This window comes from Macrotis lagotis, chromosome 7 (assembly GCF_037893015.1).
Source record: "Macrotis lagotis isolate mMagLag1 chromosome 7, bilby.v1.9.chrom.fasta, whole genome shotgun sequence".
NCBI classification, from domain to species: Eukaryota; Metazoa; Chordata; class Mammalia; order Peramelemorphia; family Peramelidae; genus Macrotis; species Macrotis lagotis.
The window spans coordinates 206,347,801-206,419,889 of NC_133664.1; the positions used below are offsets into that span (position 1 = coordinate 206,347,801).

The 72,089-nt window shown below is 35.8% G+C and overlaps 1 protein-coding gene across 2 annotated transcripts; it reads left to right on the forward strand.

Annotated features, from left to right (window-relative positions):
* The first annotated feature begins 36,204 nt into the window (after positions 1 to 36,204).
* KLRK1 (killer cell lectin like receptor K1) lies at positions 36,205 to 55,109 on the forward strand. Of its 2 annotated transcripts, XM_074194582.1 has the most exons (8): positions 36,206 to 36,418; positions 38,692 to 38,886; positions 43,336 to 43,443; positions 43,839 to 43,931; positions 46,135 to 46,167; positions 46,537 to 46,688; positions 48,714 to 48,817; positions 51,716 to 55,109. In XM_074194582.1, exons 2-8 carry the CDS (start codon positions 38,847 to 38,849, stop codon positions 51,849 to 51,851), a joined length of 666 nt encoding a protein of 221 aa, XP_074050683.1. In that variant the 5' UTR covers positions 36,206 to 36,418; positions 38,692 to 38,846; the 3' UTR covers positions 51,852 to 55,109. The 2 variants fall into 2 exon arrangements, with proteins under 2 accessions (XP_074050684.1, XP_074050683.1); XM_074194583.1 differs by lacking the exon at positions 51,716 to 55,109 and having other exon boundaries at positions 36,205 to 36,418; positions 46,610 to 46,688; positions 48,714 to 48,811.
* The last annotated feature ends 16,980 nt before the right edge of the window (positions 55,110 to 72,089 follow it).

Here is a 72,089-nt window from a genome sequence, read left to right on the forward strand (position 1 = left end):
AGCAAAGGAACTAGTTCCTTACCTTGGTTTATAGAATTCCCCATCTACAAATTATCTTATTTATGTATCCATTGTGCTCTAACTCCCAGGAGAATGTAAACACTTTGAGAGGAGGAATTTTTTTTTCTTTGTATCCTCAGCTCCAAGCACTTAATTAACTGCTAATTAATGAGTCTTTCTGGGAAAGTGAGATTTTATTCAATTAATCAAAGGGTCAAATTCGCCTAGGGCAGAAGCAGAATATGGAATAGATGTTTAAATTTCTTTTATGCTATGTAAAAATCAGGTTCATATTATATTTCTCAGTTTATTCTGGATTAATTTTAAAAAATGATAATATTATCTTGGGATTTTCCCTTCTCTTTCCTCCTCATACCTTTTACTCTTAGATGGTTTCAATTCTGAGAGATAATGAGGATAGAAGATTTGTTCCGTAGTAGAAATTTCCTATGTCCCAAATTATTCAGTTCAATTCAGTCCCACTGACTTCCCCACCATTATTTTGATTCCTATTTAACAAGCAATCTTCTCTCTGAATTCAAACCTTTCCAGCCAATTGAGTTCCATCTATGCCTAATAGTTTTGACTTCCATTTTCCTGAGGCAGGATGTTGTCAATGGAGACACAATACTTTCTCAGAAGAAATGGTGTCCCTGTGCAATAAATCTCTATGAATTAGACGCTACAGATCTGTAAAGGTCCTATCTCCCAACACAAAATATACCCCTTCCCTTTTGGAAATATTCTTCAGCAGAGCCTCCTGTCCTATCCATTTCTTTTTAAGTGTTTCATTCCCTCCCTTTCACATCTCAACCATTTTACTGCAGTACTTTTTTGTTGTTGTTGTTGTAGCACTTTTTCTTGGTAAGAGACTATAGGAATTATCTTTCTTCTGTTCTTTATTTACTTACTTGACTAAGGTACTTCACATAATCCCCTTTATCCTTTACTTCCACCCCTCCATTTTGTATGCCCTTCCATTCTGCAATTTAATCTAACAAAACACATTGAATCACCTGCAGGATTATAGAATTTATTCACTTTAATTCCAGGCCTGCTCAAGCATCTCTGAGGTACCACCTCACACCTCTCAGACTGGCCAATATGACCAGAAAGGACAATGATCACTTTTGGAAGGGTTGTGGGAAATCTGGGACACTATTACATTGTTGGTGGAGCTGTGAACTCATCCAACCTTTCTGGAGAGCAGTCTGCCCAAAGGGCAACAAAAATGTGCATACCCTTTGATCCAACAATGTCACTACTGGGCTTATATTCTCAGGAGATGATTAAAGGGTAAAAACATCACTTGTACAAAAAATATTCATAGCAGCCTTGTTTGTGGTGGCAAAGAACTGGAAATCAAGTAAATGTCCTTCAATTGGGGAATGGCTTAGCAAACTGTGGTATATGTATGTCATAGAACACTATTGTTCTATTAGAAACCAGGAGGGATTTGCATGAACTGATGCTGAATGAGATGAACAGAACCAGAAGAATATTTTACACCCTAACAGCAACATGGTAGTAATGATCAAACTTGATGGACTCTCTTGTTCCATCAGTGCAACAATCAGGGACAATTTGGGGCTGTCTGCGATGGAGAATACCATCTGTATCCAGAGAAAAAATTGTGTAGTTTGAACAAAGACCAAGGATTATTATCTTTAATTTAGAAAACAAAACTGATATCTTATTATCTGATCTTGCTATCTCTTTTATTTTATGTTGCTTCCTTAAAGATATGATTTCTCTCTCATCACATTCAATTTGGATCAATGTATACCATGGAAACAATGTAAAGACTGACAAATTGCTTTCTGTGTGGGGTGGGGGGAGGGAAGTAAGATTAGGAGGAAAATTGTAAAACTTAAAATAAATAAGATATTTTAAAAAAGAAGAAATAATAATAATAATAATGATAATTCTAGGCCTGCTCTTCCAACCTTTACTTCTCTTATTTTTCAGAAACTCTGTTTTCAGCTTTGTCCACTTCTATACTTCCAGAAATAAATATCTTGATTGATTCTTTTGTTCTAGTTGATACTACTTCTTTAGCCCACTGCTCTTTTTCTCCAAAAAAAAGTTCTCTACAGATGGATTTAATTTCATATGTTTTGCAAAATTTGGAGACATTTTCAAATTTTTACATGTCTTGGTGCCCATCTTCCTTTCTAACTTTTGTGTTTTGCTTTTGATTTTTTGGCTTGGGTTCTGGATTTTTAAAATGAAGTTTCTTCCTGAAAATCTTCGCTGGTTTTAACCTTTTTTCTTATATTCCTCTGTGTCTCAACTTTCTAATTCCTTCTTCTTTACAGGTGAGTTTATCACTGGAGCTAAACCTTGAAGCTGCCTCAACCTTCTTTTATGTTGTACAATTCACTTTTTATTATCTTCAGTCTCTGCTCCAAGTAGCTTTCTTGGGGGACAGGACAGACTCCAGATGGATTCCTATCTTTTGTTCCCGTTCAGGGCTAGAGCAGACCCAAATTCCCAACCTTTATCCCACTTCTCTTTCTTCTTCATTCTCCATCTGGTACAAGTGAGTATCTAGTCCTTTCCACAGGTTTGGAGAAAGCAGAGTTTGTGTTCCAAGCAATTTCTGATGTTTGGGGGATTTTTGACTCAGAGAGCTGCCCCAGGCAAAAGAGAAGCAAGTAGCCTCCTCTGCAGGTGACTAGCAGAGTTGAAGTCCACTACTTGTTAAAACATGATCCTGGGGTAAAGATGGGGCTGCTTGTGCTGGCAGAAACTACAGCAAAAGGGAAATTCCTGAGTATCTCCCCAAGAACAAGCTAGTGTTTTGGTTTGTGTACTCTTGTTGAACCTTGAAGACTGGTAGAGAAGAGTTATACTGAGGGAGCAATTAACGATTAGCATTTTCCACTCAATTCATAAAGCTGTTATTTTGTTGGCCATTTTGCTTTCTTAACAGATTGTAATAGCTTTACCTCTGGAACATAACTCCTTTTTGTACTTTTTTTGAAGTATTAAGGATTGGATAAAGTGTCTCTATCTCTATCTTGTTTGTCACATGGTCCAGAATGCTCTCGCTCTCTGTCTCTCTCTCTCTCTCTCTGCCTCCCCTAATTCCTCATAGTAATCATTTCCTATTACATAATACTGTTCCATTTCATTCATAAACCATAGTTTCTTTTCAACTGTTTGAAAAGAACACTACTATGCATACTTTTTGTATTTCTTTTTACCTTTGCTTTCTTTCAGAATACATACCCAATAGCAGTTTCCCTTGGAGTTAATAGCCATGCCTTCTGAAGGGTGTAGTCACTTCTTGCATAAATTCAAATTGACAGGCAACTAGTTGGACAAGTCAGTTTTTTATTTTTTTAAATCTATTTATTTATTTTGAATTTTACAATTTTTCCCCTAATCTCACTTCCTTCCCCCCCCCCCAGAAGGCAGTGCTAGTCTTTACATTGTTTCCATGGTATACATTGATCTAAGTTGAATGTGATGAAAAAGAAATCATATCCTTAAGGAAGAAAAATAAAGTATAAGAGACAGCAAAATTACATAATAACTTTTCTTTTTTAAATTAAAGGTAATAATCTTTGGTCTTTGTTCAAACTCTACAATTCTTTCTCCGGATACAGATGGTATTCTCCATTGCAGATATCCCAAAATTGTCCCTGATTGTTGCACTGATGGAATGAGCAAGTCCATTAAGGTTGATCATCACCCGCATGTTGCTGTTGGGTGTACAATGTTCTTCTGGTTCTGCTCATCTTGCTCAGCATCAGTTCATGCCAATCCTTCCAGGCTTCCCTGAATTCCCATCCCTTCTGGTTTTTCTTATTTTTGGTTTATTTATTTTATATTATTACAATAATTTTGTTATAAGAGTAAACATAAACCCTCCCCCCCACCCAAGAAGATGAGAAACCTAATGAATAGTGAGAGAGAGAAAAAAATGTACTTAGTCTATGTTCAGGTTCCACTGGCTCTGTCTCTGGGGTGAGTTGCCTTCTTTATCATAAGTCTACCAGAGAAGTTGCTTCAATGTTTTTTCCCCACAGTTGCTATTACTAGCTGTGTTTCCCTCCACTCTAATTCTCCCCACTCTCATTTATTCTATTCTCTTTCTCCTTTCATCCTGTCCCTATCCAAAAGTGTGTTGTATCTGAGTACTCCCTCCCACAATCTTCCCTCTCTTCTGTCACCTATTCCCCCCTTCCCTCCCCCAATCCCCTTTATCCTATCCCTTTCTTCTCATTTTTCTCTAGGGTAAGATAAATTTCTATACCCTATCAAGTGTGTATGTTATTTCCTCTCAGAGCCATTTCTGATGAGAATGAAGGCTCACTCATTGCCCCTCAACTTCCCCCATTCTACTCCATTGCAAAAGCTTTTTCTTGACTCATGTGAAATATTTAGCCCCTTCTTCCTCTCCTTTCTCTTCCTCTCAGTACTTTCCTTTATCACCCATTGACTCCTATTCTGCTCCTTCCTATGTCCTGTCTATATATAATCCTTCTAACAGCTCTTATAAATGAGAAAGCTCATATGAGTTACCAGTATCTTCTTCCCATGCAGGAATACCAACAATTCAACATCATGAAGTTCCTCATAGTTAGTCCTTCTTGTCCATCCCCTCTATGGTTCACCAGAGTCCTGTACTTGAAGATCAAACTTTCTGTTAACAAACTTTCTAGTTGTTTCAATAGGAGTCTGAAAGTCCCATTTTATTGAAAATCTATTTTCCCCTGAAAGAGGATGTTCAGTTTTTCTGGGTAGCTGATTCTCATTTGTAAACCAAAATCTTTTGCCTTCTGGAATATCATATTCCAATCCCTATGAGCCCTTAATGTAGATGCTGCCAGATCCTCTGTAATCCTTATGATAGAGCCACAGTAGTTGAATTGTTTGTTTCTGGCAGCTTTTAGTATTTTCTCTTTGACTTGGAAGTTTTGGAATTTGGCTATAATATTCCTGGAAGTTTTTCTTTTGTGATCTCTTTCAGGAGGTGACAAATGAATTCCTTCAAGTTCTATTTTACCCTCTGCTTCTTGGATCTCAGGGCAATTTTTCTGTATTATTTCTTGAAAAATGAAGTCTAGGCTCTTTTCCTAGTTATAGCCCAGATAGCCCAATAATTTTTAAATTATTTTTTCTGGATCTGTTTTCAAGGTCAGTTGTTTTTCCAATGAGATATTTCACATTTTCTTCTAATTTTTGGCTTTTTTGGAAGAGTTTTATTTCTTCCTGATTCCTCACAAAATCATTAGCTTCCTTTAGTTCCATTCTGCATTTGAAAGAGTTGTTTTTTTTCAGAGAGCTTTTTTAACCTCCTTTTCCAGCTGGCCAGTTCTGTTTTTAAGGCATTCTTCTCATTTGCCTTTTGTTTTGATTTTTTCCATTTGACCTAAACTGATTTTTAACATATTATTTTCTTCAGTATTTTTTTGTATTTCTTTCACCAAACTGATGATTTAGTTTTCATGATTTATCTGCATAGCTGTCATATCTCCTCCCAATTTTTCTTCCACCTCCTTCAATTACCTTCATTCCCCCTCATCCATAGCCTGAGCCCATTTTCTATGTCTCTTGGAGGCTTTGGATATGGAAGCTTCAATTTTGTAGTCATCTGAGTATGTGTTTTCATCTTCCATGGGACCAAAGTAATTCTCTATGGTCAGATTCTTCTTTTTCTGTTGTTTACTCATTTCCTCAGCCCAAGAGTAATTTACAGTAGTTCTAAGGCTTTGGGGTTTTTTGGGACACCCCACTGGGACCTTTATTCCTCCAAGGTCTTATGCTCTCTTGCCTGTGCTTTGATATGTAGATGACCACAGGCCTTCCCCTGTACCCTGGAGCTATGAGGAGGGTCCCTGCTATCTTAGTATGGAAGGCCAAACTGTAACCTGGATCTGAGTGTGAGCAAACAGCAGAGTCCTAGCCCAGGGAGATCAAAGATATTTCTGCAGTCTCCCCTGTCCCCCTTACCATCTTGTGGGCTGTACTCTGGAGGTGCAAGCTGGTTTCCCCCAATTCTTACTGCAGGTTCTGCAGCTGGTGCTCCTTACTCCATACTCATTCTGGCGTAGTATAGTTCTCTCACTGCCCCTTCAAGCTGTTTCTGGTAATCCCTGGACTGGGCTGGGCTGGGCTGTGCCGCAGCCAGGGCTTTTTTCCAACTCCTGGTCCTAGTGAAACACATCTTTTCCATGGAACTTCTAAGTTATCTTGGACTGGGAAAATGTATCACTCAGGCCTTCTGTGGGTTCTGCCTTTCTAAATTTTGGCTAGAGCCATAATTTGATGACTTTTGGAGCTTTTTGGGGAAGGAATTTCTGGGAAATGTTGCCTTCACACTGCCATCTTGGCTCCACCTCTCCCAAGTCAGTTTTAGCAAGACTTTATTAGTTTGTCTTCTCATGGAATTTCCAGTTACCAGCTCCCTTGCTTTTCATGCTTGCCAGTTTACACTACAAACTTACTTTAATAAGCACTCCTATTTCTATTAGATTGGGGCATGTTTTTATATAGCTATGTAAAGTGCCTACTTTGAAAGCTTTTTGCTGATGTTTTTGGGCACATATATGAATTATTCTTATATATTTTGATATCAGATTTTTAAAACCTTTTTATGCAAAATTTTTCTTTTATGACAAAATTATGTCATTTTTCTTCTAATTTTCTTATCATTGATTTTATTTATGAATTTTTAAATGTAGTCAAAATAGTCTATTTTATCTTTTGTACTCTTCTCTCTTCCATATTTGGTTAAAACGTTTTTCTCTGATCATAGTTGTAAAATGTCATTTTTCCCACTTCTTTTTATAGTCACATATCTATAGGTTTGGGTTTTTTAAATAGAAGAAAAGAAAAGCAGACCTACAGGATAAAAACAAACAAACAAACAACACCAAAGAGAAATTTGCAGATTTTGGTCTAAATTTAATTTCTAGCATATTGTTTTCTAATTTTCTTGGCAATTCTCATAAAAATGGGAATCCTGGGGCAGCTAGATGGTACAGTGGATAGAGCACTGCCTTTGGAATCAGGAGGTTCTGAGTTCAAATTTGACCTCAGACATTTGATACTTACTATTGGTGTGATCTTGGAAAAGTCACTTAACCCCACTGCCTCATCAAAAAAAAAGGCGGGGAGGAGAGGAATCATTTCTCTAGCAGTTTTTATTAAATAACTTATCAAACACTGTTGCCACTTTTAATAGCTTTGTTTTATTGCTCACATAGTATGGTTTTAGTGTTCTATTTTGATCTTTTAAAAGTTAGAACCAAATAATTTTGATGACTATTATTTTATAATCTACTTTTTAGATGACTCTTTTGTACCTTTTCTTATTTTCGTTGAGATTCTACAACTTTTCTTCTTCCAAATTTATTTTGTTATTATTTTCCTCTAGTTTTATAAAATATCCCCTTCATAATTTCATCATCATCATTATCATTATCATTATTATCATCATTATTATTATTATTTTAGGTTTTTGCAAGGCAGTGGGGCTAAGTATATTGCTCAAGGTCACACAGCTAGGTAATGATTAAGTGTCTGAGGCCAGATTTGAATTCAGGTACTCCTGACTCCAGGACTGGTGTTCTATCCACGGCGCCACCTAGCAGCCCCTAATTTCATTATTGTTGTAATTAAAGCTATAAATTAAATTTAGGTAGAAATTTTGGGTTTGTATGTTAATGAGATTTAATCATGAATAGTGGATAATTTTTAAATTATTCATTTCTCTCTAAATTGTGTTTTTTAATTGTATTTTTATAACTTGTTCAATTATGCTAGCTATTTAAATAAATTTTTATTTATTCTAAATTAATTTTGTCTTACTATAATTTCTTTCTCATTTTTTAAGAACTGCATAATATGCTGATGATTTTTGAGGACAAATTTTGTATTCAGCTTTAATGAGCTGTTAGTTCTCTCTGGAGATTTCCAAATAATTATGCTATCTTCTTTGCTGATGTTCATAACTTTAATATTTAGGAGTTATCTCTGATGGCCATACATAGTATTTGTGAAACTATGCCAAATAATGAGTGAGAGGCAACATTCTTCTTTTACTTCTGTTTTTACTGAGAACTATGAAACATTTATCCATTGCAGTATAAATATATGCTTTTGACATTTTTTTTAAAAAGGACCTTTTCAAATCTATATTATTTAGGGATTTTAGCATAACTGAATGATTAATTTTATCAAAGACTTTTTCTTCATCTGTTGAGAAAATTTTTCTTCAGTATAATTTCTTTTTTGGGGGCGGCTAGGTGGCACAGTGGATAAAGCACCGGCCCTGGTGTCAGGAGTACCTGGGTTCAAATCCAGTCTCAGACACTTAATAATTACCTAGCCATGTGGCCTTGGGCAAGCCACTTAACCCCATTGCCTTGCAAAAAAAAAACCTAAAAAAAAAGAATAACTTCTTTTCTGCTAAATGTTGAAATGGATCTATGATCTCTTGATTTGGATGCTGATTACAACCCATGCAAACTTGATCATAACTGTATCTAATCCATGTATCACTATAAGTTTGTTAAAGGAGTTAATTTAACATGCTAAGGATCTTCTTTATTTTCCCATTACATTCTAAGGAAATTAGTGGATCACTTGTGATATCTGCCTTCCATAACATGGCCTTGGAAATTTGACAAATTTCCAGGACCTCAGTTTTCTTAGCTATAGTTCTTTGAGCTTTCTCTCATAATTTGATTTAGCTATATGACCAACCCATTCTTATAAGGAAATACAACTTCCTGCTGACACCTTTTATTCACTGTGGGGGTCCAGCCTCTGCGGGGTCCTTAGAACCTGACAGGAGGGATAGAGTCAGCAAAATGAGTTGTGTCAACAAAGGGATAAAGGCAAGAGCAGGTTGACTGACTGTCAGCTGCTTAGATTTATTTTTATAGTCTCAGAATCATATCAAACAAGCAAACTAAAATCATTTCCTTGGTTACAAAAATGTACAATTTTCATCATTAATCATATAGTTCATATGGTTACGAGTCTGATCATGTAGTGGTTACAAGTGTGATTATCAATCATGTAGTTAATTTTCTTGTCCCTGCTCAGGCTGTGATGACCTCAACCTGCCTGTTGCCTAATTTGTTGCTGCATAGTAAAGTTATTAATTTAACAGAACTTTCCTGATAATAATCTTGGATATAATTTCTTTAATGGAATGCTTTTATGTTTCTGTGCCACATATCTAATGTTTTTTCAATATGCTTCCTTGACAACCTATAGTGAGGGTAGTTATGTTTGTCCACCCATCAGTTGACTCCTTCAATAACCAATTTTCCTTTCAGCCCTTGTTGGTAGACACTGCGGTTTCTATGACTTTTTATTCTTTCCCAATAAACTAAGGTTGTTAGAGTTCACATATTGGTCACCTATACTAACTATTTTCTCACCATCTTTATCATATATTCCTGTGTATGATAAGGGGGGCAAAACTGCTAATTTCCCTGGAATTCTATCTGACCCATCTTGTATCTGTTTTCCCTGTATATATTCTGATGTCTTCCTGGAACACCCAGTGCTATATTTTCCAAAGATTTCATAATGTTGAAGCCTTTTGTGTGTCTCAGGGAGAGGCAATCCTGTTAAATTTGGACAGAGTTCACAATCTATTTTATTCAAGGAATTTCTCTGAAATCCTTCCTTTATAGTCATTCTACTATTAGGATGAGTAAGTTTTGCAATCAATAATAGGCCTATAAATATGGGTATACATGGATTCCCTATATATACTGAAGAAGGAAATGTTTTTCCATCAGGCGGTGTGGTGGCCTTGAGTCTTCTTGCTGCGACTGTGTTAAACAGGTTAGAGACCCTGGCTCCCAACATTTCCCCCTTTTAGATTTAATTTGATAGCAGAAAGTTCAACTTGGGCTGTTCGAATTGATCTTATTATAATCTTGAAGAGTACTGGAAGACAAAAAAAGGAGGATTAACAGAGATAATATAACACCTAAAGATGCTATAATATAAATTATTAAACTGTGAGAATTAGAAAAAGACTTAAAGTTTGTTAAAAATTTGGAAGTCACATCAGTGGGAGTCAAAAGAGCTGATGGAGCAGAAGACAAAGGCAGATATTTGGGAATGTAATTTTGATAAATCTAATGACAAATCAGAATGATTCCAGATAGCAAGTATGTGGTTCTTAACATTGTCCCAAGGAATAGCCGAAGCATTCCATGGCAGAGGGGTAACACAAATAGATTTCAGGGAAAAATGACACCTAGCAGATTGACGAACTTTCAAATCTTGTAACTGATCCCCTAAATATAGAACTGTCTCCTCTAAAGCATTGACCTTAGCTTCTAGCTTCCTATCAATAATTTCTTGTGACATTGTGGCTAGGGAAACATTCTTTGTAATCTGATCCACCGTGTGTGCTGTATGCACTTCTTGAATAAGAGCAGTGAAGGCTAAGGCAACAGAAGTTATAATAGCAATTAAGGCAGAAATTCCCAGTATCAGGGAGACTATAAATCTTTTTTGCCGGGAGAGAGCATTACTGATAACATCTAAAGCAAATAACCCAGAATCATCAGACCATGTCTCATTGAGGGTAGTAGGGAGTAGGAAAAAAGAGGGTTGATGGATTACAATAACAGCATTTACATTAGATTTAGAATCAATGCAATTAGAAATTATACAGGCAGTACAGTTAACAACAAATAAATCTGGAGACATTTCTTTTATAATAAAATCAGCATCAGATAGAACTAACAAGATAGAAAAAGGCGCTGAAACATATGATCTAATAGAGGGAGAGTCTTCTTCTGGAGATGGGTGGAGAAATAAATGCGTCTTCAAGAGAGAGCTTCCGAACTGAGTTCACCAAGGAAGAAACAGGGACACTTTGTGAGTCATCATTCATCTGGGGGGTTTGTGGATTTGGTCTTTTCCTCATAATGACAGATGAATCCATCAGGGATCCATATAGGTGAGTCCAAGTCCTGTGGGAATTTACAAGCAAACCCTTGTCTGGATGTTAAAAGAACATCAGGCCCTTTCCAGGAGCCAGAAAGCAGATCTTTCCATTTAACTAACGGCTTTGGAGTTTTTTCAGGTACTAACCAGTGATTGGCTGCAGGTGAAAAACCATTATTATCTACAGATAAATGATTTAAGACAAACATTGCATGGGATAAAATATGATGAGGAGAAAAACATTTGTAATCATTAGCTTGAAGTTTGAAAATTTGTGTCTTAAGCGTTTGATTAGCTCTTTTCCACAATGGCTTATCCTTGAGGATTATAAGGGATCCCTGTAATATGGGTAATTGAAAATTGAGAACAGAAATCTTTAAAAGATTTAGATGTATATGCAGGGCCATTATCAGTCTTAATAGTTCTTGGGATTCCTAAGTGTGAAAAGCAAAAAAAAAAAAAATGCTGAACCACAACTTTAAAGTCTTCTCCAGTGTGTGCTGAAGCTATAATATAATGAGAAAAGGTATCTACAGTGACATGAACAAAGGACATTTTACCAAAACTTTGAATATGAGTCACATCCATCTGCCAAAGATCATTGGGTCGGAGGCCTCTAGGGTTTACCCCCATGGGTAAAGAAGGAAAAGTCATAGGACAGTGCCCACAATTTCTTACAATAGCCCTCGCCTCTTCTCTGGTAATATGAAACTGATGGCCAAGGGCAGAGGCAGATTGATGATGGAAATTGTGACTTGCTGCAGCATCTTCTACAGCTGAAAAAAATTTTGGTTTAGTTAAAAAATTAGCATAGGCGTTGCCTTGATGAATAGCTCCAGGGAGATCAGTGTGGGCTCTAACATGTCCTACAAAGTAAGGCAAGTTTCATTTTTTAATAATTTGTTGCAAAGTCACAAGCATAGAAAAAATAGTTGTTGAGGTTGAGGGAAAAGAAGCAGTTTCGATATCAGGAAACAAGCGAACAATGTATAAAGAGTCAGAGTATAAATTAAAACGAGTATTATGTGCATGTTTAAAAGCTGAAATCACAGCAGATAATTCAGGCTTCTGTGCTGAGGAAGAAGAGGTTTGTTCCACATGAGATTCTCCATCAATTATAAAAACTGCCTTGTCATTTGATGATCCATTTGTGAATAGAATTGACACGGGAGGTTGTAAAGGAGTAAAGGAGAAGAAAACAGGAAAAGTAAATTGTTGAGTCTTAAAAAACTGTAACAAGGGGTTAGAAGGTAAATGGAATAAGATTTCCCCTGGGTATGAGACCAAGGCTATCTGCCAATCGTGACTGTAAAGGAAAAGATTATCAACTCGAGCAGAAGAGAGAGGTACAATTATAAATGACGGGTCTTGTCCAAACAATTCTCTAGAACTTCTCTTTCCTTTCAAAATTAGACAGGATATAAGATTAGGATAGGAGGAGACTATTTTCTTATGAACTGAGGGAAGGTGTATCCATTCCAAGGGACCTTCCTACCAGAGAATGACTGTGGGAGTATAAGCAGTTGGTAAAAGAATAAAAGAGAAAGGAGATCCCAGATCTAGTCTATGTAAAAATTGTTTTTGTAAAGCATTTTCAACTACCTTCAAAGCTTCTTTACCTTCCTCAGTTAGACATCTGGGAGAGGAAGGATGTGGATCTCCTTGTAAAGTATCAAAAAGAGGTTTTAACTCAGAGGTGGTAAGTTTGAGGAAAGGCCTGACCCAATTAATATCTCCTAGGAATTTTTGAAACTCATTCAATATCTTCAGCTTATCTATCCTAAGGGTGAAAGGTTCAAATGAAACTGTATCATCTCCATTTAAAATCCTCCCTAAAAAGGAATAAGGGGGATTCATTTGTATTTTTTTCAGGAGCTACTATGAGACCAAAGGAGGATAAATTATCTATGGTCTTATTTAATATTAAGTGAAATGTTTGTCAGGATGAGATAACAGAATATCATCCATATAATGAATAAGATATAAATCAGAAAACTCTGTTCTTATTTTTTTCAGGGGTGTATCAACAAACTTTTGACACAAGGTGGGACTATTCTTCATCCCTTGTGGCAAAACCTTTCACTGGTATCTTTGGAAAGGTCTTTTCAAATTAATAGATGGTATACTAAAAGCAAATCTTTTTTCTGTCTGCAACTGCCAATGGAATTGTATAAAAACAACCCTGATAATAGAATAATGCTTAGGTACTGCTGAAAGTGAAGGCAAACCTGGCTGAAGAGCTCCCATATTCTCCATAGTCTTATTAACTGCTCTAAGATCTTGTAATAATCCCCACTTTCCATTTTTCTTTTCTATAACAAAAATGGGAGTATTCCAAGGGCTATTAGAGGGTTCTATATGTCCTAATTGCAATTGTTCTTCAATTAATTTTAAAGCAGCCAGTAATTTATCTGTAGTAAGGGTCCACTGCACCCATACAGGCTCATTAGATTTCCATGATATTGTATCAGCTGTTAATTTTGGAACAATGGCCCCTTCTAAAAGGAGGTGGGATTGTAGAAGAAGAACTAACAACAGGACTAGAGTCTTCTGGGGTAGAAAGCACAACTCTCATTTGGGACAGGATGTCTCTACCCCATAGAGAGGTGGGTAATGAAGGAATAACATAAGGCAGAAAACCAGTTAAGCATTTGTGAACTTTGCCCCACCCCCATAGCTTGTCCAATTCCGATCAATTTATTGGGGGTAGGTTGGACTGACCATGAAGAAGGCCAATCTTTTCCAAATATACAAGAGACATTCACACCAGTGTCTAAAATTCCTTGTATATATTTTCCATTAATCCTCAGAGTTTTTAATGGTCTGTGTTTTCCTACAGCTTGAATCCAAAAAGCAAAATCAGATGAGCCAAAACCACGATTTCCTCTATTATGTTTTGTGACTGGGCTCCCAACCTTAAGTAAAGGTATTAGAATGAGTTGTGCAATTCTCTGCCCCGAATGAATTTAAACAGTTTTTCCTCTTGGTGGGGTAAGTATGATTTGAATCTCTCCTGCGTAATCAGAATCTATCACTCCTGGGATTACTGATATCCCCTGTAAGGATGTTGATGATCTCCCTAAAATTAATCCTACTGTATTATCAGGAAGAGGACTGTACACCCCTGTTCTAATTTTCATAGGGAAAGAGTCAGTGGTTAGTATGACTGAGGTAGCTGCTGATAGATCCAATCCTGCACTTCCTGGGGTGGCTCTGAGAAGGTGGTGAATACTGATCCTCGAGGGCCCTTTATTTGTTGAGGGGCCAAGGGCTGGCCCCTCCTGAAGTTTCCCTGACCTGTATCAAGCAAGCGCCCATCCTTATGATATTTGGATCTACAATCCTTAAACCAATGATAACCTTTCATACATCTTGGGCAGAGTGTTTTTGGCATGTTACTCTGTGGGTGGGTAGTGTTCTCTCACCAAGTCTGATTATTTCCCCTGGGCACATGCTGCTGTTGATTCTCTGGGCAGTTTCTACTATAATGACCTAATTGCCCACAGGAAAAACAGGTTCCTCCTCTTTCACCTGACTGGTTCTGAGTGGCTTGTTTAACAGAAGATGAGTAAGTTTGTCCTTGCAAGTCTGCAGCTAGTGTCATACCTTGCAGGAAGGAAGGGTTAAAATCCTCACAAGCCTTAACATAATCTGAGAGGCTTCCTGTCTTCTTAAGATGCCTCATCATATTTTGACAGGTGGTACTAGCATTGTCAAAAGCCAATCATTTTATGATGAACTCAGCTGCCTCCTCATTGTTTATCAAGTGTTTAGCAGTATCCATAAGCCAATTCAAAAAGTCCTCATATCTTTCATCTGATTTCTGTCTAATGTCAGACAATGCTGAAGTTTGTCCTGGTTTATTGGGAAGTTTTTTCCAAGCTCCTAATGCTATGGAGCTAACAACATGCAACACCTCTTTTGGCAGAATCATCTGATCTCAGGACGTAGTCCACAGATTCTCTCCTAATAACGTATCAGCTGTGGTACCAAATCTTTTAAAAGGTGTCTTTGCTTCAGCTTTAGCTCAATCCTCATATTCAGCTTTCCACAAAAGATGCTGACCCCCATCTAGACAAGCTTTCGCAGTCTGCTTCGAATCATGTGGGGTCATCCATTGTCCTCCCAAAGCCTCTATTAATGTTAAAGTATAAAGGGAAGGATGGGCCATAAGAGGCACAGGCTTGTTTTATTTCTTTTAATAATTTACATGGGAGTGGTCCCCATTGGGGGGGCCTTATCATCTTCAAATTCTCCATCAAATATGACAGGATAACATCCAAAGGTGGTATCTCCATTTTTTAGAGCTTCTTTAATAGCCCCATAAAATCCCACATCTGCTAAAGGAGGTGGGGTCACTATTTTTTTGCTTTTCTTTCCCTCTTCTTTTTTCTTTTCTACAGTAAATGCACCCCAATCATCATTATATCTAGCTGGTTCATCTTCCAGATCATCCTCTTCCTCAGGAGTTAATTTATCAAGATCAGGATCTTCCTCAGGTTCATCTTGAAGAGATGCCCTTAAGTTATTTCTAGATTTTATTAATAAAGTAGTTTCCTCAGTTGCAGCACAAACTGCAGATGATAACTTAGTACTTATTTTTGTAATTTCATGGTCAGGATCAAGAGTATCCTTGACCAGCTCCATAAACTGAACACATCTGTATTATCTTTCTCTGGTCCTTGTTCTATATAATATTTTCTGATATCTTCTCCTACTTTTTGCTAAATATCAAGATCTATAGACCCACTTTCAGGAAACCAAGGACAGCAATTATGCACAAATGAGATGAATCAAGTGACTTGGACATTAGAAACCTTGAGTCCTCTTTTGTGTAATAAATGAGTCAGAATTTCAATAAAAAGAACTCTCTGCTTACTTTTATTATTACCCATGATGTTCTTAAGATTACTGCCCTTTCTTGCCTGATATAACTCTCATCAGGGGGCCTACAGATTCCCCGAGCAGAGACCTATCTATCCCGCTAAGAAAAAGGGGGGGGGGTATATTACCTGTCAAGTCCCTGTTCGTGGTGCCAGTCTGTGGGGGTCCAGCCTCTGTGGGGTCCTTGGAACCTGACAGGAGGGATAGAGTCGGCGAAATGAGTTGAGTCAACAAAGGGGTAAAGGCAAGAGCAAGTTGACTGACTGTCAGCTGCTTAGATTTATTTTTATAGTCTCAGAATCATATCAAACAAATCATTTCCTTGGTTACAAAAGTGTACAATTTTCATCATTAATCATATAGTTCATATGGTTACGAGTCTGATCATGTAGTGGTTACAAATGTGATTATCAATCATGTAGTTAATTTTCTTGTCCCTGCTCAGACTGTGAGGACCTCAACCTGCCTGTTGCCTAGTTTGTTGCTGCATAGTAAAGTTATTAATTAAACAGAACTTTCCTGATAATAATCTTTGATATGACTCATTTAATGGAATGCTTTTATGTTTTTGTGCCGCATATCTAATGTTTTTCTATATGCTACCTTGACAATCTATAGTGAGAGTAGTTATGTTTGTCCACCTGTCCATTGACTCCTTCAATAACCAATTTTCCTTTCAGCCCTTGTTGGTAGATGCTACAGTTTCTATGACTTTTTATTCTTTCCCAATAAACTAAGGCTGTTAGAGTTCACATATTGGTCACCTATACTAACTATTTTCTCACCATCTTTATCATATATTCCTGTGTATGATAAGGGGGGCAAAACTGCTAATTTCCCTGGAATTCTATCTGATCCATCTTGTATCTGTTTTCCCTGTATATATTCTGTTGTCTCCCTGGAACTCCCAGTGCTGTATTTTCCAAAGATTTCATAATGTTGAAGCCTTTTGTATGTCTCAGGGAGAGGCAATCCTGTTAAATTTGGACATAATTTATAATCTGTTTTATTCAAGGAATTTCTCTGAAATCCTTCCTTTATAGTCATTCCACTTTTAGGATGAGTAAATTTTGCAATCAATAATAGACCTATAAATTATGGGTATACATGGAATCCCTATATATATTGAAGAAGGAAATGTTCCATCAGGCAGTGTGGCCACCTTGAGTCTTCTTGCCGAGATTGTGTCAAACAGCTTAGAGACCCTGGCTCCAACAATTCACTCTTGAATTCTTTCAAGTTCTTCGTAAATTATATAATATATAATGTAGCCTGATCTTATCTATTATATTCCTTTCCATCATCTTCATGTGAAATTCATTTTCAGTTCTTCAAACATTCTTCATTCCATATCTTGGTGGTATGTCAAATACTAATATTAAAATGAAGGCCTTGGTTTCTGGGAGAAGTTTGAATACATTGAACAAGCAATGTAATTTCCTGGAATCAATTTACTTTACTTGCACTTGTTCAACTCAGGTTCAAACTAATTTACCATTTACATTTTCCTAGAGTGAGTCAGTTGGAGGAAACAAGGGAGTTCCAGTTCTGCTTCACTGACTACACTCAAGCCTTTACTGTGTAGATCACAACAAAATGTGGCCAATTCTCAAAGAGATGGGAGTACTATATATTAAAAGTCTCCTGAGGAACCTGTATGCAGGCCAAGAAGCAACCATTAGAGTAAAACATGGAACAATTGATTGGTTTAATTGGGAAAGGAATATAAGAAGACTATATATTGTCATCTTATTCATTTAATTCATGTGAAAAGCCAGACTGGATGAATAAAATGCTGGAAGAATATCAACAAGGTCAGTTATACAAATTATTATTTGTCCTTTATTTTCAAATAAATAAAAGCATCATGGGGTGACATCACAGGGTGATGATGGCTTGACTATGAATGAATTGGATTTAAGTAAAGCAGAGTTGCATTAGTCATGAGCCCCACTTTCTCTTCCAGAGTCATTGAAGTTCGGTAGTAAGATAAAATTCAAAAAGACTGGTGATGGTCTATGGCATAGTGGATGATCAATGTCTGACTAAGCTCTGAATACTCTTTGTCTGTTTTACTTGCCTGCATGACTGCTGAAACAAATTGGTTCTCACAGACTGTTCCACTAGGGAAAGTAATTGAGGCTCCTCAGTTATATCATCAACAGGTTTACTATTTACTGGGATGTGGTCACTCCACACAGATAATAGCACTCTGGTGGCAGAAAGTGACAAGTAATTTAAAAGTCTTTTAATGATAGTAAATGAGGACATTCAAAAACTGGCTTGAAGCTTTTGGCAACTGGTAACTGGTCTCATCATTTCCTAGCAAATAAAGGAAGAAGAAATGGAAACAATGTCAGATTTTATATTTGGGGGCTCAAAGATCACTGTAGCCAGTGACAACAGTCATGAAATCAAGATACCTGCTCTAGGGAGGAAAAACTATGGCAAATCTAGACAACATTTTAAAAATAAAGATATTTTGCCAACAAAAGATCTGTATAATCAAGGCTATGGTTTTTCCAGTGGTAATGTATGACTATGAGAGTTGGATTTGAAGGAAAGCTGAGTGCCAAAGAATTGATGCTTTTGATTTGTGGTACTGGAGAAGACTTCTGAGAGTCTCTTGGACAGCAGGGAGATCAAATCAGTCAATATTTGAAGAAATTCATTCAGGCTATTTATTGGAAGGTAAAATATTCAAGCTAAAGCTTAAATACAATGTCAACATAATAAGAAGATGGGACATAGATATTGGGAAGGATTGAAGACAAAAAGAAAAGACAAGCAGAAGATGAGATGGATAGATGGTGTCATGGAAATAATGAATGTGAACTTAGACAGACTTTGAGATAATAGAGGATAAAATGGCTTGGCATATATATGGTACATGAGATCATGAAGAATCAGATACATTTAAAAAACTGGACAACAACAAACCATCAAAAGCCTTAACCTTCCTAGATCTACATAAAGATGCACATACATTATGGACTATCCTTTCAACTATAATATAGGAATCAAGCAATTTTTACACACTTAATCCTCATTTGTAGTCAGGCCAAGTTCTTTTGCTTAATTTCAAATCTCTATCAAGGGCCATGCAAATGGCAGAATGCCATTGGCCAACAAGAGAAAGGGGAAATTTCCCTATCCACAAGGACTATTTCTTCAACTTGGATTCTTTTCTGGGTTTCTTCCATTATAGTAGTAAACACCTTTGTCTCATATATTTCCTTTTGCTTTTCCTGTTTTCCTATTTTTCTATGATTGGGGGGATCAGAGGCAGCTAGGTGGAGCAGTGGATAGAGCACAGGCACAGACCCTGGAGTCAGGAGGACCTGAGTTCAAATCCAGTCTCAGACATATAATAATTACCTAGTTGTGTGACCTGTGGCAAGTCACTTAATCCCATTGCCTTAAATATATAAAAAAAATTTTAAATGATTTGGGGGATTAGTGAATGAGGTTATTTCTGTTGCTACTCTTGAAATTGTGAAAGATTTGGATGTATAGATGAAGAGACTTTGTTGACCATCTAAGTCGTGTTTTTATTCTACCAAATCAGACTTTCACTAAATATGAGTTCAAATTGACCATATGATCTAAACTTAAATTGCTATATGATTTTAAAAACTAGAGGAAAGTAGAAGAATTTCACAGCATTGCCTAAAAGAAAATTTCTTATTCAAATAAGGGTTAGAAATTATTGATACCATGTGTCAGTCACTATGCCAAGCACTTTTTACAAAAATTGTCACTTGAGGTTTACATTATATAGATGAGAAAATAGGCAAAAAGAAGTTAGTGATTTTTAAAGGGTTACACAGCTATTAAGTGAGGCTGGGTTTGAATTTAAGTCTTTCTGCTTTAGGCACATTACTCTATCCATTGCCCTAGCTTCTACTAGACAATTCTAACCATAAGATATCTTAAAAGAAACAGACAAAACAAACAAAAAATTTTTGCACAACAAATCAATTTAATTAGATTAAGAAAAGAAACTGCCTTGTGGGAAAATATTTTTACATAAACATCTCTGATATGCAACACACAAAATCATATGGATTATAAAAAACCGTACACACATGGATACATCTATGTATCTGTGTATGTGTATATATAGAATGAGTTAATACCAAGAATTATTCTACAATACAAGTTGGTAAAGGATATGAAGAAAAATTTTAAAAGAAGAAAAAATTCTCTAGATTACTAATAAGAGCAATCCAAATTAAAAGAACTCTAAGATTTACTTTACTTATTCAACTGGCAAAGATGGTAAAATAGAGCAATAGTTGTTTAAAGGGACTTTGAGGGCAGAGTCAAGTTGGCTACATGAAGGCAGGAATTCCCAACTCTTCCCTCCCAAAAAAAACTCTAAAAGTCATAAAATTATGACTCCAAACAAAATTTAGAGGGGCAGAATCCACAGAAAGACTAAGTGAAGCAATCTTTCAGTCTAAGAAGGTTTGGTAGATCCAATGGAAAGATCTGTTCCACTGGGACCAGGGGTTGGAAAAACCATGCCACACTGGAGCAAACCAGCTCCAGCCTTCCAAGAGCAGCCTGTAGGACACCTGGGTCCCTGGGAACACCTGAATGCATGGCAGCAGGAGTAGTTTCTAGACCTCTTGGCCTGGAGATCCTTTTGGCCAGGGATGACTTGGAGGGTCCATGGGAGAACTTTGCCACACTAGAGTGAGCATAGGCCTCAGGGCAGCTATGGGGACTTATGGAATCAACCAGCTTCTGCTTTCAGACAGTAAGGGATGGGGAGAGACTGCAGAGGTCTCTCTCCTATCCCTGGAGCAAGATTCTGTTGTATTGCCCATACTCCAATCCAGGGCCCAGTCTGGAGCCCCCTATTGTCATATCAGAGTAGGGAACCTCCTAACAGCCCCAGGGCAGAGGGGGAGTACTTATGGTCATCCACAGACCAGAGCACAGGCCAGGAGAACATTCAGAGCCCCTCATGAGACCTTGAAGCAAGTAAGATCCCTGGGGGAGGGTGTCCCAAAAATCCCCCCAAACTTTGGAAGTGATGTAAATCAATCATAGCTTGAGGCAATGTGCAAACAACAGAAAAAGAAGAATCTGACCATAGAAAATTACTTTGGTCCCATGGAGGATCAAAAGATGACGAAGTCAAAGTTTCTGTATCCAAAACTTCCAAAAAAATAGGAAATGATCTCAGGCTATGGAAAAGCTTAGAAAAGACTTTAAAAAAAACAAGTAAGGGAGGTAGAGGAAAAACTGGCAAGAGAAATGAGAGAAAAGAAGGAAAATCATGAAAATCAAGTCAGAAACTTAGTGAGGGAGTCACAAAGAAACACAGGAGAAAATAACATGTTATAATCCAGTTTAGGTCAAATAGAAAAAGCAGTTCAAAAGGCAAATGAGGAGAAGGATGCCTTAAAAAGTAGAATTAGTCAGTTGAAAAAGGAGTTAAAAAATTCTCTGAAGAAAATAACTCCTTCAAATGTAGAACGGAACTAAAGGAAGCTGATGACTTTGTGAGAAATCAAGAAACAATAAAATAAAACCAAAAGAATGAAAAACTAGAAGAAAATTTGAAATGAAAAAAATAGACTTGGAAAACAGATCTAGCAGAGATAATTTAAAAATTATTGGGCTACCTGAAAGTCATGACCAGAAAAAGAGCCTAGACTTCATTTTTCAAAAAATAATCCATAAAAATTGCCCTGAGATCCTAGAAGTAGAGGGTAAAATAGAAATTGAGAGAATCCACCAATCACCTCCTGAGACTCCAAAAAAATACTCCAAGGAAAATTATAGCCAAATTCCAGAACTTCCAAGTCAAAGAGAAAAGACTACAAGCAGACAAAAAGAAACAATTCAATTACTGTGGCACTACAGTAAGGATTACACAGGATTTAGCAGTGTCTACATTAAGGATTTGTAGGGTTTAGAATGTGATATTCTGGAAGGCAAAAGAGTTTGGATTACAACTGAAAATTAACTACCCAGAAAAAATGATCATCCTGTTTCAGGGGAAAAGATGGACTTTCAATGAAACAGGGGACTTTCAGACTTTCCTGTTTAAATGACCAGAGCTGAACAGAAAGTCTTCAAGTACAGGACTCAGGTGAAGCATAGAGAGAGGGTGGACAGGAAGGGTTAATTATGAGGACCTTAATGATGCTGAATTGTATGTATTACTGCATGGGAAGAAGATACTGGGAACTCATATGAACCTTCTAATTTATAGGAACAGTTAGAAGGAGCACATATAGACAAAGCACAGGAGGGAGCTGAATATAATGGTATAATAAAGTATAAAGATGGATTCAATGGGTTAAAAAGGTATGTACTGGGAGAAAGGGGAAGGAGAGGTAGAACAGGCTATGGTATTTTATGTAAAAGAGTCAAGAAAAAGCTTTTACAATGGAGTGGAAGAGGAGAAGGTAAGGGGGAATGAGTGAGCCTTCATTCTATCAGAAATGGCTCAGAGAGGAAATAACATGCACACTCAAAAGGGTATAGAAATCAATATTACCCTAGAGGAAAAAGGAGATGAAAGGGATGGGAGAAGGGAGGCAGGGGAATGGGAGGGTTGGGTGTAGGTGATAGAAGAGAGGGATGATCATAGGAGACGGTAGTCAGATACAACCCACTTCTGCAGAAGGACAGGATGGAAGGAGAGAGAGAATAAAAAATGGGAGTGAAAAGGAATAGAATGGAGGGAAATAAAGTTAACAATAGCAGCTGTGAGGAAAAAATATTGAAGCAACTTCTATGATGGACTTATGATAAAGAATGAAACCTGTTGTGGCTTGCTTCACCTTGGGGCCCACAGCAATGACCTCCCTCCCAGAGGGGAGCTGAGAATAAGGAGTCAAGCCACCACTGCCTTATGCCTCCAGCTCAAATTTATTACTGCTTAGGCTTCTACATATATACTGTTAGGTTTTCCGGGGTAGAACAAAGAAGAATGAGGGAATGGGGGTGCACAAGTGGGGTGTACATGCAGCAGTCTTGCATTACAGGGTAAGGGGGTATGTTAGGGGGGAGGTGGTAAAACACAGCTGTGTCTTGAGCCCTTTGGCTGTGGGGCAGAATGTCCAGCTCCCAAGGACTCCAGTGCACCTTATCTCTCAGGGTGGTGTGCCAGCTCCTGAGACTGTCCAGGTGGCGGGGCTGTTAGTACAGCCTGTGTTCCCACAGCAACCCATCCCAGAGACAGAGCTGAAGGTATCTGGACACAGACTGAAGTACATTTTTTTCTTTCACTTCAATTTTCTTGAGGTTTCTCAGTCTTCTGGGGGGGAGGGGTTTATTTTTATTTTCACAACAAGATTATTGTAGTAATATGAAAATAAATAAATAAATCTATTGTTTTGAAAAATAAAAGAAATGAGTTTTTCCCCTATTGGAAAACAAAGGGGCTTTGTGAGACTGGCATATTAATAAGCTTTTAATGGAGCTGTGAATTAGTACATCTATTACTGAGAAACAATTTGAATATATTCATAATAGTAACTAGTGGTAAAAAAAATAAGCAAAGACAGTATTAACATAATATATGAATGTAATAGAATATTATTTTTAATGATATAAATATTTTATTTGTTTTCCCATTATATACAATCATAGTGTCTACCAACCATTTTTTGCAAGGTTTTGAAATTTCCAATTTTTTCCCCTCCCTCCAATCCCTCCCCTTCCCCCTAACAGAAGGCAATCTGATATAGTCTATACATTTGTTTCCATGATATGCATAGATCAAAATTGAATGTGTTGAGCGAAAAAAACATATCTATAAAGAAGAAAGGAAATATTAGACATAGCAAAATTATATAATACACAAGATAATTTTTTTAAAATTGAAAATAATAATCTTTGGTCTTTGTTTAAATTCCATAGTTCATTCTCTGTATATAGATGATATTCTCTATCACAGATCCCCTAAAATTGTCCCTGAGCAATGTACTGACAGAGTGAGCATGTCCATCAAGGTTCATCATCACCCCATGTTGTTAAGGTATACAATGTTCTTTTGGTTCTGTTGATCTTACTCAGCATCAATTCATGTGAGTTTTTCCAGATTTCTCTGTAATCCCATCCCTCTTGATTTTTTTTTTTTAGGTTTTTGCAAGGCAAACGGGGTTAAGTGGCTTGCCCAAGGCCACACAGCTAGGTAATTATTAAGTGTCTGAGACCAGATTTGAACCCAGGTACTCCTGACTCCAGGGCTGGTGCTTTATCCACTATGCCACCTAGCCGCCCCCCCTGATTTCTAATAGTACAATAATGCTCCATTACATATAAATATATCTATATATCTATATCTATCTCTCTATATATACATCTCTCATCTCTCTCTCTCTCTCTCTCTCTCTCTCTCTCTCTCTCTATATATATATATATATATATATATATATATATATATCACAATTTATTCAGTCATTCCCCAGTGGGGAATCCCCTCAACTTCCAAAACATTGCTACTACAAACAGACCTGCTATGAATATTTTTGTATATATGCAGTTTTTATCCTTTTTTCATGATCTCTTCAGGATATAGATCCAGTAGTGGGTATGCACATTTTTATTGCCCTTTGGGCATAATTCCAAATTACTCTCTAGAAAGGCTGGATCAGTTCACAGCTCCACCAACAATCATTCATCAATATCCTCCAGCTCAAATTTTACAATGGAGTGGAAGAGGAGAAGGTAAGGGGGAATGAGTGAGCCTTCATTCTATCAGAAATGGGGAGAGTGGGTCAAATTGGTCAATCTGAGAGGTGTGAAGTGGAACCTCAGAGATACTTTAATTTGTATTTTTCTAATTAGTAGTTATTTAGAGAAATTTTTCATATGACTACAGAGAATTTTGATTTCCTTATATGAAAATAGCCTTTGCATTTCCTTTAACCATTTGTCAACTGGGGAACGGCTTGTTTCTTATAAATTTGACTCAGTTCTTTATATAATTTAGAAATGAGTTCTTTGTCAGAAACACTAGTTGTAAAAATTGTTTCCTAATTCACTACATTTCTTTTGATCCTAGAGTAGTTTTGTTTGTGAAAAAGTTTTTATGTGATCAAAATTCTCCAGTTTGTTTTTTTATAATGTTCTCTATCTCTTCCTTGGTCATAAACTGCTCCCCTTTCTATAGATCTGTCGGGTAAACTATTCCTTGATCTTCTAGTTTACTTATAATATTGTCTTTTATTTCTAAATCCTGCACTCATTTTGATTTTATCTTGGTATAGGGTGTGAGATGTTGATCTAATCCTAGTTTCTGCCATACTTTCTTCTAGTTTTCCCAACAGTTTTTATCAAAGAGTGAGTTCTTATCCCAGAAGCTGGATTCTTTGGGTTTATCAAGTGCAGATTACTAAAATCACTTCCTGCTGTTTCTTTTACACCTAATCTATTCCACTGATTGATCACTCTATTTCTTAGCCAGTACCAGACAGTTTTGTTGATTGATGCTTTATAGTATAACTTTAGATCTGGTAAGGCTAAGCCACTTCTACTATATTAAGCTAGAAAAAAATAATAACAAAAATAATGACAAAATTCATTTGGAGCCACAAAAGGTCAAGAATAGCGAGGGAACTGATGAAAAAAAAATATAAAGGAAGGTGGCCTAGCTCTACCACATCTAAAACTATACTACAAAGCAGTAGTCATCTTTGCTACAAAGGATGCCTTGAAAACCTATGGATTCCTATGTAAGGAAAAGGGATGATTCATATTCAATAAAAGATAATTTTAAAATATAACTTTTAAACTTTTAAAATAATAACAATAATAACAACTAGTATTTATTTCATGATTACTATGTGCCAGAATCTTTGCTAAGCACTTTTCAAATGTTATTACATTTGATTCTTACAATAACCCCAGGAAAGGGGTTCTATTACTATCTTCATTTTACTGTTGAGAAAACTGAGACAAATAGAGGTTAAGTGACTTATTCACAATCACAAGGCTATTAAGTGTGGATTTGAATTTAGTTCATTCTGACTCTAGGTTCAGCACTCTATCCACTCCAACTCCTTCTTGCTTTAGAACCAAGAGAATAATAAACAAAATGAGTTAGATAATGCAAACAATGTCAAAAGGCAATTGCATTAATAAGTTCTAATGAATAATCTCAGTCCCAGAGAATAAATTCTGAAGTCTACTAGCTTTCTCTTACGTACAGAATGTGGTAGAAGAAATCAGACATAATTTCTGTGCCTCTTGGTTTTGCTTAACTGATTTTCCTTGCTACAAGACATAATTCAGTATCATAAGTGAAATATATGAGAAAATGCTTGTGTTAGAAAAATGAATCCTCACTGATGCTGAATGAAATGAGCAGTACCAGAACATTGTACAGACTAACAGCAACATTGTGTGATGATCAGCTATGATGGACTTGTTCATTTTAGCAGTACAATAATCAAAAATGAAAGGACTTGTTTTAGAAAATACTGTCTACATTCAGAGAAGGAACTGTGGAGTTGAATGGAGATCAAACTTACTAGCTTCAATTTTTTTAAAGTTATCTTATGTATGATTTTTTTCTTTCTAATGTTTTCCCCTTTTGATTTGATTCTTCTTTCACAACATAATTAATATGGATATATGTTTAGCATAGTCTTACATGTATAATCTGTATTAGATTGCTTTCTGTCAGGGGAGAGTGGGAATGGAAGGAGGGAGAAAAATGTGAAACTCAAGGGGTGGCTAGGTGGCACAGTGGATAAAGCACCAGCCCTGGAGTCAGGAGTACTTGGGTTCAAATCCGGATTCAGACACTTAATAATTACCTAGCTGTGTGGCCTTGGGCAAGCCACTTAACCCCGTTTGCCTTGCAAAAAAAAAAAACCCTAAAAAAAAGTAATTGTTGAAAACAATCTTTGAATGTAGTTGAAAAGATAAATAAAAAAATCTTTTTAAATAATTAAAAATGAGTCATCAGAAGTTTAAAAGAAATTTTCAAAAAGAAAAAACAGAACAAGTGAAAAACAGAGAGGAACAGGGAGAGTATGCCTTAATGCTTCTTTTTTCCTTCATCTTTGTATACTGTAGTAAGAAAGATGAAGTGTTTACATAAGTGATAATTCACAATAAGTGCTTTTCCATTCATCCATCTCTGGAGCCAGAGAGGATATGAAACACTTCCAGATTGAGGCCAGGGCAAGTCACTTGGTTCTCATTCTTATTGCTTTGCATATTTTTCATATTAAGATAACACAATGGGATGCAGGGACTTTCAAAGATACCAGAACCATGATGAGGGTAAATGGGGGTCACCACAAAGATGCACAATGACAATTGAACAGAAGCAAAATAACAGATATAATGTGTAAATAGGAGAGAGCCAGTGAAACACACATGCATACACACGCACACACACACAAACACACACTAAATCACAATATCAATGTCCAACTTGAAGTAGGTTTCAAAAGAAAGAAGGGGACTACAATGGTCTATTTAGTTAAAGGTAGAAACTTTAGATAAGTTCTGTTCTTTTAGGTTTGTTTTTTAGCTAAATTGCTGATGTAAACAATGGAGATTTGTATTAAAAACCTCATCATGTTCTGCAAACTAACATGTTGCTGATGCAGAAAAGGCAGCTCTGTGACTAGAAATATTTCTTAGCATGAGATTTTCAGCCCTGGATCTGATACTATTAATGGTAGTGACAGAGATATTTGCTGATCAGCTGCCCTCCAATGATATTTTAAAAGGTGTAAATGAAAATAGCTCTAGGCCTGACATATTTACAAAAATCTATAAACTGATCAGCTACTATAGTTTTATAATTAGACAAGAAAGCAACAAATGAAGTTTGACAGAAAAATAGGGGGAGAAATGGGAGGAGAATTAGAGTTGACTCAAAAAGAGTCAATAGGACATGATAGAATATATTCTGGGCTGCAGATAAGAAACCTGGGTTCAAGTATTGCCTCTCCCACAAAATAGCTTAGTGGTATTGGACAAAAATTTTTCCTTGTGGGTGTTAGGACTTTTATCTATAAAATGAAGAGCTTGAACTAAATAATCTCTCAAATCTAGCTTGAATATTTTATAAGATTATGATATGGAAGATTAGAGATAAGTAGAATTAGAAACTAAATTGCTTAATTTCTCAACAAATATTCATTGAGCATCTAGCAAGTGTTTAGATCTTAAGTTTTTTGCAGTACCTACTAAGTGTTCTAAATGGGTGCTATGGTAAATCAATTAGCATTAACATCAGTTAATGAATTTTTATTGAAATAGTATTCATTTTCTGAGAAGTTAGGCAATGGGATGTGTTTTGGTCATTTCTAAAGTATTTTTAAAACTGGCTCTTGACACTTTAACCCCATCTCATGAAATTAGAAACAGGATTATTTTTTTTCCTGTAGAATCATCTTTAAACTTTGATGCTAAGACAATTAGATAAAAATCACCACTATTTTAAACTTGTCTCTCTAAGGAGTTCTACTCAGAACCAGGTAGGGAAGGATGGAACTAAGTCCTATTTCTTCAAGTTATTCACTCTACTTTTCTTCATTACATATCCTAGTCGATAAGTATTTATTAAGTACATCCCATTTCCTTTATACTAGAATTATCCTTGGGAATACAAGGAAAGGCAAAAACAGTGTCTGCCCTTCAGGAGCTCACATTCTTATTGGGAAGACAATATGTATATACTAGGTATGTGCAAATTATGTACAAAGCAGATGGAAGTTAATTTTTAAGGGGAAGGTACCATCATCTAGGGGTACAGGTTGGGCTACAGTGTCTTTTGAAAAAGGTGATATTTGAGCTGAGTCCTGAAGGAAGCAAGGGAAAGGAGCAAAAGTAAGGAGAAAGAACATTCCAGGTATAAGAGACAACCTCAGAAGGCCCAGAACTAGAAAGCAGACATAGTGTCTTATGGAAGTAAAATCAGGTCAACTAATACGGAAAAACTGTAGAATACATGAAGTATAGGAAGCCTGGAAGGGCAAGAGGGAAAAGATTGGGAAAAGTAAAACAATAAATTTTATATTTGATCCAACAAGTAATGGGGAGCTATTGGAATTTAAGAGTAGGATAGGAAGAGGACATGGTTAGATATGACCTTTAGAATAATCACTTTGACAGATGAATGAAGGATTGCTTGGAACTGAGAGAGATGAGGCAGAGAGAACAGCTAGAAGGTTGTTTTAACAGTCTAGGTGAGAGATAATGATGTTCTATTCTATAGTGGTATCTGTAAAAATGGAGAAAAGGGGTAATGTACAAGAGATGTTGTGAAGGTAGAAGTGACAAAATTTAGCAACAAACTAGTTATATAACATGTAAATGCAAATTCAAGAATAACACTAAAGCTGCAAACCCAGGAGCATAGGAAGATGGTAGAGTCCTCGATAGCAAGAGATGACATTTAGACAATGCAGTGAATAAAGATTGGGGCCTGTACTCATTTTCCTGGGTTCAAATCTGGCCTCAGACACTTACAAATTGTATAATCTGGGTAAATCAGATAAATCACTTAATCCTATTTACCTTAGTTATCTCATTTGTAAAATGAATAGGAGATGGAAATAGCAAACCACTTTGGCATCTTTGCCCTAAAAACCTCAAAAATGGGGGTCATGAAGAATAAGACTTTACTGAACAACAAAAGAAAGTAATAGAGAAGTTCAGAAGAGTGGTAAATTCTGGAGGAAAGATGATGAGCTCTGTTTTTATCATATTTGATTTGATTTGTCCAGGAGGTATTTAGTGGCATAAGACTGGAGTTTAGGAAATATTAGATCTGAATAGCACTTAATTTACTCCATGGGGATTGATGAGATTATCAAATGAAAAAAAGAGTAGGCCAAGGATAACATCTTGAGAAAATACCCATGACTACTGGATGTCATATGAATGAAGATCCAGCAAAGAGCACTAAGAAAGAATATTTGTACAGATAGGAAGAAAATGAGGAAAGAGCAGTGTGTGACAAAAATCCAAAGAGGAGTGAGTATCCAGGATAAACTGACCAGCAATGTCAAATGCTGCAGAGAGTTCAAGGACAATATCGGAGACAAATCTCTGGCAATTAAGAGATCATTGGTAACTTTGAAGGGAGTAGTTTTTATTCAATGATAAGATTAGAAGTTAGATATGAGAGGATTTTGAGAAAATCATCAGCATTGCTATATATGACCAAAAAAGTTCAAGAGCAAGAGTTAGAAAAAGAAATCCCATTTAAAATAACTGTAGACAACATAAAACTATATTACAAAATACTTTTCACACAAATGAAGTCAGTTCTAAACAGTTGGGAAAATGTCAGTTGCTCATGATTAGGCTGGATTAATATAATAAAAATGGCAATTCTGCCCAAATTAAATTATGTATTCAGTGTCATACCAATCAAACTAAGAAAAAACTACTTTACAGAGCTAGAAAAAAAAGAGTAGCAAAAGTCATCTGGAGCAACAAAAGGCCAAGAATATCAAGGGATTTAATAAAAAAATGTAAATGAAAGTGGCTTAACTGTACCAGATCTGAAAACTATATTATAAAATGGCAGTCATCCAAACTGTCAGGCACTGGCTAAGAAATAGAGAAGTAGATCAGTGAAATAGAAAAGAAAACAGTAGTAAATTACAATAGTAACCTATTGTTTGATAAACCACACACTCACTTCTGGGATAAGAATTCAATATTTGACAAAAACTGCTTGGAAAATAGAGTGAGAAGAGAGGAAGTAGAGGTACATAGTATTGTATGCAGTTTTCTCAATGAGTTTAGCCAAGAAGGGAAGAATGTAAAATAACAGCTAGTTGTAATGGTTAAGTTTTTTTTAAGTATTTTATTTTTCCAATTACATATAAAAACTATTTTTAGCATTTATTTTTTTAATTAATTCCAAATTTTCTTTCCCTTTCATTTAGCTCCCCCAAGACAGCAAGTAATTTGAAAATGGTTATATAAATGCAATCATGTAAAACATATTTCCATATTAATAGTGTTGTGAAAGAAGATACAGATCAAAAGAACAAAGATTCAGACACACAAATCTGCTTTCAGACTCCAGCAGTTCTGTCTCTGGATGTTCATAGTGTTTTTCATTATGAATCCTTATGAATTATCTTGGATGATTCTATTTCTGAAAGTAGCTAAGTAATTCATAGTTGATCATCATACAATGTTGCTAATTACTTTATACCAATGTTCTCCTGGTTCTGCTCACTTCACTTTGTATCAATTTAAGTAAGTCCAAGTTTTGCTGAAATCCACCTGCTCATCATTTCTTATAACAAAATTATTCCATTACATTCATATATGACAACTTGTTCAGTCATTTCCCAATTGATGGGAAGATTTTTCTAAGGCCAAGAGAGATGTGAACACAGTTATAAATAGCAGGAAAAGAGCCAGTAGGTGGGAAAGAGAAGAACAGGATACCTGAGGAAGCATTCTGCTAGAGAAGGCAAGAGGGGAGGGGAGAATTGATGTTAGAGATATTCCAAAGGGAATTTGAAATGTGAAGAAACTACAAGAAAAGAGCACTTGATGAATAGTCTCAATTTCTGCAGCAAAGAATCAAGTTTTCATTTGACCTATAGTACTGATTAGCACCAGGTCTTAGACACTGTGGGCATCTTTCCAACTGCTCTACTATTACATGTTCCTCACCAGTAGAATCAGATATCATTCAGAGATTCTTCCCCCTATCCTAGAAAAGTTAATTCAATCCTGGAGCTGGCCCTAGAAAACAACTGCTCTAGATACTGATTGAAACATAAATAAACCAATAATATTTCAACCCTCTTTAACCAGCCAGTTCCCAGCCAGGAGTCTTATCCTATGCAAGCCCTAGTCTTTATCCAGGACCAGGGTCTACCTAAACCAGTAATCTTATTATTTGTTCTAATACAACATGTACTACTTCCTGCTCCTTTTACCACTTTTCAACTCTAATTCAAGGGAATAATAACTAAATCAAGCCAACCTAGCCATTGTGGGATGGGAATAATTTGCCAATGATTTCTCTCAGAATCCCAGTAATTCATAGTTGTAGACTCCTTGAACAAAAGCCTTTACCTACTTCCTCATACCTATCCACATCAGTTCTATTTCTCCCTTAATTCAACTCTAATCAGTCTTTTCCACTGTATTCTCTCAAATCTCCACTCTATCATTATCAAGTAGCCCTTCATCAATATAGCCAAGAAAACAATAAAAAAGTCTAATAATTTAAATGAAAAGGTCAACAACTATAAAACAAAACAGAAAGCTGGAACCCTAAAGAATAGACATGAAAGAATACCTCCTTTGATGGCCCATGGATTGACAAGTGGAATATATATTGTAAAAATTTTTTCAATTATCTATTTTTTTCTATTTCTTTCTCCCTCTCTGTGTGAAAGGGTTGGCTATCTGGAAAAGGGAGAGGAAAGGAGCTAGGGAGAAACAAATTTAACAAAACAAAAGATATCAATAAAAATATTAAAATAGCCTTTACTATTAGAACGCTTTCAGACTTCTTTCATTTTCTTGCAATAACAGAAATGTAGTTACCACCAGGTGTCGCATTCTCCTTGGCTAATCCTCCCCATAAGTTCCTTAGTAACTGAACCAGAAGGAATATACTCCTTGTTCCCTGGCTACTCTCATGCCTTCTCTGTTACTCAGGAACTTTTCCTACTGTGAAGCTGATTCCTTTGAGACACCATATCATCCTTTTCAGATCCTGATTTTTTTTTTATTTACTGGCCCTCAGATCATTCTCTCTCTCTCTTCTTTCTCAAGGATTTATTTCAGTATCTGACTCATCTTCCTCTCTATCCCCATTCCTGACCTTATACAGGTGACTTTAATTTACAAATTGTTAATGCAAAATCTTTGCTCTCAAGTTCATCAGTCTTCCAAGTTCCCACCATGTGCACTTTTACTGAGCTACATTCAGAGTACAAGTCCCCGCCCCCCCATATTTACTTGGCAAAGAGGAGTAAGTCTCCAGACAGTGAGGTAACATTTTGGTTTGTCTGATTAGGAGGATGAATGACACCATCACAGGTGAACTGTATTTAGCAATGTCAAAGGTATATTCTGGATGAATATCACTCACCTGCTCTAAATGTTCTTTCTCTACTGAGACCCAGAGAAATTAAATGACTTGTCCAGAATGACAACTAATAAATGGTGGAAGTGTGATCTAAAGCTATGACTTCTTGACTCCAGGTAAAATGCTCTATCGTTTGCAGAATGCTTTTCATAGACAGTGCAAAGAGAAAGGGATTAGTGTTGATGATAGTAGAGAATTTACCCCCTTTTGCTTGCAAAGGTCAACCCCTCTATGTGGAAACTGAATCCCACCTCATCTCATCTGTCTTCTCCTATAGCTCGTCTCCTCTTTGCTCTTCTTTCTGTCTCTTTGTATCTCTGTCTCTTTGTCTCTGTCCCAGTCTAGAAGTTGGCATTGAGAAAATGAATGTGGACTCCATTTGTGAAAAATATTGACCTAAATAAACTGAATATTGACCAGAGTGAGAGTCAGTACTGATTATTAGAAAGAATAAATCTGGGGTGGCTAGGTGGTGCAGTGGATAGAGTACCAGACCTGGAGTCAGGAGTACCTGAGTTCAAATTTGGCCTCAGACACTTAATAATTACCTTGCTGTGTGGTCTTGGGCAAGCCACTTAACCCCATTGCCTTGCAAAAACTAAAAAAAAAAGAAACATAAATCTTAATATCTGCACAAACATGGAAGTTTTTCATGAGAACTTTTCATAAGATACTTCATAAACATTTTTCTATGTCAATGTGAATTTTTAAATGAAAACAATCAATATAACAAAATGGAAGTCTTTACTTGGGAGCAAATGAATTTTAGCTGGGATACCACATAGAAAGTTCTAGGGTACCCCCAGAGGGGGCCTGGGAATAGGGTTATTATAGGGTACAAAGCTACAGACATTGTCTACATATGGGAGAGGTTAGGTATCTCATGGTTTTACCAGGTAAGTTGTTTTGCATAACAAGCAAAAGTCCCTAAAGAAAGCTTGGTAATCATCAGCAAAGAGATGGTAATTAAATCCATGGGAGCTGATGAGATAACCAAGTAGTATAGGGGAAGTAGAAAAGAGAAACCAGGTCAGAACACTGAAGAATATCTGTGGTTCTGGAAGAGCAGCAAAGGAAAAGGGGTGGGGGGAGAGAGGGAGAGAGAGATAGAGAGAAACAGACAGAGAGACAGAGAGAATGAAGGAGGGGAGCAGGATCAGCAGAATCAAAGGCTGCAGAGTGATCAAAGAGAATGAGAACTGAAAAAAAGTCATCAGTTTTGGTAGTAAAGAGATCATTGATAACTTTGGAGAGTGCAGTTTTGGTGGAATGATATGAGAAACCAGATTGTAAAGGGTTAGGAAGAAAGTAAAAGGAGAGAAAATGGAGACAGCTATTTTAGGTGGTCTTTTTGAAGAATTTGGCTATAAATGGCAAAAGACACAAAGGGTGATAATAGAAGTAGATGGCTCAAATAAAGGTTTTTTCATGATGAGAGAAACATGTGCATGTTTCTGCACAGTAGAGAATAAGCAAGTAGACAGAAATATTGAAAATAAATAATGAGATAAAAGCAATCTGTTGGAAAAGACAAGTTGGAATAGGATCTCTTGAATAAATAGAGAGGTTAGCTTTGTTAAGGAGTAAGGTCATATTAAAAAGGGATGAAGGAGGAGAAAGTGATGAAGGCAGATGAGTGTTAAGATTTGAGAGAGGTGAGAAGAGGGTGCTGATATAAAATATGAGACAAGGTTCAGTGGGGATTAAAATTGTCTACAATAAAAGACTGGGGCAGAACTCTAAGTTAATGGCCCTTTATTAAGAGGTTCATGATCCCCTCTAAGTAAACCTCAGATCTTCCTTATGATCTGAGATGCCCTCTTTCTTCCAAGACTTTATTTTTATAAGGCTTGATACCAGTTTTGATACCTGAACACTCTAAAGGGCCAAAATACAGAATCCCATTGGTAGATCTTGCTCTGCAGGCCAAAAATAATGAATCAGCTATATCAGTGGGGAAGAGTGGAGGGTAGGGGAAGTGATTAGTAGTAGTCATAAGATGATCATTGGTTTCTATTGGTTGAGAGAGTGGTCCAGAGGTACAAAAACAAATTGGGGACTTTCCATATAATTGAATCACTTTAGCCATGCTGGACTTGCTCACTATTATAAGGAAAAATAAGGGTAGAGGATCTCCTCAGCTTCCTATGATTAAATAAGTGAACTTGCAGTCTAAGGTTCACAACTCTGGGGCCTAATATGTAGAACTCATAACCACCAGCCCTATGAAGTCATATCAAACTGATTAATCCTGATTGGAACAGAGTAGGATCCAAGTGAATCATTTCTCACAGTTCTCAGCTGAAAGGGTGGGGAAAAAGGAACCATGGGAAGTGTGAGGAGGGGTGAAAAGGTTTGGAAAGGCTGCTGGGGAAAGTGGGATAGTGCATTAATAAGGAAATATAGTAGGATTGCCCAGTGAAAGTTTAATTGAAATTGTGCAGCATAAATTTGTAGTCAATCCAAACAGAAGAGTTACATGATTTCTTTCCCTTTTTATTCAGCAGCATGTGAGTAGGAGTGAAGATGGCAAATGGTAGGAGTGATCTAACTGAGTATTGGTTGGACAGAATCAGAGAGTTGATAAGGGGGGAAAGGGTTAGAAGAAAGGAAGACAGATTTGAATTGGTTCACCAAAGGGGTCAAGATGGGAAAAGAGAAAAGAATGGCTAATGCAGCAGAAATAATAGGTCAAAGGATAGAACAGATTGGAGATCATAGTGTGGAGAGGGTAAGAAAAGACAGAAGGAGAGGTGAAAAGTCAATAAATAATGGTCAGATAAAGGGAATTCTGAATTCTTGAATGTGGAGTGGTACATTTATGGTAAGATCAAAGATATGACCATCTTTAGTTGTAGCAGAGAGACTTTTACCAAATGCCTACTTGGTCTCAAAGCATATTAAGATTTAGAACACTTTCCTATGCTTTAATAGAGAAAGAGATACAGATTTTAAAAAAGGCATCCTTGGAATCATGAAGACATAAGTTCAAGTCCTGCCACTAGTTAACCTGTAGTTTGCATGTTTCACATGCAAAGAAATATGTACAAATGATATTTGGAATAAATAGGGAATATTTAAAAGCAGAATGACACCTAAATGAAGAGGAGTTGGAAAAGGATTCCTGTAGAAGAAAAGATTTTATTTGGGTCTTGAAGGAAGCCAGGGAAGATAGTGGGAAGATAAGAGGAAGGAGAACGTTCCAGGCATGGAAAACAATCTGAGAAAAATGCAAAACTAGCATTTTGTCATATCAAGACTATTACCAATCCTGCCTTATACATTTCAATGCCATTTACCAAGGCTTTATTTTAATTTTCAGAAATTTCCTGTGTGAACCTGGTAAAGCGGAAACCTTGTGGGTGAGACACTTCTTACAGAAGATGAAGAAAAGGGTCATCCTTATTTCTGGGTGACTGAAGTCTTCTATATTCCTCCGCTTTCAGTTCCTTATCTGGATCTTATCTCCTCCAACAATATCAAAGATTCTTCCCCACAAGACTCAGGACTTCATTCTCAGAGCAGGTATGTATCATTGATGTTGGATCCTTTCCAGTATAACTCAGGAAACCAAATATGATACTTCAAATTAAATATATTTTATGTAAATATAACCAGAGAAATAATTTCCCACCTTTCCAATGTTACTGAAACAGCTTCTCATTGCTTGATTAGATTTGTTACTTAAAAGAATTATTGTACATCTTTCTCAGTGTCTTGAAATATGTAGTGAGTATCCAATAATAATGATGATGATAATAATAACATTTATGAAGGCCTTCAGTTTTATAGAGTATTTTACATATGTAAGACACATGCTATACATATATGACCTCATATGGACCTTCACAAGAGCTCTATGGGGAAACAGAATTATTTATTTTCCCTTAAGCAAGTCATTCAAATTTCCCTGGATTTCAGTTTGCTTAGCAAATTAAGTGAAGGGATTGTATCACATGGTTGCTAAATCTACGCTCCTATAAAAATAATTCAATTCTATATGAAAACACACACACACACACACACACACACATTTCTATAGATAGATACAAGACAAGCCCTGCTCTCAAGCAACCTATTACTTTATTGAAGCTTACAATGGAGGAGGGTGGGTTCCCTTTTCCCCCTTTTCTTGAGGAATACTGCAATTTTAGAATAAACTTCCATTTTAGTGTAATAAACTAATATCTAAATATCTAACACTTCTGTTTTACTTTCCTTTATCCCAAATTTTGGACAAGGACAACCAAAAGATATGATCCTTCTTGTCTTGGACCCCTAAAGATACTGACAGAGTAACATTAGAAAGTTGCTTTTCCCATTGACTCTAGAACATAAGAAACTGTTCCCTAGGATAATGACTTGACAATTGTAATGCCAGCACACCTAACTATGATGTTATGAAACTCTATTTCTGTGTATCATAAATAGCTGTGAAAAAAGGCTTATATTCAGAGGTTTATTTGTATATCATACCCCAGAGGATCTCCTATTTTATGAATCAACCAATGCTTTTCCCTACCTTGGTTTATTATTATTAATAATAATAATAATAATAATAACATTAACATTTGCAAACTTCATTAAATATGTTAATATATTTGATCCTCAAAACAAGTTTATGGAGGTAGAGACTATTATTATTCCCATTTTACAAAAGAGGAAACTTAGTCTAAGAAGTTGAGTGACTTGCCCAAGTTAATAGTTAGTCACGTCTCCTTGAGTCCAAATCCTATGCTCTATACACTGTACCACCTGGCTGCTTTAATTTATGAAATAAATAAATAAAGCCTTTTTACTGCCTTGCTCCCTGTGTTGAAAACTACACTTTTCTTTATCTGACAGATTAAAGGGCAAAAACATAACTAGTTTTGCTACACTGGAAAAATGATATGAGTTCAAATGGGAGAAATACAATGAGAAATTTGAGAAGGGGAAAGAATCATTAGAGGAAAATAATCAAGGAAAGAGTTTCATAGAAAAGGTGACATCTGAACTGAACCTGGGGGAAAAGAGAGACTTCAATAGATGAAATAGTTGGGGGGATTTCAAGGGAAACTATATTCATGAGGGAACATGGGAATGAACAGAAATATAAACATGGGATTATAAATTTTGACACAGTTTACCTAGAAAGTAAAATTGATGGAGATAAATTCTGAGAGATTGGAACTAGCTCATAAAAAGTCTGGCCTTCTGGGATCAGAAGTTGATATGCCTTTGGTAGTCATTATAGAAACCCTTGAAGTTTTCTGAGGAAAAGAAGAAAAAAGTCACAGAAACAAAATGACACATTAAGAAGACTGATGATTAGCCTGATGGCACAGTGGATAGAATGCTGGGCCTAGTCAGGAAGACCTGAGTTCAAATTAAGCATTGGACATTTCCTAACTATGTGATTCTGGGCAAGTCAATTAACTCTATTTGCTTCATCTGCAAAATGAGCTGAAGAAGGAAATGGCAAACCACTCCAGTATCTTTGCCAACAAAACCCCAAATGGGGTCACAAAGAAATGAACATGACTGAAATGGCTGTACAACACCAAAAGATTGATATGACAAAGTTTAACTATAAAGAGTAGGTTGGAGTTAGTCTGGGCTACCAATATTTTCATCATCTATAAATGCTATTGAATTCATCAGGATAATTTAATTTGTTTTCAAGATCCTCTATGAGGTGGAAGTGATGTTTTGTGGTGTTGCTAAATCAAGCTTCAGAGTTCACTAGATTTTTTTGTATTGTGGCATGAATTTTGCCTTATTTTCTTTGTAATCTGCTCTTTCCTTGTCTTACACAGATTTCCTTTATAGCAATATCTCAAGTGTCTTATTGTTTTGGATTCTACTCTTGTAAACAATCAAAGATAAGAAGTGTATCTGTATTTGATTTTTGTCAACAATTCCTTTTGGAGAGTGGATATTTTCTTCTCTTAATTTGTGATATAAATGGACAATGGAGCTCATTTATGATGGACAATGTCGTTTCAACGGGGGTAAATATCATCTAAATTCATGATTCTGTCTTATTAAAAGGTGGGTCACATTTGGGTGAATTAAGAATAGGGAGATAGCAGAGTCAGAACTGAACTCAATGAAAATCCTTTACCAATTGAGTAAAAGGTGCATTAGAGAAGAGAAAGATCTGAGGCACAGAAGTCAATTAAAAGACTGCAGTAATGGAAGTGAGACATCCAGAGAAAAAGCTATGTAGTCTGAATGAAGACCAAAGCATATTATTTTCAATTTTTAAAATTTGGTTTTTGTTTTTTTCTTTCATTTTTTCTTTTGTTCTGATTCCTCTTTCACAATATGACTAATATAGAAATTCATCTAATATTTATAGATGTGTAACCTCAATCAGATTATTTACCATCAAGGGGAGAGGAGAGAGAGGGAAGGGAGGAAGAAAAATGTGGAACTCAAATTTTTTTTCAAATTTCATTATTTTTTTCCAAATTTTATTTTTTATTTAAATATTTTATTTATTTTTCCAACTGCATTTAATGGTAGTTTTTAACCAATCACTTTTTTTCAAGGTTTTGAATTTTACATTTTTTCCTTCCCTCCCCTGTCTTCCACCCTTCCCCCAACAGAAAGCAATCTAATATAGGCTCTACATTTATAACCATGCTAAATTTTATAGATCCATATCAATCATGATGTGAAAGAAGAATCAAATCCAAATAGTAGGAAAAAAATTAGAGAGGAAAAAATGACATAATATATGGCAACTTTGAAAAATTGAAGATAGTAAAGTCCCATTCCTCATGATTTCTTATAGAACAATTGTATTCCATCACATTCATATACCACAATTTGTTCAGCCATTCCCCAATTAATGATCATTCCCCTCAATTGGTACTTAAAATCTTTTTTTAAAGTTTTTTTGCAAGGCAAACGGGGTTAAGTGGCTTGCCCAAGGCCACACAGCTAGGTAATTATTAAGTGTCTGAGACCGGATTTGAACTCAGGTACTCATGACTCCAGGGCCGGTGCTTTATCCACTGTGCCACCTAGCCACCCTGGTACTTAAAATCTTACCAAAAAAAATGAATGTTAAAAATTATCTTTACATTCAATTAGAAAATAAATAAGGCGTGGCTAGGTGGCATAGTGGATAAAGCACTGGCCTTGGAGTCAGGGTTCAAATCCAGTCTCAGACACTTAATAATTACCTAGCTGTGTGGCCTTGGGCAAGCCACTTAACCCCATTTGTCTTGCAAAAATCTAAAATAAATAAATAAATGAATGAATGAATAAAGTATATCTGGAGAAAAAAGAAAATTCATAAAAATTGAAAAAATTGAAGTGAGAGATGATAAATATCTATTGTAGGATGTGATTGTGTGTATGAAGATAAGGATACAAGAAATATTATCAAGGTAGAATTGACCAGATTTGACAATAGAGTGGATAAGTAGTGTGTGATGGTGGAGGAATCAAGGATGGCACCAGAGTTGCAAATCTGGGTGCCTAGAAGGATATTGGATAATAAAAAGGTAGTTCAGAATAGGAGTTGATTTGGGGGGAGTGGGAATGGTGGAAGGGTAATGTTAACATTTTTGTTCATGTTGAATTTGAGGTTGCCTACATCAAATTTGATATGTCTAATAAAGAATGATGTGGGACTGGAGTTCATGAAAGTGAACTGGCCTATTAAAAATCTAAGCATCACTTGCAACAAGATGAAATGAGACTAGAGAGTAGTAACTCCCAAAGAAGTTGATGAGTTTGCCAAATAATATAATAGAGAGAAAAGAGAAGAGAACCCGGGACAGAGCCTATGAAAGGATATTTGGTGTTATAGAAGGGACACATACAAGGTATATTGTCAAGGCAGAAGTGACAATATTTGCAATTTGAATATGTTGGGAGGAGTACAAATGAAGAGTGTAGAATTACACTGAGGTTGTGAGCTTGAGTGTCTAGAAAAGGGGTGTTGGGGCAGCTAGGCAGTGCAGTAGATAGAGTATCAACCCTGGAGTCAGAAGGACCTGAGTTCAAATGTACCCTCAGACATTTAATAATTAACCTAGCTATGTGAACCTTGGGCAAGTCACTTAACCCCACTGCCTCACCAAAAAAAAAAGAAAAGAAAAAGAAAAGGGTATTGCACTGGATAATAATGGAAAAATTGGGAAGAGGATAGGGTTTGGTGGAAAATAGAAAGATTTTTGGGGGGACATGCTGCATTTAAGATAGTAATTTGGAAACTGAGCTCAGAAGAGAGACTAGGATTGGATATATAGATTTGGAAAACATCTGCATAGGTAATTAAATTCATGGGAGATAGCATGGAGGGGAAAGAGAAAAAAATCCAGGAGAGATTCTTAGATGATATCCACAGATAATGGATTTGGCATGTTTGAAGATCCAGGAAATTTTGTTCAGGAATGGTTAGACAGGAAGAAAATTAGAAGAGAACAGTGTCATGGAAACCTAGAGAGGAGCAATTATTTAGGAGAAGAGAGTAATCTATAGTATCAAATGCTATAGAGAGTTCAAGATGCAAGTAGATTGAGAAAAAGCCATCAATTTGATTTGGTTAATTGCTAATTAAGAAATTGGTTGGTTGGTTAATTCTTGTTCATTATTGAAGAAGATCAAAAATGACATCACTATCTTAGAAACAAGTTATGGTTCAATACAAGTTCAGAATGCTCTAACACAATTTGGGCACAAATAGTTCATGTAACCACCTGGAGTGGTAACTTGGAAGTGAGAAGTTTCAGTTGAATGATAAGATCAGAAATCACATTGCCAAGGGTTTAGGAGTAAATGAGAGGAGAAGAAGTGGAGGCTCCTAGACTAATCTCAAATAGCTTTTAAAAAAAAATTATATTCAATCATTTAATGAAATAAATGCTAGTCATTAACTTTGCAGGGGTCTGTAGTCCACATATATTCATGTATTCATTAAGAAAGGGTCATGAGATCAGTCATAGATTTGGAAGAAACTTTAGTGAACAACCATTTTGTAGAAACCCCAATTGTGGAAAAGGAAACAGTATTTCTATTGTTGTTAAACTAACCTTTTCTTTAAAGACATAGACCACATGTAATGAATAGATGAGTGTGTGTTTAAAGTTGGTTGATTGGTTTGCTTGTTGTGAGAAATGATTCGTTTGAAGCTCTAATCCATTCCAATCAATATTAGTTCAGTGTGATTTCATAATAGGTAATGATTATTGGCAGTTATTAATGATATATACTTGTCTAGCAATATACATTTGGTCAAGTAATTGTATAAAATAACTATGTATTTATATACATACTTTACATAAATGATATGGAATAATTAGACAATATAGATTCTTATTCATATACCTTTTTAAGAAGACTCAAACTTTAGATCCACTTGTTTACCAATTATGAAGTTCACTTGCACAACCAAAAAATATATCCTCTCTCTTTTGCTAGAATACCATGTCCAAACCCAGCATGGGTAGGAAACTTTTGCATGATATGGAAGTCCCCCAATTTCTTATTGTACCTCCCTACCATCTGTACTATCTTTTCTTGACCAATATGAGGAGGAATCAATCCATCTTAGGATCACTTAGAGGAGATGGCCCATGGTTTGCTCAACCCATACCCTCTATCTCACCCCCCCCACTACCCCCCTCCCCCTCCTGCTGATGCATCATTTGTACTCTTCAAAATCAAGGTCTATTAACCAATGAAATTGAGAATTTTATTTTGTTTCTTCTGAGTACCTAGGTATTAATAAATATAAGACCATGGGACCAGGGAGCATATCAGATCATGAGGAAAGTCTCAGGTCCACCTCATTAGAGAGAGCCAGACCCCTTTAATAAAGTATTATTGACATGGAGCTCTGGTTCAGTTTTTCTTATTATAGTTGGGTATTTTGGACTGTTGTTCTTCATTCTCAAAGAGGACCAAAATGATGTTACTATGTTGGGGTCAAGGGATAGTGTGCCCAATTGTGGGTGATCAGACTTATACAAGCTTGGAAGACTCTGCCACAGGTCAGGCTTACTGAATTACTTTTCCCATTGACTATATGAGTACCAGCCTTGTCACCTCACCAGGTAAAGATCATATTGAAATAACCAAAGTTATAAAGCAATATAGAGGAATTTTGCAGTGAAATTTTGATTGGTTTCATGATATAAAATATAAATATTTGTACTTTAAAGACTTCCTAGGAAAAAAATAAATTTTAAGAGGAATGACATGGGGTGGCTAGGTAGCATAGTGGATAAAGCACCGGCCTTGGAGTCAGGAGTACCTGGGTTCAAATCTGGTCTCAGACACTTAATAATTACCTAACTGTGTGGCCTTGGGCAAGCCACTTAACCCCATTTACCTTGCAAAAAAAACCTAAAAAATAAAGAGGAATGACATGCCAAAGATTAATAACAAAATTGAATTAAATAATTCACTCATGCCTGGCAATGTCCTCAAATTATTTCCAGAAACAAGTGAGCAGCAGGACTACAAATCTGAAGTAGATCTCCATCATTCTTCTATAAAAAGACAAAATGAAAGTCACATACAAATGAGGAGTAAATATACAGCAAGAGGTGAGTTCAGACCTTACAAATTCTCTCAATAGGTCTACATACTGAGACAAATGCTTTTTTCTGACCAACCATATTAATTTAACAGTAGATTTATAGGTAAGTCTTTGTTAATTATTTCTCTATTGTCCTTATTTATGAAATACACTCTAACAAAATGGTAGGAAGCAAAACATTAGGACAAACAACTGGGCAAATTAGAGAGAATTTCTTTGCCATTAGAATGAAATAGAAGAAATAGCTAATAACTTAATAGAATTCATAAAGAAAAAAGTGAGTCTCCTCATGTTCAGTGTGTTCAGATGAATAAGTCCTAGATTAATGCCCCTAATTCCAAAATTTCTTGCTCTGTTCACCGTTTTTTTTTTTTGTTTAGTGTCTCATTTTTCTTTTTGTAGAATCTCCATTTCTTCTCCATCAATTCATTGCAGTGGCTATGGCAGTAAGGTTTTTTCTGATGCTGGTAATGTTAGTCTTCATATTCATTCACTGTAAGTAATGACTGAATCATGTTAATGTTATGCACCAGACATTCATGTTCCTTTAAATTATTCCATGACAAATAAGTGGATAAGTATTACTAATAATTATAAAGTTTTTCATTGGAATAGACAATTCTTAAAATAAGCTTTTAACACACACACACACACACACACACACACACACACACACGCACACATATATAGTGTATACCACACATAGAGGCAAGTAGCATAGCGGCATACTAAGATTATAGCTCCAAAGTTGATCCATTAGACAGGCTTTGTGATTGAAGTGAAAGAGTGAAAATGGAATTAATTTGTAAAAATTTTGTCCATCATTTTAACATAGGATGGTTTATCTATTAGCACAGATTTTTTTTTAACACTAACAGATTTTATGATGGATTGAAGTAAATTTAAGAGGTAAGTTCATGCTCGACTATTTTACTTTGCTTAAAGTACCTAGCCAAGTTTAATAAATATTCTGAAAACATAAAGTAAGGAGATAGGAAGTATGAATATGCTTAAAAGTTTTAAAAATGTAGTTATTAAGATATAGTAAATTATCATTTTAACCATTTGAACACTGAAAAGTCAATGTGACAGTAGAAGAACTTTGGACTGGAATTTAGGAAGAACTGGATTCAAATTTCATCTCTGAAATTTACTAGCTATTGAAAATAGGCAAGTCAGTTAAGTTATCAGAAACTCAGTATTTTGATAATTTATAAAATGGAGACAATAATGCCCTAGGTTCCATCTATGTTATTAAGTCCTATCAATTTTTTGCATTTTTGCGTTTGCAAAAATACTTTTGCAACATCTACTGTATATTCCCCTTTCTTTCCTCTTCCACTATTGCCATTCTGATATGGGCCCTCATCACCTCAAGTCTTGTCACTGCATTACAGTCCATCTTCCACTCAATTATCAAAGTGATTTCTCTGGTCTGACCAGTACACTCCCTTATCACAAAAAACGCCAGTGATTTCTTCTTACTTCAAGGATCAAATATAAAAATTCTCTTTTTGTCTTAGAAAACCCTTCATAATCTGCCCCCTCTACATTTTCAGTTATCTTTTACCTTACCTCCCTCTCCCCCACAATCCTCACCTACTTAGAGATCCAGTGACCTTGGCCTCTTTGCCCTTGTTCTTCACAGAAGGCACTCCTTTTCTCTATGCATGTCCAGTGGATGTCTGGTCCCCACATCTAGAATCCTCTTTCTCCTTATCTCTTCTTCTTGCCTCCCTGATCTTCCTTCAAGTCGCAGCTAAGATCTTACCTTCCACAAAAAGCCTTTCCTGATGATCATTCTAAATGCTGGTGCCTTCTCTTTGAGATTTCTAATTTATTTTGAATATCTTGTTTATACATAGTTGTTTACATATTATCTTTTCTATCAGAATCTTAGCTTGTTGAGGGAAGAAACTATTTTTATTTGGCACACATTAAGGTATCTATAAATGACTGTTGTCTTAACTTGAGTAGCACTCACTTCAAAGGGTTTTTGTGAGGTTAAGATTTTATCCTTTTAACATCTTTAAAGTGTAAGTTTTATGTCTTCACTGGATCTAAATCCCTTTGAAGTACTATGTAAAAATCATTTATTATCATTATTATTACCCTAAAGAATGTTACATTCTACTTAAGATGTAGCACTTTAAAAATAACTGGCACAAGTTTTGCTCTAGTTGACTAATTTTCCATGATAGTTACTGATTTCGGGGAGAGAAAAGGAAATACCTTTCGCTACTTATTTGATATAATTTTATTTTAGCAAGTTAGAGGCATCTCATATGATAATATATATATTAGAAATAATATAAAGTAAAACATAATTTTAGGCAAAGCAACCTAGTAATGTTTTGTCTCATTTTGATTATAAAAACACAAGCACAATCATTGGCATCTGTAGTTTATAAGCAAATGATTAGTATTTTTGTTTTTGATATCAAAGTATCATATATTGTTTATACTTTAGAATAATTATATATATAGATAGATAATAAGAATCATAAGAAGTATAGCTTAACAGTAACTTAAAAATACTCAAAATGTAACATAAAAAGAAGGGTATGAATTTGGTATTTTTGAGATGAGATGAAAAAATAATAGATGAGATAATATAGATGAGATAAAAAGAATGATGATGTGATGGTAATGAATGACATAGCAGGATTCCTAATAATTATGATTCTTTCTATAACAGCTTCCAATCCAAAGGCTCCAAGCAGCACAAATGGTAGGTAGAAACTATAGTTTTATGAGTGAATGATTTAGAATAATTGAGAATGTAGACATACCATGGTGTAAATAGTGAAACAAAGAATCAATATGATTTAATTCTAAGTCATATTTTCAGCTTGCTCTTAGCTATAGATTATATCTTTTATCTGTTATTAGAAAAAAAAGGGGGAAATATCAAGTCAACCTGGATCATTTCTAGCATGTCTAGTTAAGAGCATTTGTGTACATGTATGGGAATGCTGGAATATATATGGTGATTTTTATGTGGAATTTTAAAATTATACATAGGAAATTATTTAATTGAAGATGTTATGTAAAACCTATTAATTTTGGGGGGGGTTGATAAAATATACTCTCTTTCTAGGATTTTACTGTGGCCCATGTCCTAAAAATTGGATTTATTACAAAAATATCTGCTATCTCTTTTCTAATGAAAGCAAAAGTTGGAATGAGAGCCAAGTTTCCTGCCGATATCACAATTCCAGTCTTCTTAAGATATATAGCAAGGAGGACCAGGTTAGATATTTGTTTAAATTTCCCCTCCTAAAAGAATACTTCACAAACATAACCTACAATTCTATAAATAAGAAAAGGGGGAATTTTTTCTCTTTTTTCTTTGGGGCCAGTTAACTCATTATAATTATATTCTATTTTATAGTCTATTTTGTTATAATATGGAATTATAGATTGCTCATTTTAATTACATATAAGTAATCTTTTTCATTGTTGCTCTTTCCATTCACATTGAAATCATTATATATATATGTATATATATATATATATATAATTTCCCTGCTTCTGTTTCTTTTACTCTATAAAACCATAAAAAAACTTTCCATGTTTTTCTGAATTCTTCCTATTTATTTTTTTATGGATTAGTAATTTTCCATTGTATTCATTTATGACATTTAGTTTTCCTACTCATCAAATGATGGCCATCTACTTTCTTTCAAGTTCTTTACTGTCACAAAAAGTGCTACTATCACTATCATAATGTATATAGGTCATTTCTTTTTACCTTTGCCTACTTGGAGGATATATCTCAATCTATGATTTTGAGGTCAAAGGGTAGGGACCTTATAGTCACTTTAAAAGCACAATTCTAAATTGTTTTCCAAAATAGTTGGACCAATTTGCTGCTCCATTATTTTTTTAGAAAGATTTTATTTATTTTGAATTTCATAATTTTTCCCCTAATCTTGCTTCCCTCCCCCCACCCCCCCACAGAAGGCAGTCTGTTAGTCTTTACATTGTTTCCATGGTATGCATTGATCTAAGTTGAATGTGATGAGAGAGAAATCATATCCTTAAGGAAGAAACATAAAGTATAAGAGATAGCAAAATTACAGAATAAGATAACAGGTTTTTTTTAATTAAAGGTAATAATCTTTGTTCTTTGTTCAAACTCCACAATTCTTTCTCTGGATAGATGGTATTCTCCATTTCAGACAACCCCAAATTGTGCCTGTTTGTTGCACTGATGGAATGAGCAAGTCCATTAAGGTTGACCATCACTCCCATGTTGGTGTTAGGGTATACAATATTCTTCTGGTTCTGTCATCACTTCTCCATTATTAATGTTTATCTGTACACCTGTAATTGTCACTTTCAATATTGACTCTATTAACTTTTGTCACCTTTGTCATTTTTCTATGTATGAGAAAAAATCTCAGGATCTTTGCATTTATTTTAGTGTTAATAAGTTGGAGCAATCCTTCCCATCAATAATTTGAAATTTTTCTCTTGATATGTTTGTTCCTATTATTTGATCACTTCTATATTGTCAAGTGTCTCTTATTCTTACACATTTGTATTTTTCTCTATATGACTGTGTAACAAAATTTTATAGAAAAATTTGATGCAAAGGTTTTTTCCTCCCCCAAGTGGCAACTTTCTTTATCCTATTTGCATTAATTTTGTTCATGCATATGCTTTTTAACAACATAATAAATTTATCAATTTTTAGTTTCTGTGATTTTCTTGTAGATAGCACAATATTAAGGAATATTAATCCAAAATATTCATTCTGACTCTGAGTAAATATAACCTTGGGATGCTGATGCTATGAAAATTCAATTAAACTATAAGTTAAATTATTTGGAGATACCATAAAATATTTACATAGCCATTTCATTTTTTCACAATTGCATAAAATTGCCCCCAAGAAAAATAAGTGATAGAAGTAATATGCTTTTTTATTTTTAATTTATCTATATTATATTCATATAGTCACAATCATCCCATGATTAGTTTAACTCAGTAAGGAATAATTTTCTATTTGAAAAGAAAGAGACCAGTGGCTATGGTATCATTGTTGAACATTTTGTTGCCTTTACCTTGACTATATAATACAATGTTCACACTAACACAAAGAGAAATAAAAAGGCATTTTTAATATAATTACTAGGTATGAATTTAAACAAAATGGGTATTGTATTGCATAATCAATAGTATTGGCAGAAAATAATTAACTATGGGTTTATCTGTTATATTCATGTTGTACAAAAATGTACTTTAACTTTTCTGACTTGTTTTAAACAGGATTTCCTTTCACTGGTAAAATCATACCATTGGATGGGACTAGTAGAATCTACACCCAATGGGTCCTGGATGTGGGAAGATGGTTCACCTCTCTCTCCTGATCTGTAAGTCCCTAATACATTGAAACACACTGAAGTATTTAAAGAGTCCACTACTCTGAAGATAGAGTACTGACATCAAAACTGTCTGTTACTGGCTAAGAAATAGAGTAGTGAACCAGTGGAATAGACTAGATGCAATAGCAGGAAATGATATAGTAATCTGCTGTTTGCTAAACCCAAAGAGTCCAGCTATTGGGATAAAAACTCTCTCTTTGATAAAAACTACTGGGAAAATTAGAAGTTAGTATGGAAGAAACTTAGATTAGACCAACACCTCAAACCCTATACCAAGATAAGATCCAAATGGATATAGGATTTAGACATAAAAAAACCAATATTATAAGCAAACTAGAAGATCAAAGAGTAGTTTACTTGTCAGATCTATGGAAAGGGAAGCAGTTTATGACCAAGGAAAGAGATGGAGAACATCACTAAAAACAAACTAGATGATTTTGATTACATTAAATTAAAAAGTTTTGGCACAGACAAAACCACTGTAACCAAGATAAAAAAAAATGTAAACTGGGAAACAATCTTCACAACTAGTATTTCTGACAAAGGCCTCATTTCTAAAATATACAGATAACTGAGTCAAATTTATAAAAAGAATAAGCCATTCACCAATTGACAAATGGTCAAAGGATATGCAAAGGCAATTTACAGATAAGGAAATCAACGCAATCCACAGTTGTATGAAAAATTGCTCTAAATCATTACTTATTAGAGAAATGCAAATTAAAGCATCTCTGAGGTACCACCTCACACCTCTCAGACTGACCAATATGACCAGAAAGGACAATGATCAATGTTGGAAGGGATGTGGGAAATCTGGGACACTAATATATTGTTGGTGGAGCTGTGAACTCATCCAACCTTTCTGGAGAGCAATTTGGAACTACACCCAAAGGACAACCCTTTCATCCAGCAATAGCACTACTGGGTCTATACTCTGAAAAGATGATGAAAAAGGGTAAAAATATCACTTCTACCAAACTATTCATAGCAGCTTTGTTTGTGATGGCAAAGAATTAAAAATCAAGTAAATGTCCTTCAATTGGGGAATGGCTTAACAAACTGTGGTATATGTACATCATGGAACACTATTGTTCTGGGATAGGAATTCAGGGAAGCCTGGAGGGATTTGCATGAACTGATGCTGATTGAGATGAGCAGAACCAGAAAAACATTGTACACCCTAACAGCAACATGGGGGAACTCTGGTCCATATCTTCATATCTTTTAAGTTTGTATAAATTGTTCCTTGGTCCCTCAAAAGGTCATTCTTTTATCTTTTTATCATTCATGTATTTTGTTTTCCATTAAGGCTGTGAACAATCATATATGATTGGGAGCTCAGTAGAACTGGACTCTTAGGTCATTCTTAAGATAGCAGAGATCCTTTTCTACAAAGTGCTGACAACTAGCAACCATATTCTAGTCATATCAATGTTAGGACAATAAGACTGGAGAAACTGACCTATTCAATTGATTGTTCTTTAAATTCAAGGAGCAATAACAAATTCACAGAGATTTACAGTCTCCATCTATCCTCTGCTTCTATCTTGTAATGTAAATAATGGACTTACTTTCCAACCAGGGAATGCTTTCAAAGTCTCCTCTTCTGGTTTATTTAAAGTTGACTTGTATTTCCCATTTCAATTGTAAAATCATCCTACCTTGGCTTTCTGGTCTACATTTAATAACCATCTCACCCAAATAAGTAAATTCATATTACCCCAAGTTATGACTAAATGTCACAACTATTGTTTACTCTCTCCAGCTATATCCATAATCTTTTTTTCAATGGGTACTCCGCCACATTCAGTGCCTCAGGATTTGGACTTGGTAATATTGTTACAGTTGACCCTGGAATGATTTTCTTTACCATGGCTTGAAATTTCATTGATGTGAACATAAATAACAACAGTTCCTCTATATAATTCCATAAAATTCCTCACTGTGGAGTCTCACTAGCTCCCATACAATGGGAAATATGGATAAGGAGAGACAGTTACATATACACATATACCAACATATATATATATATATATATATATATATATTATATATATGCATATATATACATACATGTATTTATGCATATTGTATGGTTTTTATAGATAGCTATCCAAATGCAACTAAAACACAGTAGTAGGCATTTAAATACTCCTTGCCTTGATTTGTTAACTTAAAATTGTGTTTCTTTCTACTTGGGTTTGATTAGATTTTAATAGCAGATTCCTAGTTAACTTTTTAAATGTGTCTCCCCACTTTCTTAGGGGAAATAATTAGCCAGAATGTCAACCTGTCATCTTGTTTAATTTTAGAATGACAGCATCACTATTTCTTGAATCTTTCATTCCCTATTTTTTGGCCCAATAGTTAACACTATTTACATTACTTAGAAGTCACTCCAAAATTTCTAGCAAAACTATATTTGTCATTTTGATATGAGATAATTAGAATGAGAGTTAGAAGACAAAAATTCTTTCTTTTGAGTAAGATCCAAAAACATTCATTGAAATGATCGTTTTGTCCCTTGCATTATGCTATCAACATTATGCAGATTCATAAAATCATAAATGTAGATAATCTTAGATAATCCTGCTTCCTAATTTTACAGATAAGCAAATAAGGACCTAGCAAAGTAATGATGATGCCTAAGTTCATTCCTTTGAAGATCCCTGGCCCACAGTTCATGTATTTGTAAGCAAATATTTGTAAGCAAGTCCATATTTGTTGTAATTTCTTGTCCACTGCAGGTGATTTGGTATTTCTATTTTTAATCAGTGGGCATAAATATATTGAATCATGTTTCTCTGTCTCTTTCCCCTTCCCTCTCTCTCACACCCCTTCCCACCCTCTCTCTATTTCCTTTCTTTTTTTTTCCTCTTTCCCTAGACTTTCTGTGATTTCAGTGCAAAAAGGACACTGTGCAGTATATGGCTCCAACTTCAAAGGCTACATAGAGAAATGTTCAAACACAAATACTTACATATGTATGCAGAAGGTAATTCAATCAAATTTTGATTGCTAGAATGCATGGGATTAAGACAATGGAAAAACAACACTACTTGAATATTCTCCATGAAGAAATTTTTTTAATGGTAATCATCAGGATTTCTCAACCCCTAACTTCAAAACTCCTCAAAGTCCTTTTCCCTAGATTCAGCAAAAGCTTATTCTTCAATTTGTGATACAGAATGCTAAGAGGTTAAAGATATGAACAGAGGCAAATAAAAGGATTCTTCAGACTCAAAGAGAAAATTCTGGCTACTGCAAAATGGGAAAACACTGCTTCTTACTCTAACCTTATCCTCTTAAAAAATGGCCTGTGTCAACTTAGATCAGGGGTTTTTAATCTTGTGTGTGCCCTGGGCAAATTTGCCAGTCTAATGCAGCCTTTGAACTCAAAATAATCTTTTTAAATGCACAAAATAAAAAAATAGGAATGCAAAGGAAATCAATTATAATGAAATAGTTATCAGAATATATTATTATTCACATTTTTTTCTATTCATTCCTTCTAGCATAGCAGATCATTCTCTTCTTAAACATTCCTACTGGAGTACATATAGATATTATCTGTCTACATAAAAGAGAGGGATGAGATTACAGAGTGAACTGACCAAGAAACTTCAATATATGCAGAAAATGATAGAAAGGACAGTTCAGGAAAGATGAATGCAAATGTCTGATAAGGTCCTATAAAGTAATGGGAAGAAACTAAAGATTAGAACAAACTCAGACTGGTGAGGAGAGCTAACAATAATAAAAAGAGGTCCATTGAGTTATTTGGGGGAGAAAATAGGAGTACTGTTAGATATGAATGAGACAGGAGCTGGGAGGGGTGGAGCCAAGATGGGGACAGGAGAAGAGCCTCTCCTAGGTGTTCTCTCTATAATACTTCAAAAAAATCTTAAAATTATGACTCTAACTAAATATTCGAGAGACAGAACCCACAGAAAGATCCAGTGAGGTAATTCTCCAGACCAAGGTAACCTGGAAAATAGTGGAAAGGCTCTGCTCCACTGGGTTAGAAGGGTGGCCCAGCAAAGTGAAAAAAAACTTCAGCCTCAGGTAGGCAGCCCCAGGGCACCTGAGTACTGTAGCTCACAACAGCAGGGGAACTTTCCTGACCTACACTTGGGGAGCACAGGAACACAAATGGGAGGATCAGTGGAGGTTGGAAGCCCAGGCCCTCAGGGCATTTGGTTGAGGCAGCCCAGATTTAGGAAATGGAAGCAGGCAGATCCTGTGAGCAGGAACACCCAGGCAACTGAGCCTTGTTACTGTAAGGTACCGAAGGTAGGATAGTGGAGAGAGACTTCCTGATCTGTTCTCTGTACCTGAAACAAGACTCTGGGGCTCTGACCACATTGAGAACCTGGTCACAGTCTAGGCCCCTCATAGAACAGGGCCCCCACCACCACCACCTCAGCCCCGTGGCAGAGGGGTGCTTGTGGGCATTAACAGACCAGGAGGGAAGACAGAGCTTCACACACACTGAGATCCTTGGGGAGGGGGTGACCCAGTAATACTCAAAAGCTCAGGAAGCACCCCAAAACCAGGCACAGGCTGGAGAAATGAGCAGAGAAAAAACAGGAACACCATCAAGAAATACATTGTTTGGCAGCTAGGTGGCACAGTGGATAGAATAATGGTCCTGAAGTTCAAATGTGAAGGACCTGAGTTCAAATGTGACCTCAGATGCTTAATAATTGCCTAGCTGTGTGACCTTGGGCAAATCACTTAATCCCTTTGCCTTACAAAAAAAATCAAAAGAAAAGAAAAAATTTACTTATGGGGCAGCTAGGTGGCACAGTGGATAGAGCACCAGTCCTGGAGTCAGGAGTACCTGCGTTCAAATGCAGTCTCAAGACATGTAATAATTACCTAGCTGTGTGATCTTGGACAAGCCACTTAGCCCCATTGCCTTGCAAAATAAAAAACAACTAAAAAAAAAGAATTGAGAAATACATTGTCTATGATCCCCAAAAAGGATCAAAATACTCAATCTGAAGATAAGGAAGTACAAACTCCTGCATCTAAAGACTCCAAGAAAAATGTAAATTGGGCTCAGGCTATGATAGCACTCAAAAAAGACTTTGAAAATCAAGTAAGGGAGATAGAAGAAAAATTGAGAAAAGCGAGAGATGCAGGAAAAACATGAAAAAGAAGTCATCAGCTTGGTCAAGAAGATCCAAAATAATGCTGAAGAAAATAACATGTTAAAAACCAGCATAGGTCAAATGGATAAAAGAGTTCAAAAAGTTCTTGAGGAGAAGAATGCTTTACAGAGCAGAATTGCCCAGATGGAGAGGGAGATAAGAAAGCTTTCTGAGGAAAACACATCCTTCAGATGTAGAATGGAGCTAAAGGAAGCTAATGACATTACGAGAAATCAAGACACAATAATTCAACACCAAAAGAATGAAAAAATTTGAAGAAAATGTGAAAACTCTCATTCAAAAAATAACTGATCTGGAAAACAGATTCAGGAAAGATAATTTAAAAATTATTGGGCTCCCTGAAAGTTATGATTAGGAAAAGATCCTTGATCTCGTTTTAAAAGAATTCCAACAGGAAAAATGCCCAGATATCCTAGAGGGAGAGGGCAAAATAGAAATTGAGAAAAATCTATTGATCTCCTCAGGGAAAGGGATCCAAAAAAAACAACACCTCAGGAATATTATAGCCAAGTTCCAAAACTCCCAAGTCAAAGAGAAAATATTACAAGCAGCCAGAAGAACATAATTCAAATATCATGGAGCAGGGCGGCTAGGTGGCATAGTGGATAAAGCACCGGCCCTGGAGTCAGGAGTACCTGGGTTCAAATCCAGTCTCAGACAATAATTACCTAGCTGTGTGGCCTTGGGCAAGCCACTTAACCCTGTTTGCCTTGCAAAAACCTAAAAAAAAATGGAGCTGCAGTCAGGATCATACAGGATTTAGCAGCAACTACATTAAGGGCTCATAAGACTTGGAATATAATATTCCAGAAGACAAAAGAGCTTGGAATACAGCCGAGAATCAACTATCAAGCATAACTGAACATCCTTTTCCAGGGGAAAAGATGGACTTTCATTGAACCAGGAGAATTTCAATTGTTCCTGTTGAAATGACCAGAGCTAGGGGCAGCTAGGTGGTGTAGAGAATAAAGCACTGGCCTTGGAGTCAGGAGTACCTGGGTTCAAATCCAGTCTCAGTCACTTAATAATTACCTAACTGTGTGGCCTTGGGCAAGCCACTTAACCCTATTTGCCTTATAAAAACCTAAAAAAAAAAAAAGAAATGACTAGAGTTGAACAGAAAGTTTGACCTTCAAATACAGGACTCAGGTGAAGCTTAGAGAGTGGAGAAGGGTAAATTATGAAGGATTTAATGATGATGAACTGCATGTATTCCTGCATAGAAAAATGATACTGATGATACTCATATAAAACTTCTCATTTATTAAAGCAGGTAGAAGGAGCTTATACAGATGAAGCACAAGAGAGAATTGAATTTAAGGATGTAATGTATATTATAAAAATGGAATCAATGGCTAAAAGGGAAATGTACTTGGAGTATTAAAAAAAGGAGATATGGAATAGGCTAAGATATTTCGTATAATAAGGTTTTTTTATTGCAATGAGCCATTGCAATAATATGGGAAGGGGGGAAGATGAGGGGGAATGAGGGAAGCTTTGCTCTCATCAGAGGTGGCTTGGAGAGGAAACAGCATACACACTCAATGGGGTATAGACATCTAGGGTAAAGAGGAGAGAAGGGGACAGGGGAAGGGGAGATATGGGTGATGGAGGAGAGGGTGGATTGTTGGGGAGAGTGTGGATCTTTGGAGAGAGTGGTCAGATAAAGCACATATTCTTTTTTACTTCTTGCAAGGGGTCGGGATTGGGTGGCCTGTCTGGGACCACGGAGCCAGGTGGTTGCTGAGCCTCAGGAGTGATATGTGGGCTTGGGGCCTCTTGGCTCCAGGGATGGTGATCAGCCCACTGTACCACTCAGCTACCCCACAGCACATTTTGGAGGAGGGACAGAGTGAAAGGAAAGAGAAAATATAGTATATGGTAGTGGGGAGGTATGGATGGAGGGAGTTGAAATCGATGGTGGCAATGGTGGAAAAATATGGAAGTAACTTCTGTGATGGACTTACGATAAAGAATGTGATCCACCTGAGATGGAGCTGGTTGTGTCAGAACACAGACTAAAGCACGTTTTTTTTCTCTTTCCTTTACTTTATTTCTCGTGAAGGTCTATATGGGGGGGGGATTATTATGTTTACTCTTGAACAAGAATATTATAGTAATGTATTAAAAAATTTTATAAAATAAAAATAAATAAATAACTGATTTTTTTAAAGAAGATGAATGGACAGTTGTTGAGAACAGACAGAAGGAAAAGCTACTTTACTTCATACTTGGTTTCTATTTGCTTTGCCAAGGAGAATGTCTTTCCCTTGGCCTAACTGAGACAAATGTTTCCAGCATTTATAGGGACTCCCAGTAACTACCCTATTCCTGATCTGTATCCAATCATGTATTTGTGTACCTGGCTTACATTTCTGTGATTGTCCAAGTTCTAATAAATGAAGGAAATGCTTTAATATTTATATTAATTGGCTCATCACCCCCACTCTCACTACTTTGGGCAAAGTTACTAACTATAGAAATGGTACTTGGTTTGTCTCTAGGGTTTTTCTCAGCAAAGAAGAAAGTTTAAAAAGGTATCCAAAGAAAAAGATTAATCAGGTGTGGAATAGGGTAAACAGAAAGAAAAGGAATTATAGGCTTGCAAGTTTTGCTTTGGGTATTGGGAAAGTTCTAGAATGGATCATCAAAGAAGCACCTGGAAAAAGGAGTATTTAGTCAGTGTTCTAAGAGGACAGCATAATTTAATTAGGAATAGGTGACATCCTAACACCTTGATATTCATTAGAGGAGCTGTGTATTGGCACCAATAATTTTTAGAAAACAATTTATATTTCAAATAAAGTGACTACTTTGTCCATATCTTTTAAATCAGAGACTCCAAGAAGTCATTGATTAAACATGAAAGCTTTTGTAGCAGCACTTTATGTGATGTTGAAGAATTAGAAACAAAGCAAAATTCATTGATTAGGAAATGACTAAACAGATCCTGGCATATGAATATAAGGGGAGACTACCATGTTATAAGAAATGACGAATGTGGTAAGTTCAGAGAAATATGGAAAGATCTTCATAAATTGTTTCAGAGTGACATAAGCAGAGTCAAGAAAATAGTATATATAATGACTATAGTAATATAAATGGAAATAAACACACAAAAAATCAAAAGTATAGAATTAGAAGGATTAAGCATGATTCATATGAAGGTACATGAAAGAACATCTCCTACTCATCCCTTCATGGAGGTGGCAGGTCCACAGATTTCTTAACTAAAGAAAGGATGGAGGAATAATCATGAAAGATCATTTAGATGACATAAAAGTGAATAAATTTTATACAAATAAAATCAATTCAATTAGGTTAAGTAGGAAAACTATTCATTGAGTAAATATCTTTGCATAAAATAACTTTCACAAGCGTCAGAAAGTCAATAAATTTAGCACCTTCTGAGTGCCACACATTACAGACTTCCAAGATATGTAGGGAACTGGCCAATAGTCATTTTCCAAAGGATACGTGATCAAGACATATAAACAAAGACTTCTCAAAAAAATCAGAAACTATTAAGAACTACACAGAAGTTTACTCTATATAATGACTCATGAGAAAACCCTAATCAAAACTATTCTGATTTTTCACTTTTATACTCAGAAAACTGATAAAAATGACAAAATAAATAGTCAATATTAAGTGGGAAGATAAGCTACTTGTACACTGCTGGTGGAAATATAAATTAGTCTAACAATTTTGTAAAGAGATGAGTCACACTAAGCAAGTAAGTAATTTGCCCAACTTTTGACCCAGAGATACTATTGATAGCAAAATTTATAGTAGCAGCATTTTGTATTATTAACAAAAAGAGTAAAAATAAAGTAGATCCTCAAAGATTGTGGTACAAGAATGAATGAATGGGACAGCTAGGTGGATCAAACACCAACCCTGGAGTTAGGAGGGCCTGGGTTCAAATCTGATCACAGACAATTGATAGTTACTAGCTGTGTGACTTTGGGCAAGTCACGTAACCTAAAAAATAAATGAATGAATAAAAAATAATTTATTAAGCATTTATTACATGCCAAATACCAAGGATACCAACTTTAACAAGCAAGACAGAACTTGTCCTTAAGAAGTTTACATTCCGACTAGAGAGCCAAGATGGCGACAAGAAGGGATCATGTCTTAGGTACTCTCTAATAAAACTCATAAGCTAAGGACTCTAACTAAATTTTTGAGAGACAGAACCCACAGAGGGACCCAGTAAGACAATTCTCCTACTCAAGGTAACCTGGAAAAGAGCAGAAAGACTTTGCTCCCTGGGGTTGGCCCCCCAGAGGGGTGGCCCGCCCAAGTGAAAGAACTTCAGCCTCCCAGAGGCAGCCCCAGGGTGCTGGGAGCTGTGGCTCACAGCAGCAGGGGAGTTTCCTGAGCTACACACCGGGGAGCACCAAGCACAAATTGGGGGAACAGTGGGGAACCTCTGCCAGAGTGAGCACATGAAGCCCAGCCCTCAGGGCACACAGTGAGCAGCTTGGCCAAGGCAGTCCAGATCCAGGAAACAGAAGGAGGCGGAACTGGTAAGCGGGAGCCCCCAAGGCATGAGCCCATTGAACCTAGGGAGGGGAGTGGAGAGAGAGACTGCCGAGCTCTGTCCCTGGAACAGGACTCTGGGGCTCTGACCACATTCAGATCCTGATCACAGTCTAGGCCCCCCCATAGAACAGCAGGGCCCCCCCCCACTTCAGCTCCATGGCAGAGGGGGCGCATCTATTCATTCACAGACCAGGAGAGAGGACAGAGCCTCACACACACTGAGACCCTTGTGGGAGTGTCCCAAAAGCTCAGGAAGCACCCCCAAAACAGGCTTAGGCTGGGAAAATGAGCAAGCAGAGAAAAAAGAGGAACACCATTGAGAAATATTTTGCATATGAGCCCAAGAAGGATCAAAATACTCAGTCTGAAGATGAGGAAGCACAAGCTCCTGCATCTAAAGACTCCAAGAAAAACAGAAATTGGGCTCAGGCTATGACAGAGCTCAAAAAAAGACTTTGAAAATCAAATGAGGGAGTTAGAAGAAAAACTGGGAAAAGAAATGAGAGAGATGCAGGAAAAACATGAAAATGAAGTCAGCAGCCTAGTCAAGGAAATCCAAAAAATGCTGAAGAAAATAGCATGCTAAAAACCAGCTCAGGTCAAATGGATAAAACAGTTCAAAAAGCTATTGAGAAGAATGCTTTAAAAAGCAAAATTGGCGAGATGGAAAAAGAGATAAGAAAACTCTCTGAGGAGAACAAATCCTTCAGACAAAGAATAGAATTCAGGGAGATTGATGAATTTACCAGAAATCAGGAATCAATACTTCAAAACCAAAAAAAATGAAAAATTAGAAGAAAATGTAAAGTATCTCATTGAAAAAACAACTGATATGGAAAATAGACTTAGGAAAAATAATTTAAAAATTATTGGAATACCTGAAAGTCATGATCAGGAAAAGAGCTTTGACATCATTTTCAAAGAATTACTACAGGAAAATTGCCCTGATATTCTAGAAGCAGAGGGCAAAATAGGAATGGAGAGAATCCACTGATTCCCCCCCCCCCTGAGAAAGATATCCCAAAAAACCAACCCCTAGGAATATTATAGCCAAATTCCAGAACTCCCAAGTCAAAGAGAAAATATGACAAGCAGCCAGAAGGACACAGTTCAAATATGGTGGAGCTGTAGTCAGGATCTCACAGGACTTAGCAGCAACTACATTGGAAGCTCATAGGGCTTGGAATATAATATTCCAGAAGGCAAAAGAGCTTGGAATGCAACCGAGAATCAACTACCCAGCAAGGCTGAATGTCCTCTTCCAGGGAAAAAGATGGACTTTCAATGAACCAGGGGAATTTCAAATGTTCCTGTTGGAAAGGCCAGAGCTGAACAGAAGGTTTGATCTTCAGATACAGGACTTGAGCGAAGCATAGAGAATGGACTAGAAGGGGAAAATATGAGGGACTTGATGAACTGCATGTATTCCTGCATAGAAAAATGACACTGAGAATACTCATATGAACCTTCTCAGTTAATAGAGCAAGTAGAGGGAGCTTTTATAGTTGAAGCACAGGAGAAAGCTGAATTTGAAGATAAAATATGGTGTAAAAATGGAGTCAATAGAAAAAATGGAAATGTAATGGGAGAAAGAAAAAGGAGAGGGGGAATAGGCCAAGATATTTCATATAATAAGATTTTTCTTTATTACGATGAGCTATTGCAATGATATAGAAGGGGGGAAGGCAAGGGGGAATGAGGGAAACTTCGCTCTCATCAGAGGTGGTTAGGAGAGGAAACAGCATATATACTCAATGGGGTATAGGCATCTGGAGTAAGAAGCAGAGAGGGGGAACAGGGGGAAGGGGGTAATGGGAGTGATGGAGGAGAGGATGGACCATAGGGGGAGAGTGGTCAGATATAACACATTTGCTTTTTTTACATCTTGCAAGGGGCTGGGATTGGATGGCCTGTCCAGGACCATAGGGTTGGGTGGATGCTGGGCCTAAGGGGTGGTGTGGGGGCTCAGGGCCCCTTGGCCCCAGGACTAGGGATCTGTCTGCTGTGCCACTCAGCTACCCTACAGCAGAGTCAGAGTGAAAAGAGAGAGAAAATATAGTACATGGTAGTGGAGAAATACGAAAGGAGGGAGTTGCAATCAGCAATGGCAATTGTGGAAAAATATGGAAGTAACTTTTGCCATGGACTTATCATAAAGAATGCGATCCACCCATGACAGAGTTGTTGGCGTTGGAACAAAGACTCAAGCACATTTTTTATTATTATTATTTTTGGGGTGTGCAGGGCAATTGGGGCTGGGTGGCCTGCCTGGGGCCACATAGCAGGGTGATCGTTGGGTGTCTGAGGCTGGATTTGGACCCAGGTGCTCCTGGCTCAAGGGCCAATGCTCTGTCCACCACCCAGACACCCCTACTATTATTACAATTTTATTTTATTTGGGGTCTTTTTTTCTTTTTTTTTTTTTTTGGTTTTTGCAGGGTAGTGGGGTTCAGGTGGCTTTCATGTCACATGGCTGGGTGATTGTTGGGTGTACTGGGCCAGATGTGGGCTCAGGTACTCCTGGCTCCAGGGCTGGTGCTCCATCCATTGTGCCACCTGGCCATACCTACAATTATTACTATTATTTTTTTAATTTTAATTTTTTTCCTCTCCCCTTTACTTTATCACTCAAGCAAGTCTATATTTATGGGGGGGAGGGGGTATTCTGTTTACTCTTAAACAAGAATATTTTATTAATGTAAAAAAATTATTTGTACAAAATGAGAATAAATATTAAATAAAAATAAATAAATAAAATAAAGAAGTTTACATTCCAATGGGAGAGAAAAGACATAAAAAGAAGACAAGATGAGGGAGAAGTGAAGTGAAATCTATGCCATTTGGGAATGACTAGGAAGTAACATGGAGGTTTGGTTTGGGGTGGGGAGTAACTAAATAAGGTGAAAGCTCACTAGAAGAGTCCAGAGTCCTGGAGACAGTGTTCAGAATCTTTTTTGGGAGGAGTATAAAGAGAACAATCTGAATATATGAATGTAACAAAATATTATAGCACTATAAGAACCAATTAATATGCTGTATGCAAAGAATCATGGGAATATATATGACTGGATACAAAACAAAGTAAATATAACCAAGAAGAAAATAATTATAATGACCTTAAACAGAAGTTCAAAATCAGAAACTTAATGATGTATAAAGAACAGGCTTGTCCCTGAAAAATGAGGGAAAAAAAAATCTACTTTTCTCCCTTCTTTGCAAAGGTGAGAACTATAGATGAAACATCATTCTGTCAGACTCCATTTACACTCATGTTTTATTGCACTGCTTAGCCTCCATTCATTATAAAGAATAACTCTAAGGGGCAGCTAGGTGGTGCAGTGGATAGAGCACTGGCCCTGGACTCAGGAGTAACTGAGTTCAAATGCAGCATCAGACACTTAATAATTATAGATAATTAGTTGTGTGACCTTGGGCAAGTCATTTAACCCCCATTTGCCTTGCAAAATCCTAAAAAAAAAAAGAAGAAGAAGAACTCTAATATTGGTTAAGAACTATAGAGATTGGGGCACCTAAGTGGTGCAGTGGATAGAGCACCAGCCCTGGAGTCAGGAGGACCTGAGTTCAAATCCAGCCTCAGATACTTAATAAGTGCCTAGCTATGAGACCATGGGCAAGTCACTTAACTCCATTGCCTTGCAAAAAAAAACTAAAAAGAAAAAAGAAATATAGAGATTGATCAATGGAACATAGTAAGTATGAAATATATAAAAGCAAATGAGCACAGTAACCCAGTGTGTGATAAACCCAAAGATTCTAACTATTGGGACAAGAACCCATTATTTGATAAAAACTGCTAGAAAAACTAGAAAGTAGCCTGGCAGAAATTAGGCATAGACCCACATTTCACATCATATACCAAGATAAGTTCAAAATGGAGTACATGAATTAGTTATGATGGGTGATATCATAAGCAAATTAATGGAGCATGGAAGAAATGACCTGTCAGAATTATTATCAGCGGAAGAGTTTATGCCCAAACAAGAGATTAAGAAGTTCATAGGAAATAAAATGGATATTTTTAATTACATAAAATTAAAAAGTTTTTGCACAAACAAAACTAATGTAACTAAAGGAAGAATCTTTGCAGCAAGTTTCTCTGCTAAAGATAATTTTTACAATATATAGAAACTATGTCAAATAGATAAAAATAAGACACATTCCCCAATTATTAAGTCAAGGGAAATGGATGAGTTTTCAGAGGAAAAAAGTCAGTTATCTATGGCCATATAAAAAAAGCTCTAAATAACTAATAATTAAGGAAATACAAAATAAAACAACTCTGAGGTACCAGCTCGCATCCCTCAGATTGGCTAAGATAACAGAAAAGCAAAATGACAAATGCTGGAGTCAGTGGGGGAAAATAGGTACATTAAAGTAATGTAGGTTGAGTTATAAACTTGTCCAATCAAGCAATATAAAATCCCTAAACTATTAAAATCCCTAAACTATTAAACCATACATAACTTTAGTAATGTAATCATTTTAGGTTCATGTCCCAAATAGATTTTTAAATATTTACCCAAATGAAGACATATATGTATATGTGTATAATATAGTAACTTTTTTCGATGGCAAAGAATTGGAAGGTGAGAGGATACCCATCAGTTAGGAAATGACTGAACAAGTTATAGCATATTATTGTGAGAAAATACTATTGTACTATAAGAAATAATGAAGGGGATAGTTTCCCCCAGAAAAGCCTGGGGAAATTTATATGAACTGATGCAAAATGAAATGAGCAAAATGGACTATGAAGATGATCAACTGTGAAAGGCTTAGTAACTCTGATCAACACAATGACCTATCAATTCCAAAAGATTCATGAAAAATGCTGTCCATCTCCAGATGGAGAACTGATGGACTCATAGTACAGATTTTTTTTGTTTTTTTCCCCTAGAACATGACAAATGCAGAAATTTGTTTGCATGACCATACATATTTGCAAATGGTTTTATATTTCTTGCCTTCTCAATGGACAGGGGAAAGAGAATATTTGAACTTAAAATTGAAGGAAAAAAAAGAAGACTGTAGAGGGAATTTATTTGGTAATGATAAATATAAAAGAAAGGCCATTGCAAAACCAATCATATTTATGTTTTGGAAATAGGGTTATTCCAGGAATGCATCAATTATAAAGTATAAATATCATGAATAATAGTATCAGTAAAAACACATAAATAGATTAATAATCACTTACGTATACATAAAAATACATATATATATATATATATATCACTTACATATACATATAAATCACTTATATATACATACAAATGCATAGGCATATATGTCTGTGTGTATTTTCAACACATTGCTAAAATCTATGTACAACTATGTATAGTTTTCTTGTGGAAAAGATGCAAAGTTATAGCCTGATGATGTAGTTAAATGTATTCAAAACTGGCTAAGCACCAAAAGTAAGTATTAAAGACTTACTGTGAATGTGAAAAGAGGTCTCCAGAGGCATGGTCTGGGGATCTCTTGGGTCTATGCTGTTAAACATAAAAAAAATCAAATTAAGGCATGGCTGACATACTCTTCTAACTGTGGGAGGATACAAACATATAAGGAGAAAACTAACAAATTGGAGGACAATCAGAATCTAAAATGATCTTGACAGACTCTCAGAGCATTGGAATGAATCTAATAAGGAGAACTTAAACATGGATAAATGTAAAGCCTTAGACTTGGTAGAAAAAAATAGATTTTTCAATTACAAAATATGAAAAGCACTGTTAGTAGCTTATTTAAAAAAGATTTGGGGGGGTGGCTAGGTGGCGCAGTGGATAGAGCACCGGCCCTGGAGTCAGGAGTACCTGAGTTCAAATCTGGCCTCAGACACTTAATAATTACCTAGCTGTGTGGCCTTGGGCAAGCCACTTAACTCCATTTGCCTTGCAAAAACTAAAAACTAAATTAATTAATTAATTAATTTGAAAAATTAAAAAGATTTGGGATTTTTGTGGATGTAAGCTCATTATGAGCTAGTAACATGATATAGTAGCTGCCAAAATGTACGGCTTCTGGGAATAAGGAAGTTTTATCATCTCTGTACTCTCATTGTCAGACTACAGCTGGAGTACTGAGTCTAGTTCTGGTATCATAGTTTATAGATAACCTGGAGGAGAAAGACTAGGATAATAAAAGGATCCTGATGGTATTTATCTTGGATAATACTATGGGCAGTCATGGAACTGTATTCAGCTTCACAAATTCAGAGGCATCTTTGACTCTCCCTTGTTCTTTGTCTCTACTGTTGCCAATCTTTCACAACTTTCTCCCCAAGATCTGTCATACCAAACCTTCTTTACCATTTCTAATGTCATTAATCTTGTATAATGCCTTATTACTTCACAGAATCACAGGTGTGGAAAGTTGGAAGCACCCTCAGTGACCCACTAATCCCATCCATCCATGTAGGAATTTCCACTATGACATGGTCAACAAGAGGTTGACTCCTTCAATCAATCCTCATAAGATTTGGATTCAAGGACTTCTCTTGGTTGTTGTCCTCTTGACAACTTCCATCTTTTCAATTTCCTTCTTCAACTGAAGTTCCCAGAATTTAACACATAATGCTACTCCAGCTTAGGTGTGATAGAGAAGAGTAATGTGGGGCTATTATCTCTCTTTTCTTGAAGATATACCCATTATTAATTTAAGAAATCAATGGATAAAGCTCTGGACCAGAAGTCAGGAAAATCTCAGTTCAGAACTAGTTTCAGATGGCTATATAATCCAGGGAAAAACACTTAACCTCTGTTTGCCTCAATTCCCTCAACTGTAAAATGGACCTACCTTTCAGGGTTTTTATGAGGATGAAATGACATAGTTATAAACCACTGAGCACAGTCTGTGTTTCATAGTGCATGCTTAAAAATATTTGTTTACTTTCTATTATGATACCCCACAAACCAGTTACCCAGACTTCAGTTTCTTTCCTACCTAATTTATCCTATATTTCATCAAAAGATTTATAAAGATTTATAAAGTACAGTTTTTATCTCATCACTTCATAATTTTATATATACCAAGATCCAAATGGATCTGTTCTAGGAATGTAGGGTAGGCATTATTCCAAGAGAATGATGGTCACTTTAAATTGATTGCAGAAGACTTATTGATAATGGCACTTGCTATCCCAGACACAAATTAGATTTCTTGACTTTGAAGAAGGTTGTCACTGAAAAGTTCAAAGATTATCTATATAGAGCTAAATTTCAAATGACAATGACAATAACTTACTGATTGTTGGGAGCCTCTCTAAGCTGTTTGACACAGTCATGGCAAGAAGACTCATGGCAGAAGGCCGCACCACCTGATGGAACATTTCCATCTTCAATATATATTATAGGGATTCCATGTATACTCATATTTATAGGTCTATTATTGATTGCAAAACTTACTCATCCTAATAGTGGAATGACTATAAAGGAAGGATTTCAGAGAAATTCCTTGAATAAAACAGATTGTAAACTCTGTCGAAATTTAACAGGATTGCCTCTCCCTGAGTCATACAAAAGGCTTCAACATTATGAAATCTTTGGAAAATACAACACTAAGAGTCCCAGGGAGACAACAGAATATATACAGGGAAAACAGATACAAGATGGGTCAGATAGAATTCCAGGGAAATTAATAGTTTTGCCCCCTTTATCATACAGAGGAATATATGATAAAGATGGTGAGAGAATAGTTAGTATAGGTGACCAATATATGAACTCTAACAGCCTTAGTTTATTGGGAAAGAATAAAAAGTCATAGAAACCATAGCATCTACCAAAAAAAGAGCTGAAAGGAAAATTGGTTATTGAAGGAGTCAATGGACAGGTGGACAAACATAACTACCCTCACTATAGGTTGCCAAGGGAGCATATCAAAAAACATTAGATATGCAGTACAAAAACATAAAAGCATTCCATTAAAGAAATTATATCCAAGATTATTATCAGGAAAGTTCTGTTTAATTAATAACTTTACTATGCAGCAACAAACTAGGCAACAGGCAGGTTGAGGTCCTCACGGTCTGAGCAGGGACAAGAAAATTAACTACATGACTGATAATCACACTTGTAACCACTACATGATCAGACTTGTAACCATATGAACTATATGATTAATGATGAAAATTGTACACTATTGTAACCAAGGAAATGATTTTAGTTTGCTTGTTTGATATGATTCTGAGACTATAAAAATAAATCTAAGCAGCTGACAGTCAGTCAACCTGCTCCTGCCTTTACCCCTTTGTTGACTCAACTCATTTCACCGACTCTATCCCTCCTGTCAGGTTCCAAGGACTCCAGGGAAGCTGGACCCCCCATAATTGATATATTTTGGCTACAGTTTGCTAAGATGGGTAGCAGCAGTAGTTACCTGTGAATTCAACAAATTCTGAAAATATACCCTGAAAATTAATATTTTCAGGAAAATTAACATTCTAACAACTATATAATGCCAAAGTTAGAGTGATAGCCTAAGGAAGAAGTAAAGCTTCTGGCATCTTGTTGTTGTTCATTCTTTTTTTTTCGAAGAAGATCATTGATATTAGGAAGGTGATGTCTTGACTTATAAGTGAATTGGATTTAAATGACTCCTCCAGCATCAATAGAGTCCAGTGACAAGCCATGGGTCAGGACAACTGGTAACGGCCCAGCTGGGCAACAATCTTATTAGAGCTGGTAATTTACATCTTCCAACAAATAATAGTTCATGTGAACCTTATCTCATTAAACCATTCACCTTGGCTCAATTATCTGTGGTTGAACAATCATAAGGACAGATATTTAATACAAAGACTATAAAAGTTATTCAAGAAAAGAAACAAGGTAGTATTAACAAAGGACTTGTGTTCCGTTTACAACAACCATTTGAAAAAGTATTCAAAGTCACTAATAATCAGAGAAATACAAATTAAAATAATTCTGAGCAATAACTTCACACTCATGATATTTAGCAAAGATGATAAAAAATAAAATTCAACATTGAAGGACTTGTGAAGAAATAAGTACACTAATATGCTTCTGATAGAACTGTGAATTGATTCAACTGTTCTATGAAACAATTTATAATTATGAAAGAAAAGTTACTGAATTATAATTTTAAAATCAACTGTTCTAGGTTGTCCCCAACTCCCTGCTTTCCTAATGGATTTTATAGTTAATATCAAATATCATTTAGTTATGTCCCCAGCTCCACCCTCCTTTGTACTGTCATGGTTAACATTTGATATCTAACTTTGAATGAGGGTGCAACAGAATCCTCCTCACTTAGCTTTCCATATAAGAATGTTTTTCAAATGAGTCATGGGATTGAAGAGATAATCTTCCATTGTTAAATGAAGTAGAATTCTCTTAATTCAATATGTTCCCTGAGGAATTATGTGGACTATACTGAGGGAGATGGTTTCTTGTTCATACAATAGGATAAAGGTCCCTCTTTTTCAAATTCTCATCTTCTAATGAGAAATAAAAAAAAATCTTGGTCTTGAAAAAAAGACATATGAATAGAAACAGATGCTTTACCCAAGTTGACTAGAAATTGTAGACAGGGCCTTATGAGGGTTTTTGGAGTGTTTGCTTTTGACCCTCTAGCCTTTTTTCATTTCCAGTTATTCATGAGTTAGGAGCAATCTGAATAACTCCTCTATTATGAGTTTTACCTCTACCTAAGAATTCATTCATTCATTCAAGAAGTAGTTATTCAAAACTCTCACTCTTTGCAGATGACATGATGGTATACTTAAAGAATCCTAAAAAATCATCTTAAAAAATTATTAGAAACAATTAGCAACTTTAGCAAAGCTGCAGGATATAAAATAAACCCTCATAAATCCTCAGCATTTCTATGTATTACTAGCAAGATGCAGCAGGAAGAGCTAGAAAGAGAAATCCCATTAAAGCAACTTCAGACAATAGAAAATACTTGGGAGTCTATCTACCAAGGCAGACTCAGAATCTCTATGAAAATAACTATAGGGTGGCTAGGTGGCACAAAAAAGCACCAGCCCTGGAGTCAGGAGTACCTGAGCTCAAATCTGGTCAAAGACACTTAATAATTACCTAGCTGTGTGGCCTTGGGCAAGCCACTTAACCCCATTTGCCTTAGAAAAACCTTAAAAAAATAGAAAGAAAACAATTATAAAACACTTCTCACACAAATAAAATCAGTTTACATAACTGGGCAAATATCAACTGCTCATGGATAGACCAAGCTAATATAATAAAAATGACAATTCTACCCAAATTAAACTACTTATTTAGTGCCTTAATGATCAAACTTCCAAAAAATTACTTTGACGAGCTAGGAAAAATTGTAACTAAATTATATGGAGAAACAAAAGTCAAGAATATCCAGAGATTTAATGAAAAAAAAGTGCAAAAGAAGGTGACTTAGCCTTACCAGAACTAAAATTATATTGTAAAATATCATCAAAACTGTCTGGTACTGGATAAGAAATAAAGCAGAATAGACTAGGCACAAAAGAGACAGCAGGAAATGATAATGGTAATCTGCTGTTTGACAAACCCAAAGAATCCAGCTTTTAGGATAGGAACTCTCTCTTTGATAAAAAAAAAAACTGTGGGAAAATTGGAAGTTAGAATGGAAGAAACTTGGATTAGACCAACATCTCACACCCTATACCAAGATAAGATCAAACTGAGAATAGGATTTAGATATAAAAGACAATATTATAAACAAACTAGGAGATCAAGGAATAGTACATCATTAAAAACAAACTAGATAATTCAGATTACATTAAATTAAAAAACTTTTGCACAAACAAAACCATTGAAACCAAGATAAAAAGAAGTTTGTCTTTGTAAAGTCTTCTTGGATAAATTCTAATTTTCTAATTTTTCTAATTCTAAATTTCTAATTTCCATAATTATTTCTTCCTTTAATTATTTTACGGATAAAGTAAACTGCTCTAGAAACCCACAATTCCTCTATTATCATTTCTAATGTTTTCTTGTCTTTGCAGTATTTTTCCTAGCAACTAGCATTGTCTTATTTTCTTTCAATTCATAATCCTTATTCACTGTATCAGAATATTTTTTATTATTTACTCATTCATTTTAGTATTTCTGACACTTTTCCTTTGGGTTTTTTATTTATGATTAATTTCTTTCCAAACCACTATTTGTTTGTTGATCATTTACTTTATTTGCCCATTTCTTGCTAATTTTTAGGTGGTAGTGACAGTGTTGGGAGTCAGGTTTAGACTTGGCCATGTTTCTACAGGTCTTTGTTTACATAGAGTTTAGCAAAAATTTGGCAAAGAGTTTCAAGCAATATTTGTAGACAAGATGGAAAAATATGTACTAAACAGTTGGAAATTAAGAATTGCTTTAATGGTCAGATATAGTGGTCCAATGTCAACTTGGAAGGAGGTTTCTAGTGGAATACTACCTCTAAGATACATGCATAAATTTTTGTCACTGAACATGACTTAGATAAAGGCACAGATGGTTTGTCTATCAAAGATGCAAATGACACAAAGAAAGGACAGCTAACAGTCATCAAGTGAGAGACAGAATCCAAAATGCCTCAATTAACTAGTAAATTGGTTTAAATCTAAGAAGATTAAATTTAATAAGTAAATGTGCTGGCTTTCAACTGAGGTAAAAAATCAACTTCAAAAAGTACAGGTGGTAGAGAAGTAGTTAATTTGGTTTGTTTGTTTTTTTAGCAAGGCAAATGGAGTTAAGTGGCTTGCCCAAGGCCACACAGCTAGGTAATTATTAAATGTCTGAGGCTGGATTTGAACCCAGGTACTCCTGACTCCAGGGCCGGTGCTCTATTCACCTAGCCATCCCGAGAAGTAGTTTAAAAAAAGAGTAGTTTTTCTGGCAGTAATTCAAGGAGGAGGATTTAGTGGATTACAATTTTAATATGAATAAAAATATACTATATTAATCCCCAAAAGCGAATATATTCAACTTATTTAAAAGAGACCAAGGGAGACCATAGTCCCAATGTACAATATTCTAGTCAGACTATAATTGGGAATATCATTTTTAATTATAGGTTATATATTTTAAGAACTTAATGTCTATAAGTCAAAGAGTGTTCAAAGGACAATAGGTATCATGCATACACATGTAAATTTAAAACCATTCTATAAATACTTCTATTTATCAATTCTTTCTCTGGATGCATATTGGGTTGGTGCTCTATCCACTGTGCCACCTAGCCGCCCCCTTTATATGTTCTTTGAAGGGTATTTATAGTAGTCAAAAAATACCCAAAATAACAAAAAATAATAATTTTGGTATAATAATATAATATAAATATAATATCTAAATATAATAAATAATAAAATAACAAATTTGGGTACTCATCATAGTCAAACTATCTTTTCACTCAGAGTTATTTTTAAAACAATATTTTTGTTGCCATATACAGCAATCTCTTGGTTCTGCTTATTTTGCTCTTCATTATTTCATGCAAGTGTATCCATATTTTTCCTAAGATCATCAAGTTCATTATTTCTTATAGACTTCTTCAGGGATGAGGGAAATAAGAAATAAAGAAGAGAGAAGGATTTCTCATAATGTTATTTCATTAGTTTAAGGAATTTTTTGGTCTGGAAACTTCCAGAAACTTTTATAACCTGTAGTCTTAGAGAGTTGTTTAGTTGAAGAAGAGATTGGATGATTTGTTCATGGTCACAGAGCTAGAATATGTGAAAAGCTATCTTTCTAGAGCATATTTTTTTTCCAATGAAAAAATTCAGAATACAAATTGCCCTTCTTTCCCACAAAGTCACTCATTCAATTTAATCCTTTAGGGATGAGTGAATCATAACTGACACTTCACTCCCCCCTAAGAAAAGCAAAGCAGGAAAAATAAGCATAATTTCACTAAAGAAAAGGAATTAATTAGGTTAAGCACCATCCCTAATGACTCCAATATCTCTATATCTTATTTCAAACAAGGTGTGATTAAAGAAGACTCTTTTCTTGGTGTCACCAAGATTCAGAACTGTTGCAACATAAGGAAAATGTCACATTTCTACATTATCAATTTCTCTTTAAAGATAAATGATCAAGCAGTCACTTACATAGAACTGAATTTTTCCAGTGCCTTAGGTATAGCATTTCCTTGATAATTGAGCCCTGGCATTTCAGTGTTGAGTCAAGGTAGTTAAATTCAATGTTTTCTTTTTCAGTTGGTTGGCATTCATGACTCAGAAATGATGTCATGTTATCATTTGTCTGAAATATCAGGAAAGCAGGGAAAAGAAGGGAAAAGGGAAATAGAGATGTTAGTACTACAGAACAAAATTAATTTTAATATCAGAATCCTCAGCAAAGGAAGGCAAGAAAGTGGGAAGAAAATGATTTTAAAGAAAGAAAAATCAAATTTAAAACACATAATTTACTTTGAGGCAATGCAATTTGCAGCTTCAGTATAGCATCTGATATTTTTATCTTCTCTTGTTGAATATTTAATTAATGGGAATTCATTTTCTATTTCTTGTAGAGAATATCCAGATAAGAGATTCT

What these genes read in the sequence shown, in the direction of transcription:
- KLRK1 (XM_074194582.1), top strand. Translation starts at nt 38,847, where the DNA reads ATGGAGCTCATTTATGATGGACAATGTCGTTTCAACGGGG. An exon ending in ACAATGTCGTTTCAACGGGG is followed by an intron (nt 38,887 to 43,335) that starts GTAAATATCATC and finishes AATTATTTCCAG; the next exon opens with AAACAAGTGAGCAGCAGGAC. An exon ending in TATATAGCAAGGAGGACCAG is followed by an intron (nt 46,689 to 48,713) that starts GTTAGATATTTG and finishes TGTTTTAAACAG; the next exon opens with GATTTCCTTTCACTGGTAAA.